Source organism: Oncorhynchus gorbuscha, linkage group LG21, assembly GCF_021184085.1.
Source record: "Oncorhynchus gorbuscha isolate QuinsamMale2020 ecotype Even-year linkage group LG21, OgorEven_v1.0, whole genome shotgun sequence".
NCBI lineage: Eukaryota > Metazoa > Chordata > Actinopteri > Salmoniformes > Salmonidae > Oncorhynchus > Oncorhynchus gorbuscha.
In genome coordinates this window covers 26104171-26176259 of record NC_060193.1, presented here as the reverse complement: position 1 = coordinate 26176259, position 72089 = coordinate 26104171, and the positions used below count along the sequence as shown (strand labels likewise).

Here is a 72089-nt window from a genome sequence, read left to right as displayed (position 1 = left end):
CCCTCCCTCTCTCTAGTTCTATCTCCCTCTCTCTCTCTCTCTCTCACTCTCTCTCTCTCTCTCTCTCTCTCTCTCCTTGGAAAACGTGTTAATTTCAATTTAAACAGGGCCGTGTCTATCAGAGAATGTGTGCGTGTGTGCTCTTAAAGCCTCCTTCCGGCCTACTCTGCCCTCTGTGAGGTTACAGGTTTTTTTTGAGAGCCCCTTCTCAAGGCCTCCTAATAGACCAGTGGAGGTAAGAGGAAATATGTGCCCGAGCTGCATGGAGGCCTCTCTCTCTCTCTCTTTCTCTTGCTGCTCTCTCTCGCTGCTCAGACAAGACTAACAGAGGCTCGCCTCCTGATTGTACAGTATATAGGAGAAATGAGAGCTGCAGTGAAAGAATGACAGATTTCTTGTCATACATGATTGATTGATTCACGAACACCGTCAGGATACCAGAATTCAGATTCATTGCCGTATATATATATATATGCAGTGAATTGTGGTTCCAAAACGGTTTCCATATTGTCTGTAAGAGAGCTCATTAAATCATCAGTATTGCCTCCTGAAAGATAAAGACCGCAAGAGAGAATAGCTCAGGTTTATTGTCTTCTGTTGACATTTTCCAGAAATCGAAAGCATAACGAGCTGGGTGAGCTTCAGTGTCTGTCCGACAGAAATGGAATTCAAATGTTCCCGAAGATCTGTAGAACACTTTAGTAGACAATAGGGCACCTGGCACTATATTGACCCCGACATGAAAGTTTATGCCACCTGCAACATTTACTTACACCTCAGACCGAGAGACGTCTTGGTCATCTGAATCCCGGGGGGGTAGATGAGTTATTCTGTATTCTTCTCAGCGAAGTATTGACAGTCGAAATAATCTGGTGCACCCCCCCCCCCCCCCCCCCCCCCCCCCCCCTTCGTGGACAATTGAGACTTTGCATTGATTTTCTGTTGTCTGTCTAAACCTAATGCATTCACTGCTCCTTCCCACTAGCAATCTCAGAGAAAGTGGACGTATGCCATCATTTCCCTAGCGAAGGTTTGTTCATTGGGTTGAGAATCTGAATGCACTGTTTTTTTGAAGTGCCATTGTATTCAGATTACATGTGGTTTGTATTGTCTTGCTCCCACTTCTGCGTCTTATATAGTCCCTCACGCTAGGACCCAAAATAAAACACTCCCACACTTGCATGATGCCGTTCGGGCAGGAAATGGGTCAGCAATCCATTAAGATGCCATTAGATAATCTAATTCCGATGGCTTAATCCTTAAATGAAGCCAACTGGACACTGGAGCTCCGCTTGTGTGGAGGAGAATTAGTGTGATTTGGGGCTGTGGAGCTCTAAGATAGGGCTAAAGGAGTCCATGGGTAAAGGTAGGGTTGTGACCATGAGGAAAGTTGTTTTTCTCATGAGTGATTGTGTGAAGCCACGTGCAGACCTGCGTTGGGGAAGGGAACTTGGGCTTAATGAATGACATCCCCCAACTCAAACATAGACGCCATCTTTTTAGTATACAAAGAGTCATTTGGAGAAATATAATAGTAATATGGGTTGACTAAAGAGATCCTGTGATTCTATATGTAATTGTATGGGATTGACAGTGTGATGGACTGTATAGTACCTTTTCATGTGTCTACTATGTCTTCACCTGAGAAGGCCTTTAGAGTTGGACACGGAGGGGGAGAGAAAGAGAGGGGGTGTGTGTGTGCTAGGGAGAGAGGAGGGAAGAAGAGAATGCTGCAGGGAACTAGCCTGCTCTGAGCTTTCTTTGTTCAGCAAGGTAGGAAAAAACGTAATCTCTCATTTCCTGTCAGATGATGTTTTTGGCAGGAGAGAAAGAGAGTGAGGGGGAGAAAGAGTGAGTTAGAGGCAGAGAGAAATAGTGAGTTAGAGAGAGAGAGAGTGAGTTAGAGGCAGAGAGAGAGAGTGAGTTAGAGAGAGAGTGAGTCAGAGGCAGAGAGGGAGAGTGAGTCAGAGGCAGAGAGAGAGAGTGAGTCAGAGGCAGAGAGAGAGAGAGAGAGTGAGGCAGAGAGAGAGAGGGAGTCAGAGGCAGAGAGAGAGAGAGAGAGTGAGGCAGAGAGAGAGAGTGAGTCAGAGGCAGAGAGAGAGTGAGTCAGAGGCAGAGAGAGCGAGAGTTGGAGGCAAAGAGAGCGAGAGAGAGTGGGAGGCAAAGAGAGCGAGAGAGAGTTGGAGGCAAAGAGAGCGAGAGAGAGTTGGAGGCAAAGAGAGGGAGAGGCAGAGAGAGAGTTGGAGGCAAAGAGAGGGAGAGGCAAAGAGATGGAGAGAAAGAGAGGGAGGGAGAGAGAGAGTGAGAGTTGGAGGCAAAGAGTGCGAGCGAGAGAGTAAGAGTTGGAGGCAAAGAGAGCGAGCGAGAGAGAGAGAGTTGGAGGCAAAGAGAGCGAGAGTTGGAGGCAAAGAGAGCGAGCGAGAGAGCGAGAGTTGGAGGCAAAGAGAGCGAGCGAGAGAGTGAGAGTTGGAGGCAAAGAGAGCGAGAGAGTAAGAGTTGGAGGCAAAGAGAGCGAGCGAGAGAGAGAGAGTTGGAGGCAAAGAGAGTGAGCGAGAGAGCGAGAGTTGGAGACAGAGAGAGAGAGAGAGTTGGAGACAAAGAGAGAGAGAGAGCGAGAGTTAGAAGCAAAGAGAGCGAGCGAGAGAGTAAGAGTTGGAGGCAAAGAGAGCGAGCGAGAGAGCGAGAGTTGGAGACAGAGAGAGAGAGAGAGCGAGAGTTAGAAGCAAAGAGAGCGAGCGAGAGAAATTAAGAGTGAGAATGATGAAGGGAAGGGGTCCAAAGAGAAGGGAGTAAGGAGGAGGAGAAAGAAGCCCAGCCCAAATAACCCCTGTCTGGTGTTTTAACCCTTTATACAACCCCCTTTCTTTCTTTCATTCTTAGTCTCTTTCTCTCTCCTTCCCTTCTCTCCTTCACTCTTTCCTTTCTTGTTTTATTTTCTGAGTCTGATCTCCTTAGAAACATGTGTTGAATATGTGTTTCCCATTGGTTTTAGTCGAGGCTGAGCCACTCGGAGAAGTGTCTTATATGAAATGCAGACCAGACCATTGGACACCATTCATGGACGGAGACAGACAGTCGTGTCAGATGGGACAGCCCCGGGGGGGGGGGGGGGGTCTCCTCTTCCCCCGTTAGCTCGTCTTCCTATCCCACTGACAACAATAATCTACTTTTTTTCTTTATCGAGGAAGTCTTACATCGGCATGGAAACAGTGGAGGGACTTGGTTAACCTACATTACCTTTCAAACATATCCCTCATTCTTTGCACCCCAAAAACGCTATATCCTCCTCCTGTCTATCTGTGTACTAGGCTCTGTATATAGTGTTGGCCTATAATGTAGCAATTGTGCAAGACAGGTATTGCAGATGTAGTGCGAGCGGTGGGGGTAATTGATTAATTATTCAACATGTACGTATCATTGAGCCCCTTGAGAACAACACACTGTTTGTTTCGCAGGCAGACCGCGTTTTCGGTTTGCGCCTCCTGCGAACAATCGCTGTGTTGTGTTGCATTAGTGTGCGTTGAATAGGGATTGGGCAGATTTGTAAAGAACCCCACCCCCCCTTCTGTAGCACCATTGATCAACATGGAGAGGGTCTGTTGATATGGAATTAGGTGTGATCCTCGCCTGACATCCTTCTCAGAGGAATCGGTGGAAAACACCGGAAGCGCTTTGTCTGACTGTGTCCCCCTCGAACCATAGACTGATTAGACTAGACATAAGGCCTCTACATCATTCCTCCTGGGTAAAGCAAACGCACTGGGCACACACTGGTTGAATCAACGTCGTTTCCACGTCATTTCAAGGGAATTACTTTGAACCAACGTGGAATCGACGTTGAATCGATGTCTGTGCCCGGTGGGAAGTGATTGGGTGAGAGGGATGAGTCTATAGTGGACTTGGGACATGCCGTTGTCAAATGGTCTGCATGAACATTTTGTTGAAATAGTTTTAGGGGATATTCATTAAACATTGCCATAGAATCTGATTCGTAGAAATGTGATTGGCGGTACATATTAATGACGATAATAATGACGGATGTTAACAGCACATTATGCTAATTACTCAGAATTGTGTTCTGCCTACCTAACAAAATAATTGGGTAGTTGAATATGGTTTTTAACACTATGAATAAACCCTTTTGTCCCCCCCCCCCAGCTGACTATCCCTCTAAAGTGTAACGGTTCATTTAATAGTGATGTGTTACAGTATGCAGCAAATGTAATGACTTGCTGCAGAGCACTTCATCATTGTGCGTGTAGAGCATCTGATCGGTGCTGTTGTCTTATCTCTACTGATGCTTTCAAAAGCTTCCGACGCTCAATGCAGGCGACTCAAAACCCGCTTCTGTTCTCTCCTTCTCTCTCTGTTGTGTTTCCACAGTCCTGGTACCTGGGCGAGCTTAGTTCCATTCCAAGTCACGAACGGGACTCCGATTCTGCCAACAAATGTCCACCAGAACTACAGCATAAACATCATTGGTGAGCCCCCCCTCCTCCACACAGAGGCAGAGAACTGAAGACCCGTCGAGGGGGTGGGGGGGGGAGAAGTGTCGGCAACGGGGGAAATAATCAGCAAGCAGCACTTAAAACAATTGCGTTTGTCCTTTGTCCCCCCCCCCCCTGCCCTCCACCCTTTCCTCCCCAAACCCCTCCTCCCATCGGGACATTGGCCAAGAAGACTTGAGTTGGTTTGGAGTGAATCTGATCCGGTCCGCTCTAGCTTAACCCTATGCCATGCCAGTCAGTCATTGTGTGAGAAGAGCCTTTCCATTCAAAATGCTGTGACGTATTCTGTACAAAAACATTTAGATGCCTTAATATTTAGCATGACAACTCTTAGTCTGACGGTGGTGGTCTTCTTCTTCATTCTGTTGTTGGGAATTTTTAACCTTGGTTTACAAACAGGGGAAGTGATCTGAAACACACAAAGGCTGGCTGGTAGTAGATTACCCGATTGTAAGTTATTCAACTCTGACCTTTACCCCTTCTGCAGAAGAGGCTCCCATGTCAAACTATTGACTATGTAACCATAGGAACAAATTGTGAATTCAGTGTTTTTTCTTCTTCTTTGATTTCAATTTACTGTGATACAATTTTTATTTTGTCTGAAACTCGTTATCCTGTTGATTCTGTACTGCTATCCACTTAAAAGTTAGTTATACTCCTTAGAGTTGTGAACTCTTACTATGGTAAAAAAGAAGAGAAAGACACTATATTTTTAGGTTAGAGATTTGACCCGTTTTTTAAGAATTCGTATCTCCTTTAGAAAAGGATTTTAAAAAAAGACAAAAAATTATCTAAAAATCTCGAAAGAGGCAAGTGCAATTGAATTTTTGAAGGGAAGCTATGTCTGTCAGCCCTAAGACTCTAAAGGAAGGGAGGGTAAATATGAAACTTTGTTGTTTTAAATACATAAACGTAAAAAGGTTTAAAAAAAACAAAAATTTGATTTGATTTCAGTCGCATTTCTGTGTATCTAAATATGGAAAGTAAAGAATACTAAGCCTGAAATGCAGGGATGTGTTTGAAGGTGCGCATTAAGCTACCTGTGCAGAACTGAATATGAACAAGACAGCACTTCTATTAAGCCCTACTCAGTCTCATGGGGAGCTTTTTATTTATTGTGAGAGAAAAAAAAGACATTTAAAAATTGTTTTTTATTGAAACACACGTAGTGTATAAAATGGCATCTGAAATCAAGAACATATGCATTTGGCCATCAGCTTATGAAGCTTGTGTTTATAATATGACTTGACGAGGGGAAAAAAAGAAGAAGAATGCAGGCTGTTAAAGTCATTCATAAAAATGTATGTGTATGTCACAAAAAAAATCTACACTTTTGTGCAACCCTGAACCTTCAAGGTTGCAGAGGGTTGCACATTTTGCTTCTTGAACACTCACATCCCAGATACAGTGGTGTCAGTCCCTGAAATCTAGATTGTGCACGGCAGGTCTATTGCCTTGGCCTCTCTCCAAGTCCAGATATATTTCTATGACAAATCTCTCCAATACTCTTAATTTGCACGATGACATACTAGTCCACATTACGTGCCTTGCCTTTTGAACATAGAGACATCACTACACTTGTTTTATTGCTGCATTTATTACCATTATAGAAAAGAAATTAACATTTTTATGATAAGATAATTGTTTTGTACTCTGAATGACAATTGTGACATTGTTGATTTGTAACTTTTTCATTTACTACTTTATCTCACAGTTACGTTGCATATCAAGGCTGTGTATCGTCGCCGTTTTAAAGTTTATAATCAACCATCATTATTTTTCAGTATTTTCGGTGGTTTTTTAATAACCTTTCATTTTTGTTATTGTTTTTGTCATTTCGTTTTTTTGTTTTTCATCTTCCAGTTACTATCGGGGAGGGAGGAATTCAGATGTATGAAAATTATGCAATACCAACTTTTGCCTATGTAGGTAGCGCTTATAGATACGTCAACTATTAGAGGCTAGTTTGGAGACTATTGTAATGCATCTATTTTGTTGATATTGTTGTTTTTGTTGTTGTTGTTGCTGTTGTTGTTGTTTTCCTTTTTTAATTGACCAAAGTGGGGACTGCTTTCGATGCAGTGTATGATAAGGTCTTTTTTAGTGTACTGAGAGATGGAGAGACGTGTTTCAGTGTGTTTTGAATTCTTGGTGGGGGAGGGAGGGAGGGGGTATTTTCTCGAACCTTACAGTTTGTCTGTAAAGAATGCACCCGTTGGTCTCATATGGCTGCAAAGTCACTGATCTGTCTACTGTGACAAAATGTACTCTTTTTCTTTCAACTTCCCATCTGGGGTGCTAGCATGTGAGATTGACTAAGCTCGTTCTCACAGGAGAGACGGCTTGACTTGAGTGTGACAATCATTTCACCCCAAAAAATCATAATATTCACATTAACCTTAATCAGGCCCACAATTTCAAACTGAAATCATACCGCGTACTTGTGAAAAGCCAACACTTTGCTCATACCGCTTGTACGCAGGAAGCTATATTAGCATTAACCCTTAACAATCATCTGTGCCATTCTATCAGTCGCTGTGTGCAATTCCCAAGTAGATGCCTTAAACTATATATAAAGTTACCTGTTACACATGTGCTACAATCAACAAACTGACAAACGCTTGTGAGACCGGTCAAATCAGAATACAGGAAGTATTTGGAAGTAGTCAAATTTATGCACTAGATCTGTATAAATCCCAGGGATAACTCTACCCATTTGGGGGGGAGTTATTTTATCGCTATGGGGAGCCTCGTATTTTATCATGTAATAAGCTATGGACTACAGAGGAAGGATATCTACTATTTTCCTTGTACTCTGTAGGGCCAGAAGAAGAAGATGAAGATGGAGCCCTTGCATAGCACATAGGCATTGGTTAATCGTCTTCCCCAAGTGTGTTGCGTCAAATATATAACTTGTTCATAATAAATAATATAATAAATAATAATAAAAGATGAAAAGTCGTACATATAAGAAACAAAATCAAAATCTCAGACGATACGGGGCATTAAGAATTCCAATGATTACTCTCCCACTTTGTATTATGATAACGGACTTTTAGAGCTCAAATAGACACGATCCACACTGATGTTTTGTCACCTGTTTTGTTACCTGCCAGAAAGTATAGAAAACGTATTAAACTCAAGTCAAGCTTATTCTCTCCTCCTTCACCCAAGACACTTATTCTGATTTTGTGAAGAATGAAAAAAAAAAACATGACAAAAACAAAAGCCACCCCCCCGTTCTATGTGCACTGTTCTGCCTTTTTTTTGAGTGAAAACGTAAGTGCTTTGCAGCCTCTGGCCACTGGAGACCCCACTGAAGGACATTTTCCCCGAGTCAAGTGTGATAGAAACGTGTCAGATGCGGTGTTGAAAATGTGGGTAGAAGACTGTGTGTATACAAAGGTGAATACTGTGGCGGCGTCGATAGCAGTAGTCCTTTGGGGTCCGTTTGTGGGTAATGTGTGTTTTGAGAACGTGTGAGTATGTGTATGTGTGTGCTTGTAAGAGAGAATGTATGAGGGATAGAGAGGGTGAAACTACACAACGAGCGAAGACGAGGGTATTTCTATTGAGAAGCCTGCCTTCTAGGCAGGAGTTTGTACACTGTAGTCTTTTTCAAGATTCTTTCTTTGACGCCCTTGTTTGTAGATGTTTTCAAACATTTTGGGGAATATGAGTCAATTCCATTTTATGAAAAAAAGAAAAAACAATAAATTGGTTGCGGAGGCAGGACTTGAGTTACAACTCTCCAGCTTTCCCCAAATAATCGAAAATAAAAGTATTTTATCAATTTTCCATATTCCTGTATTTAGGGGAAGTATCCTATACAGAACCCTAAAATGTAAAAAAAAAAATATGTTTTTTAAAATTGTGTTTAGTGCTTATAAACTTTCCATTTTGGAAACATTTCAGTAATATTTTAAATTCTTGTTTTTGTTAGTGTGGCCATAGTACAGAGTGTGATGTGATTATGTGGTTTTGAATCCATGTCGGAGAGCGAGAGAAATAGAGGTTTGATTGGGGTTCTATGTTTAACGGTAGGGGATATCTATTCATGTCACTTTACAATAAAGTCACCTGATTTGAGCCTACCACCAGTGAATACCAGGGTAACGTCTTAAGTGACATCATAGGTTGTTCTACTGTGCTAAAGTGTGTTGTGTCAATCGTACGTAAGTCCTCCTTTAGAAATGTGCCGTATAGCGTTTCTCTCAGAAAAATCGTAATTACAGGATGATGCAACAATCCGTGAGAAGTTTGGCACTAGCATTTGACAATGTTTTGATATGTCTATTAGGGTTTTGGAACAGGCATGTGTATGGAACATCAAGCAAGTAATTCCGCTGCGAGGATTGGTTGATGTAAGTCCTTTGTGGCCCACAGGCATCACACATTTTTGCACTTTCCATAATTTAACCTACATTTGATTCAAGCCCTTCAAGTACTCGTATAGAAATTGCCCTTAGATTCTCCAGACCTTTTATATCAGTGTTTCACTCATGGTATATCTTTCATAGATGTACAGGTATTGGCAGTTTTTTTTGTTGCACACATTTTTTAAGGTAATATTTATTTTCAAAGGGCTACTTTAATTTGATCATCTCTGGACAGTATGTACAGAGGTGAAACCATTTTCACAGAATGACATGTAGGCCTACAGATAAGAAAGACTTGGTAGAGATGAGTAATATTCAGTTATGATTGTTGAAAGCTATCCATGGTCAACCGTTCAGTTAGTACCTTATGCAAGGAGGACCAGTGGCAATCATGCAATATCTGTGTAGTTCTAGTTACTGAATGTTTAGTGCTCTAGGGTCTAAGAGGACAGATGGATGGCCGAAAACGCTTTCAGGAGGTGTGTATTTACGCAAGCAATAGACGTGTTCCATGTATTGATTTTTAACATCAGGTTGTTGTTGTAAGCAGGAAACATAAAAACCAGCATTTTATGTATTATTAATTACCAAACAAAATATATTATTAATTCAGTGCCTGTTATAAAGCTCACCGAGTCAGTGGAGTGTCCATTGTTAATAAATCTGAAATCTGAAAAAGTTCAACAACTTAAAATGAAGTGGTATGTTTGGGGCGCCTTGGCGTGTTCTCCCAAATCTTTTGTTGTTTTGGTTTGAGATGTGGCTTCACAAGATCGTTTTTTTTGTGCTTCATTCATTTGAAGGTCTTGGTCAACTGGGTGCACACGTCTCATGCTTGCTCTTGGAGGGGGAAAACTATGTGTACATGTCATTTGGACAATGTATTTATTTGGATTGTCAATTGCTACATTATGTAAACTAATGTCATTTAGAAACAAATGCTTGCAAACTTCTCCGAAGGGTTGACTTCTTATGGGTCTTGTGGCACTTTTACTCCCTCTGCGCACACATTATTACGATGGCGAATCACTTCAAGGCGAATTAAAAAAGACAACAACAACAACAACACCAACGAAATAATGTAACAGTCTCCAGTAGTGAATTGTAGTAACACTGCAGGTGTGTGCAAAAGGTCTATGTATGTATTGAATGTATGTTTTAGAGAACTTTTGAAATCTTTTTGTTTATATCTTGTTATTTTACAGTTTAGGAACCACAGGTATCCGTTGTGAACTGTATAGCGAAGGCCTTGATATCCCTTCTTTTTTTATTGATTTTAGAACATTAAAGCAGTAGGCAAATGCCTTTGAGATGGTTACATTTGGTGCAGGGGCTAAAATTGCCACAAGATTAAAATCAATGTAAATAAGGCTCAACATTTTTTGTGATTGTTACTGTAATATCCAGCCTATACTGCTAGCAGCTGTTTTTACTGCAGTCAATTACTGGAAGCGGATATATTTCCTATGCAAAACTGTTTAAACAATAAAATGAGCTATGCTACAAAAATGTCTGTGGTATCATGTCTTCTCTGTGTCTAGTGTAATTAGTTACACTAACCGTTATATAACTTTGACGTTACACCCAAAATGCTGCGTGTCCTCACTCAGAACAATGTCAATGTTATGTAGGCCTATACACCAACACAAGTAACCTAATAATTACAGACACAAAATCTACTATACACCCAGCTACAAGCTTGTTCAGCTTTCCCTGGGTTACAGCCTTGGTTGTTTGGATGAGGCAGGCCTACAGCTATCTCCAGCAGCAGTGATCAAGGGGTCTATCGATACGAGTTTTGTCTTGGCGTGTTACTTTTGCAGGTGCTTCAAGAGATTGAAAGTTGTGTTTCTAGCGGTGGGGAGGTGTTTCTCACCATGGGCACAGTAGACGTTTAACAGTTATATTCCATTTGTCTTTCTTAACCAATCAAAGTAATTGGAGTACTTCCAAGCGGAGAAAACGTTTCAGACACAATTTTTCATCTCCCTTGGCGAGAGGACGTCGGACTTAGGACGAAAACAATTAGAATCTGGGGCGGGGGGGATTTTCAATATTGCACCAACAGGGAATAATAATCATCACAAATATGTATTTGGATCAATAACTGTAATAGGAAGGGAATGATAACAAAAGTAACAAAGTAACTACAGTACGACCTATATTTGATCAGTAACTGTAATATTATTACTCAAACTGAAACAGTACTCTGTTATATTATTTGTTACAGCAAAAAGTAATATATTTACTGTAACGCATTACCCCCAACACTGGCCATGACTATGAAACATTGAACTCCTAAGCCCTTCACACAGACCTAATGGGACATTGCATAAGGCACAAAGCAGGCAAATACTCCTATTAAAGCCAACCAAAACCCCATTGCTATGCTCTACAATATCATCTGCCATCAAAACCCCCATCGCTGTGCCCACAAGATAAGCCACTGCAAAAACAAAAATGGCTGCCGCCGCATTTGCTCTGGGACAGAACGCTGTGGAGACACACATGCCATGGTTCTGATCAAGGTGAAACTAGCACCTGGCCTTGAGCACCGAGCTGAGTTCATTTGGTCTATAAAAGAAGAACAACAATGTGCCGGACTGATAGAAAATTACCCCGATGTATAATAGTAATCATTATGCCATTTATCAAAATTGGCCAGTTAAAGTCAACATCTGGCTTCAATAGAGGAGCTACAGTCTGTAGGGTTTTGGCGGTTCTCGTATCGTACATATTTTCCATTCTTTTTTTATCAAAGCCTGCTGTCAGTGATTTGAAGAAACTAAATAGATGGCGATTCGCTCTTATTAGGTTTCTCGGGCCTCAAGTAAAGGGGATTTCATGATTGCCTTTGTTTTTGGCCTTTTTTCTTCCGGGGTGGACCTTTTGTGGAGGCTCGTGAAACATGAAGCTCTTCCCTGAGCGCTCTCAGTAAACTACTGCAGTGTAAAGAGAGAGAGAGGGAAGGAGGGGAGGACGGAGTTACTTCAGCAAGACAGGAACAACCAGTTCTCTAACACAAACATGTGAGTACCTACAGGAACTAAACCCTGGGTGCAGTCAAACAGAGAAATGTCAAATAATATGTTTACAGTTCATTTTGAAAGTTCATACTTTTATCGTGATCTTCTTGAAAATGAGACGCTACACATCAGGAGATTATTCTGCCTAAATATCTAAACAGAAAGGTACAGTTGATAGTGAAAGTGTACACACTGTTTCTACTGATCTACACAACCTCGAATATGTACTTTTTTTCATTACAACTGTGAATAATTTTTAATAAGATTCTACCAAACTTGCACAACTCTTAGGGGAACATATGTCCATTGCTTTTGACAAAATTGCTCAAGCTCAGTAAATCCGTTTAGGAATCATTGATGGACAGCAATATTCAAACCTTGTCTCTGATTCAGGACTAAGACTGGACCATTCAGGAACACCTCAACGTTTTCCAATGGATAGGTTTTCAGAAGACCACGGCAGGTTTTCCTTTAACTTTTTACCAGGGCTTTTCTCCTTTTATATTTATTTTGATCCTGACAAACACCCAGTCCCTGCTGTTGACAAGCATACCCATAACATGCTGCTGCCACCACAATACTTGAAAATACAGAGGATCAACAACATTGCATTCACTCCACATTACTGGCCTGTGTGACAAAGTGAAAAGAAGGAAGCCAGTGTCAAAAAATCCACTCCAAATCATCCATTCTGTTTACAACAAGGCCGTTAAGTAATACTGCACGTCAACACAGCAAATTAATAAAACATTTGGCCTAAATTAAAAACTACAGGTTTTGGTCAAATCCAATACAACACAGAGTGAAACCCTCTCTATTGTCAAGTATTGAGGTGGCATCATCATGTTATGGGTATGCTTGTCAACAGCAGGGATGGGGAGTTTGTCAGGATCAAAAGAAATTTGAAGAGAGCAAAGCCCAAGTAAAAAATTGGGATAGAGTTGTATTTTTGAGCAGAGCGATTACACAAATTGTAAAGACAAAGACACACCAGAATGGCTTTTCAAGAGATATTGAGTGTTCCTGTCCATTCTCAGTCCTGACTTAAATCTGCTTAAAAATCAGAGGCACGGTTTGAAAATTGCTGTCCATCAATGATTCCCAACCGAAGTTTGCGCTTGAGCAATTTTGACTAAAATAATGGGGCAAAAAAGTATTTAGTCAGCCACCAATTGTGCAAGTTCTCCCACTTAAAAAGATGAGAGAGGCCTGTAATTTTCTTCATTTGTACACTTCAACTATGACAGACAAAATGAGAAAAAACATCCAGAAAATCACATTGTAGGATTTTTTATGCATTTATTTGCAAATTATGGTGGAAAATAAGTATTTGGTCAATAACAAAAGTTTATCTCAATACTTTGTTATATCCCCTTTGTTGGCAATGACAGAGGTCAAACGCTTTCTGTAAGTCTTCACAAGGTTTTCACACACTGTTGCTGGTATTTTGGCCCATTCCTCCATGCGGATCTCCTCTAGAGCATTGATGTTTTGGGGCTGTTGCTGGGCAACACAGACTTTCAACTCCCTCCAAAGATGTACTATGGGGTTGAGATCTAGAGACTGGCTAGGCCACTCCAGGACCTTGAAATGCTTCTTATGAAGCCACTCCTTCGTTACCCAGGCGGTGTGTTTGGGATCATTGTCATGCTGAAAGACCCAGCCACGATTCATCTTCAATGCCCTTGCTGATGTAAGGAGGTTTTCACTCAAAATCTCACGATACATGGCCCCATTAATTATTTCCTTTACACGGATTAGTCGTCCTGATCCCTTTGCAGAAAAACAGCCCTAAAGCATGATGTTTCCACCCCCATGATTCACAGTAGGTATGGTGTTCTTTGGATGCAACTCAGCATTCTTTGTCCTCCAAACACGACGAGTTGAGTTTTTACCAAAAAGTTATATTTTGGTTTCATCTGACCATATGACATTCTTCCAATCTTCTTCTGGATCATCCAAATGCTCTCTAGCAAACTTCAGACGGGCCTGGACATGTACTGGCTTAAGCTGGAGGACACGTCTGGCACTGCAGGATTTGAGTCCCTGGCGGCGTAATGTGTTACTGATGGTAGGCTTTGTTACTTTGGTCCCAGCTCTCTGCAGGTCATTCACTAGGTCCCCCTGTGTGATTCTGGGATTTTTGCTCACCGTTATTGTGATCATTTTGACCCCACGGGGTGAGATCTCGCGTGGAGCCCCAGATCGAGGGAGATTATCAGTGGTCTTGTATGTCTTCCATTTCCTAATAATTGCTCCCACAGTTGATTTATTCAAACCATGCTGCTTACCTATTGCAGATTCAGTCTTCCCAGCCTGGTGCAAGTCTACAATTTTGTTTCTGGTGTCCTTTGACAGCTCTTTGGTCTTGGCCATAGTGGAGTTTGGAGTGTGACTGTTTGAGGTTGTGGACAGGTGTCTTTTATACTGATAAGTTCAAACAGGTGCCATTAATACAGGTAACGAGTGGAGGACAGAGGAGCCTCTTAAAGAAGAAGTTACAGGTCTGTGAGAGCCAGAAATCTTGCTTGTTTGTAGGTGACCAAATACTTATTTTCCACCGTAATTTGCAAATAAATTCATAAAAAATCCTACAATGTGATTTTCTGGATTTTTTTTCTCTCTCATTTTGTCTATCATAGTTGAAGTGTCCTATGGTGAAAATTACAGGCCTCTCATATTTTTAAGTGGGAGAACTTGCACAATTGGTGGCTGACTAAATCATTTTGTGCCCCACTGTATATGCCTCACACGGGAAGCGGCGCAGGTCCTAATCCAGGCACTTGTCATCTCCCGTCTGGATTACTGCAACTCGCTGTTGGCTGGGCTCCCTGCCTGTGCCATTAAACCCCTACAACTCATCCAGAACGCCGCAGCCCGTCTGGTGTTCAACCTTCCCAAGTTCTCTCACGTCACCCCGCTCCTCCGCTCTCTCCACTGGCTTCCAGTTGAAGCTCGCATCCGCTTACAAGACCATGGTGCTTGCCTACGGAGCTGTGAGGGGAACAGCACCTCAGTACCTCCAGGCTCTGATCAGGCCCTACACCCAAACAAGGGCACTGCGTTCATCCACCTCTGGCCTGCTCGCCTCCCTACCACTGAGGAAGTACAGTTCCCGCTCAGCCCAGTCAAAACTGTTCGCTGCTCTGGCCCCCCAATGGTGGAACAAACTCCCTCACGACGCCAGGACAGCGGAGTCAATCACCACCTTCTGGAGACACCTGAAACCCCACCTCTTTAAGGAATACCTAGGATAGGATAAAGTAATCCTTCTCACCCCCCTTTAAGATTTAGATGCACTATTGTAAAGTGACTGTTCCACTGGATGTCATAAGGTGAATGCACCAATTTGTAAGTCGCTCTGGATAAGAGCGTCTGCTAAATGACTTAAATGTAAATGTATATGCTTCCCTAAGTTATCAAATGTAGGTAGAATCTTATTAAAAAGTATTCAAAGCTGTAATGGCTGCCAAAGGTGCTCTCACCAAGTATTAACTCTGGGGTGTGAAGACAAACACAATCAACACATCTTGTTTTTTACATCTTATTCATTTGGAAAATGCTTAATAATTGTATTTACTATGAAATTGTTGAGGGGTTGTGTAGATCTGTAGGAAACAAATAATATAGCTAACATTTTACAGCAGCAAAATGTATAGACAGAGCGAGGGGTGTGTATAGTTAATTAACTAGGCACTGTAAGTATTTTTTTATATCAATAAAACCAATCATAGCTTAATTATTTGAAAAAAAACCACTGACAATTCCCATACAAATTGTCCTCCTTTTCCTAATCAAATGTTTTTCCTTGTGGTATGACATCCACAATCAACACACTGAGGCCAATTAGTGTGGGACATATAGGTTTGGATGTTCTTCAGACCGTGGGATTTACACACATATTGAGGTGTGGAATAGAAACAGGTGTTCGGTTGTGCATGTGTTTTTTTGTGTGCTTGTGTGTGTTAGGAGGGGGTTAAATGGGGGGGGTTGTATTGAAAAGTCCTCCTCTCCTAGACTCTTCAACGTGGTGGATTAGCTGCACCAGTTTCCCATGGATCCTCTTGCGCAGCCCCCTGCCTATTTGCATAAGGCACAGACAAGAGAGATATGACAAACAAACCTGGCACAGAGTACCGGCTGGCTTTTTCATTAACTCCCTCCTCTCTGAAGAACCGTGCCCAACACCACACAAACACACGGTCTCTCTCAAACTGTCACACCATCGTGCATTCAGACAACAGGGGGCGCTTTAACTCAGGAGACGACAGAAGATACTGCCTGTCTGCTCTAATGGGATCGGAGCATAGCTGTACAGCATGTGCCAAATGACAAAGTCCAACCACAGAGACATGTAGGCCTATTCTTCATTCGATCATAGTGATTTGCTCGTGAAGGAATGTCAACAGCAGGATCCCCAGGAGAAGGTGAGACAGGTTGGTTTTCGTTGTTCTGCCATTTCCCCCAATTCCTTCTTTGTAGGAGACCTTGTCCTTATACTCCTGTACATTACATCCTCCTTCACGGTGGTAATGTTCACCTTAAAACATTTTTTTACCATACAGTGTACATCACATAGCTGTGCTGCACTGCTGTCGGGCAGCCAAGTTCCTATCAAGGCCCAAATTTATAGCATGAGATGCATTCCTTGGCTGCGGTGGGTACCGTTTCGTTGAAATATGAGAGGAGATGCAGGGAACACAGTCGGAACACAAATGACAAGCTTCACTTCGACTTACCCCTTGTCCTGTTACTGTAAGCTATGTACAGTATATTTTGCTGGGGCAGGTGAAAACTAAAATGTTATAGTGAGTGGAGTCAAACATCTAATATATTATAATACAGTAGTTGAATGTGTTTGGGTGAAAAACTATAGCATTTTTCTATGTTATCGAACAAATCATCTTCAGAGGAGGAACTATTCCAGCTATGTGCCGTCTGTCCACCTCATCAGCACGGCTTGTCAGATGATAACCAAAAAAAAGAAAGAGTAACTGTAACCCAGCTGTCATGAAAACCTTTCAAGCGACCACAAAACCCTCTTTTGTTACTGCTGACATGCAGCTTTCACCCTCCTAAATTACATTGGGATTAAATATGTTAACCAAGACTCCTTCCCTCTCCCTCTCCACTCATGTCCAGTCAAATTGGATGCAGGTGTAGGCTGCAGGAGGAGAAAAGGAAAACCAAACTTGTTTGTATTATTCTGGGGCACAAATATGGCTGGCAGATATTTGATTTATTCCACCTTTATTTAACCAGGTAGGCAAGTTGAGAACAAGTTCTCATTTACAACAGTGCCCTGGCCAGGATAAAGCAAAGCAGTGCCACACAAACAATAACAGAGTTACACATGGAATAAACAAGCGTACAGTCAATAACACAATAGAAAAAAAAGAAAGTCTATATACAGTGTGTGCAAATGGCGTGAGGAGGTAAGGCAATAAATAGGCCATAGGAGCGAGGTAATTACAATTTAGAAAATTAATACTGGAGTGATAGCTGTGCAGATGATGATGTGCAGATTATGATGTGCAAGTAGAAATACTGGTGTGCAAAAGAGCAGAAAAGTACATAAAAACAATATGGGGATGAGGTAGGTAGACTGGATGGGCTATTTACAGAAGGGCTATGTAAATCAAATCAAATTAATTTATATAGCCCTTCTTACATCAGCTGATTTATCAAAGTGCTGTACAGAAACCCAGCCTAAAACCCCAAACAACAAGCAATACAGGTGTAGGCTAGGAAAGACTCCCAAGAAAGGCCAAAACCTAGAAAGAAACCAGGCTACGAGGGGTGGCCAGTCCTCTTCTGGCTGTGCCGGGTGAAGATTATAACAGAACATGGCCAAGATGTTCAAATGTCCATAAATGACCCGCATGGTCAAATAATAGTAAGCACAGTGAATAGGTCAGGGTTCCATAGCCGTAGGCAGAACAGTTTAAATTGCAGCAGCAGCACGGCCAGGTGGACTGGGGACAAAAAGGAGTGTGTACAGCTGCAGCGATCAGTTAGCTGCTCAGATATCTGATGTTTAAAGTTAGTGAGGGAAATAGAAGTCTCCAGCTTCAGCAATTTTTGCAATTCGTTCCAGTCTTTGGCAGCAGAGAACTGGAAGGAAAGGCGGTCAAAGGAGGTGTTGGCTTTGGGGATGACCAGTGAGCTGAGATAAGGCGGAGCTTTACCTAGCATAGATTTATAGATGACCTGGTGACAAGTATGTAGCGAGGACCAGCCGACTAGAGCATACAGGAGGCAGTAGTGGATGGTAGATGGGGTTTTGGTGACAAAACGGATGGCACTGTGATAGACTGCATCCAGACTGCATCCAGTTTGCCGAGTAGAGTGTTGGAGGCTATTTTGTAAATTACATCGTTCGAAGTCGATGCTCGGTAGGATAGTCAGTTTTACGAGGGTATGTTTGGCGGCGTGAGTAAAGGAAGCTTTGTTGCGAAATAAGAAGCCGATTTGAGATGTTTAATATGAGTCTGGAATGAGAGTTTACAGTCCAGCCAGACACCTAGGTATTTGTAGTTGTTCATATATTCTAAGTCAGAACCATCCAGAGTAGTGATACTAGTCGGGCGGGCGCGGGCAGCGAACGGTTCAAAAGCATGCATTTAGTTTTACTAGCGTTTAGGAGCAGTTGGAGGCCACGGAAGGAGTGTTGTATGGCATTGAAGCTCGTTTGGAGGTTTGTTAACAGTGTCCAAAGACGGGCCAGATACAGAATGGTGTCGTCTGCATAGAGGTGGGTCAGGGAATCACCTGCAGCAAGAGCGACATCGTTGAAATATACAGTGGTACCCCCATAGAGACTGCCATAGGTCCGGACAACAGGCCATCCGATTTGACACACTGAACTCTGAGAAGTAGTTGGTGAACCAAGCGAAGCAGTCATTTGAGAAACCAAGGCTGTTGAGTCTGCCGATAAGAATACGGTGATTGACTGAGTCGAAAGCCTTGGCCAGGTCGATGAAGATCGCTGCACAGTACTGTCTTTTATCGATGGCGGTTATGATATTGTTTTGTACCTTGAGGGTGGCTGAAGTGCACCCGTGACCAGCTCGGAAACTGGATTGCACAGCGGAGAAGGTACGGTGGGATTCGAAATGGTCAGTGGTCTGTTGGTCAGATATCAAGCGCATAGATTGAAAGTGGTGGTGTAGTTGGTTGTCCCTTTTTGTGATAAAGTATGTCAAACTGCATGACCCATTCACTTTACACACTATCAAACAATTTCTCTAACAGGCTATATTTTGAATCAAAAAGGTAGAGTATGAAGAATGAAAGCACAACTGTAAATACACACTTTTTCCTCTAATCGTTTTGAAGCAGGCATAATCAACCAGACATGCCTTGAAAAGACAATTAAAGACAAAAGGAGTACTCCAAGATTAAACTATTTAAAAGGTATGCAGGTCCATTAATACTTTCTATCCACTTTTAAATGGTCAAGTTCTCTGAAGATGTTCTCATCCTCCAAAAATATAACCCAAAGATTTAACAATCAACTAAAGCGCCTGTGGGCTGCCTTTCATAATAGCCTCCATATGAGTATGACTACTGTCTCTTATTGTATAGTGGACTCTCCGAAACACAAATAAATAGGGTCATGACCTAACAGCCACAACCCCAAGCTCTTTAAGATCATCTCAATTCTGACGCAGCCATAGAACTTGAGGCCAACCGTTAACAGAACAACCATAAGGATCCATATCAGAGAGGTAGAGAATGCAAACAGGTATAGAGTTTTGTTGCAGTACTCTGGGTTGGTGATGGACTGGTTGTTGCTCCCACTGCAGAAGGTATGGTTGTAGCTCTCGTTGGCAATGGTCTGGTTGGAGCTTCCGTCGCTGAGGGTCGGGTTGTAGCTTGTTGTTTGAAATACAGAGAAAACAACCCCACTACCTATAGTAGATAAAGTGGTAGGGAAATACATGTATAAATATAATATATTTATAACATTATAATTGACAGAGTCCAAGCCGGTGCCATACTACCACCATCAGTTGAAATTGGACTCACAGCTCTTGGATCATGGTGGATCCCTGAAACAAATTTCTTCCTTGTAAGGAGAGGAACCTATGTATCAAATTTGGAGACTAGGATCTAGTGGGGTGTTTACATGCTGTTGAAGTTATTGGAAGTTTGGATTTCCGAAAGGGAAATTTGACATGAATGACCCTCCAAGTTGTAATTACAAATGGGAAACGGAGAAAACTGACCTTTCACCTTTTCAACCATATTGATAATGTAGCTAGCTGTACCCGATTTTCAATGTTAAGCAAAATAGCCAACTTTATAGTTAGCAATGTAAGCTAGCTTATCAAACTAGCTAAAATATACTGAACAAAAATAAAGGCAACATGTCCGATGTAGAGGTCCTGGACTGGTGTAGTTACATGTGGCCTGCGGTTGTGAGGCCGGTTGGACGTACAGCCAAATTCTTTAAAACAACGTTGGAGGCGGCTTATGATAGAGAAATGAACATTAAATTCTCTGGCAAACAGCTCTGGTGGAAATGACTTAAGGTCCTGTTGCGTGACAAAATATGCCACACCTGTCAGGTGGATGGATTATCTTGACAAAGTAGAAAATGCTCACTAAAAGGGATGTTAACAAATTTGTGCACAACATTGAGAAATAAGCTTTTTGTGCGTATTGAACATTTCTGGGATCTTTGATTTCAGCTCATGAAAGATGGGACCAACAATTTGTGTGTGCCATGATTGTTCCTTGAAGGAAGGGAGAAAGGATGCATTTTCAAAATAAGTTCAAACAGTGCCACATATGTCTGGATTGGGAATCTCGCTCACCAGCAAAGAGGCAGAATATCAGAATGAGCAGACTGATCCATATGACCCATGAGCAGAACCCTTGACAGTCTTTGATGGCCATAAACATAGACAGTAACACCAGGACCACATAAAAACATCCCAACCCTATCAGGTAGATAGGGATGAAGAACATAACAGGGCAGTCATTGAAGCACTCAGCACCTAAAGATAGAGAGGTAAAGGAATTTTAGAAGGGTAGCTTTTGCATAATGGTTATGCAATAATGTTTTCGCAAAATGGTATTTCTTCACTACTACTTACCTATGACAAAGTGGACCAAGGGGATAACTGAAACAAGGATTGTAACAACACAGCGGATGATGAGAGAGATCAACGCTGGGGGAATAAAGAACAAGGTGTATCATAATTTTTTCCCATGGAGATGCATTCACTATTTGTTTTTCCATTGTCATTATTTGTACAAAGTGTACTTCATTTCAAAGTAACTTCTACTTACCTATAAAAATATGGGTGTAGGGGATAATTGAACCGATACTGGTAATGATAATGACACTGATCAATTCTGGGGGAATACATGACAAGACTAATTAGCATTTTCATTAGCATTATATATAACAATACAAGATAGGTTCAAAAGAAATCCCAAGTTCAAGAAACATTGGGAAATGTGATAATGCCTTCGAACCCGGTGTCGATGTTATATTGGTGAACTCCAAAAAGTAAAAAAATATATATTTAAAAAAAGGATGACACCTCATTTCACCAATATATCCTGCAAACACTGTCTTCGAAGGCATTATGACTTTTATACAGCGGGTTACCAACAAACAAATACAAATGCATCATTATTTGAATAAGTGACATTTTCTAGTGACATTTATTTGGACACATCCATAACAATGAGCTATTGATGCGCGATTTTACCTGGGACACTGTTGTTCAGAGGAGCTAGCCAACAACACAGCTAACACAATCACTTCCAACTGAAGCTGGACAGACTTCAAACTAGCTGCACTTTGTTTTGTTTTATGTTTTCTATTGATAGTTCTTTGTGTATATCCATAAAATGATGCTGATTCATGATTTCGACTGGCTAAGAAAAGCTGCCTACCTGTATGTCTCATCCCAACACTTTCATTACTAAGGGACAAGCTGGAGATCGAATTTGAATATTGAAACAATGTTGCACATGCCAGAGAGCAAGGTTTATACGAATATCCGTGGTTGAAAACTAAATGTTACAGTCGTTTAAAAGTAATTAGACAATGTCTAGATGCTTTTTATAGTGGAGATCAAGTTTCTGAATTGCCTGGCTGAGCTGATGAGACAGTGGATTGCGCAGTCAGATGGAACAGAGTAAATAGGCATTTTAACGCCATAGATTTAGCCTGTGGTAACTTGTGGAATCGACAACGTCTGGAATGTGGTTTTAACCAATCAGCATTATATTGGAATGTGGTTTTAACCAATCAGCATTCAGTATTAGACGAACCCGTTGTTTAATTAGGCTGGTCGCGAAGGGCTGGGGAAACAACCCATAGGATGCTATTCACAGTAATTACCATGTTTAAGGGCTTAATAAAAAAAGGATTAACATGATTTGATTCAAAACTTTATTTTAAATCAGTACATATATTTTTATTCGTATGATAACACCATATGATATAGTCATGGAAAAAGTCCGTCGTTAGTTCTGAGATTCTGAAGTTGCTAGCCAAACATTTTTCTAAGCCCCATCTAATGTCGGCTCCTTCCCTCTCCCGTCACTCAGTAAATGTACACACCATAAGTCCCAAACAGTCCCACACTGTTACCAGATTCAATACAGTGGCAATTAGAGCCTGGGGACAGTGTTACTAGCTAGCCAACTAAAGCTAACACACAATCACATCAAGCTGCTGAAATGACAGCAAACTGTGCCTTTTCATTTGCCATTTCCTGGATCCTGATAAATGAATTCGCCTGGCTCAGAGAAGCAGTCAGTCTCGTCCAAACATATTCATTCTATGGCATGATGTAGATCGCAGAAAAATAAACTGCAACATTGCCGCGCAGGTCAGTTGCTAACCAAATGCTAGCCTAGTAGCATGGGGAAATATATTTGACATTTTCCAGGGAAGATTCAGTTTATGAATTGACTGGCTGGGTTGTGGGACAGTGAAGGCACATGATAGTTTAAATTGAACTTTTAACAGCCATTACCTGGAGATTGTGGTGAATAACTCCCTGCTATCAACCAATAAGCATTCAGGATCCAAACAACTCATTTTATAATATTGCATACAATTTCTTAGCAGTGGCGAACCGTAATTATAGGACCTTCAGAGGGACAAAACGAAATATTTCAGTATGAAATATATATATATATAAATAAATAAAAATCTAGATCACTTAATGCGCCCAACATTATATCTTCTGTAGTCTGGACCATTCTAGTTCTAGTGAAGGATGAGCAATTATTTATGATGACATTATGAATGAATCAGACAGGCTTGGCGGCGCTTCGGGCTGGCACACGCAGAGAGACAGAAACAGCATGGACACATGACCCACAGCATAAAATAATGCACTATTTACACAACATATGGTAGCAAACACCACAGTCAATAGCATCAACAACAGTGTCACATCAATGGTGACAGGCTCATGGTGTTGAAAGGACAGTGACCATAATACCTGTGTACTCAATGGCGCTGAAGGAGAGCCCATTTTGGTCAAACACAGACACGGCTGATAGACGACAGGAGACAGCAGTCACACACAACATCAAATAATGTTAAAGTGTAAGCAGCCCATTCACTCCAGTAGGCCCCATCTAGTCAGAACAATACAAGAGCACCACCATTCCATGTCCAAAATTAAATTGACAAACCAGCTAGTACATTTGCAAATATATTTGAAATGCTGAACTGTTTTAGTCATTATTTTCAAAGAGATAGCTAACGGCAAGCTAACTGCAACAAAACAAACAGTGCAACTCACCAGATTATGATCATTTGTAAACAACATTTGAAAGAAGTGATGCTAGAAAATGTGCAACAAAATCCACAGCTGCTGCAGCTGCTGTCTCCATCGTCACACTACTAATACACAAGCTAGTGAACGTTGTTAGCGTGGGAAAACTACTGCTTGAAACACAAATTATTTTCTATTGCTCTCGCTTCTTCTTCAAGGTTTTATGGCAGACTACAAACAATGCAGTGCAGTGGTTCTCAATCCTGGTCTTGGTGACCCAAAGGGGTGTACAGTTTTGTTTTTGCCCTAGCACTACACACCTAATTCAAATCATCAATGCCTTTGTATTACTGTATTGCCACCACCTACTCTATTGGCTGTTATTAGCCTGCTATTCTGTATTATGAATTCATTACCTCTTGCGCTCTGAGTAGTGAGTTATCTAGGCCTTCGTAGACACGTCTCTTTAAAAAAATATTTAAAAACTTTTCACATCCATTGCAATTCAAAATGTGATTGTTCATTCCACTGTCACTCAAATTCTGCTCTAACACAGAAGCTGGACAGAGGCCTTCTGTCCAGCTTCTGAAGACCTAGCCAAAATTATAGCTAGCTATAGTTTTCTACCCAGAAAATGCCGACTGGAGAATTTCCTTTTCGGTATTAACCCTTCTCTTTCCAACACAAACTGAAGAGATGAAATCTGAAAAATATTACAATTACTGTGAAGATTAAATGGAAATTAAAACTAAATGTATGTAAGATATATACATTTTAAGAAATCATTTGGCCTTTTCTGAAGGCCCTGACGGTTCGCCACTTACCGTATAGACCCCTCAAACTCCACTGTGTTTTTTAATTGTTACCCTCGAAATCAATCAGGGACTGATTTAGACCTGGGACACCAGGTGGGTGGAATTATGTATCAGGTAGAACAGAAAACCAGCAGGCTCTGGACCTACGAGGGTAAGAGGTGAATACCCTTGGTATAGGCCCTTGCTATCTATATCTTAGCCATGCCCCCCGGTGGGAGACCTCTTGACATTAAAAATATAGTACTGTACCTAGCTACAGTGCCTTCAGAAAGTATTCACACAAAGACCTTTGTCAAGACCTTGACCTTTATCAACAATGTTGTTTTGTTCCAGCCTGAATTTAAAATGGATTAAATCAAGATTTTTATTCACTGGCCTAAGAGGATTTAAGTTTTTAAAAATGTGTACAAATTAATCAAAAAAGAAAAGCTGAAATGCCTTGAGTGAATACATATGCAACCCCTTTGTTTAGGCAAGCCTAAATAAGTCCAGGAGTAAACAGTAACAATCATATAATAATACGTTGCATGGATTGTGCAATAAGTGTTTAACATGGTTTTTCAATGACTACCTAAACTCTATACCCCACACATACAGTTATCTGTAAGGTCCCTCAGTTGAGCAGTACATTTCAAACACCGATTCAACCACAAAGATCAAAGATCAAATATTCCAAAACATGCATCTTGTTTGCAACAAGACACTAAAGTAATACTACAAATTGGCAAAGCAATTCACTTTTTGTCCTGAAAACAAAGTGTTACAGTAAGTTTGGGGCAAATCCAATATGACACACTACTGACTAACACTCTCCATATTTTCAAGCATAGTGGTGCATCATGTTATGGGTATGCTTGTAATCGTTAAGGACTGGGGAGTTTTTCAGGATAAAAAATAAACAGAATGGAGTTAAGCACAGGAAAAATCCTAGAGGAAAACACAGTTCTGTCTGCTTCCCACCAGCCACTGGAAGATTAATTCACCTTTCAGCAGGACAATAACCTAAAACACAAGGCCCAAATATACACTGGAGTTGCTTACCAAGAAGACAGTGAATGTTCCTGAGTTGCCGAGTTACAGTTTTGACTTAAATCTACTTGAAAATCTATGGAAAGATCTGAAAATGGTTGTCTAGCAATGATCAACAACACGTTTGACAGAGCTTGAAGGATTTTGAAGAGAATAATGGGCAAATGTTTGCTGTGATGACAGCTTTGCACACTCTTGGCATTCTCTAAATCAGCTTCATGAGGTAGTCTAGTCACCTGTAATGCATTTCAATTAACAGGTGTGCCTTGTTAAAATGTAATTTGTGGAATTTCTTTCCTTCTTAATGTGTTTGAGCCAATCAGTTGTGTTGTGACATGGTAGGAGTGGTATACAGAAGATAGCCCTATTTGGTAAAAGGCCAAGTCCATATGATGGCAACAACAGCTCAAATAAGCAAAGAGAACCGACAGTCCATCATTACTTGAAAACTTGAAGGTCAGTCAATCCCGATTTCAAGAACTTTGAAAGTTTTTTCAAGTGCAGTTTCAAAAACCGTCAAGCCACATGGCAAGGGTCTAGAACACAGATACGCACCTTTAAAGTCCATTGTGAGAGAAGCACACAGACCTGAAAGAAGACACAGGCAATGTAAAATACCCATCATAGCGTACTACATACTTAAACTGCATACTGTTTACTCATCGTCTATTCATTTTAACACGTACTGTTAAGTGAAAAGTTAGTCGTACGCCAAAGAGGCAACGCAGAAGTACCTCTTGATTGGCTTAGGTGAGGCGAGGCCGAGTGCAGGTGGATTTTTCTTCACATTGACCCGCATTAACCACCTTGATTATAACTAATTTAACATTTGATTAATTTCTCTAAACTTTGAATAGAATAGGAATTTAGTTATAGGCCTACTCAGGCTGGTTATAGGCGGACTATCACATTTGACCTATACCGTAGTAGACCATATAGCCCATCTATCCTATTTTAAAATGAAAGCAGACAGAAACAGATACGGTACTTTGGTTCCAGTTCAAAAATATATATTTTTATTATTTTACCCCAATTTCATGGTATCCATCGCTGCAACTCCCGTACGGCCTCGGGAGAGGTGAAGGTCAAGAGCCATGCGTCCTCCGAAACACAACCCAACCAAGAGCCGTCCTCCAAAACACAACCCAACCAAGCCACACTGCTTCTTGACACAATACCCATCCAAACCAATGTGTCAGAGGAAACACCGTACACCTGGCAACAGTGTCAGCGTGCACTGCGCTAAGCCCGCCACAGGAATCGCTAGTGCGTGATGAGACAAGGATATCCCTGCCAGCCAAACCCTCACGACACTGGGCCAATTGTGCGCCGACGCATGGGCCTCCCGGTCGTGGCCGGCTGCAACAAACCCTGGGCTCGAACCCAGAATCTCTAGTGGCACAGCTCGCACTGCGATGCAGTGCCTTAGACCACTGTGCCACTCGGGAGGCCGCAGTTGAACATATTTATTAGTGAAACCAGTGCTGTAACATACAGTACCATTCAAAAGTTTGGACCCACCTCCTCATTCAAGGGTTTTTCTTTATTTTTAATATTTGCTAAACTGTAGAATAGTGAGGACATCAAAACTATGAAATAACACACATGGAATCATGTAGTAACCAAAAAATTGTTAAACCAATTAAAATATATTTTAGATTTTAGATTCTTCAAAGTAGCCACCCTTTGTCTTGACAGCTTTGCGCACTCTTGGCATTCTCTCAACCAGCTTCACCTGGAATGCTTTTCCAATAGTCTTGAAGGAGTTCCCACATATGCTGAGAACTTGTGGGCTGCTTTTCCTACACTCTGCAGTCCAACTCATCCCAAACCATCGCCATTGGGTTGAGGCCAGGTCATCTGATGCAGCACTCCATCACTATCCTTCTTGGTCAAATAGCCCTTACACAGCCTGGAGGTGTTTTGGGCCATTGTCCTGTTGAAAAACTAATTATAGTCCCACTAAACACAAACCAGATGGGATGGCGTATTGCTGCAGAATGCTGTGGTAGCCATGCTGGTTAAGTGTGCCTTGAATTCTAAATAAATAATTGACAGTGTCATCAGCAAAGCAGCCCCACATCTCCTCCATGGTTCACTGTGGGAACCACACATGCAGAGATCATCCGTTCATCTACTCTGAGTCTCACAAAGACACGGCGGTTGGAACCAAAAATCTAAAATTTGGACCAAAGAACAGATTTCCACTGGTCTAATGTCCATTGCTTGTGTTTCTTGGCCCACTCAAGTCTCTTCTTCTTATTGGGGCGGCAGGGTAGCCTAGTGGTTAGAGCGTTGGACTAGTAACCGGAAGGTTGTGAGTTCAAAACCCCCCAGCTGACAGGGTACAAATCTGTTGTTCTGCCCCTGAACAGGCAGTTAACCCACTGTTCCCAGGCCGTCATTGAAAATAAGAATTTGTTCTTAACTGACTTGCCTGGTTAAATAAAGGTAAAATTAAATACAAAAAAAAAATGAGTGCCCTTTAGTATTGGTTTCTTTGCAGCAATTCGACCATGAAGGCCTGATTCACGCAGTCTCCTCTGAAATGTTGATGTTGGGATGTGTCTGTTACTTGAACTCTGTGAAGCATTTATTTGGGCTGCAATTTCTGAGGCTGGTAACTCTAATGAACTTGTCCTCTGCAGCAGAGAACCATCATAGCGCTGGATGTTTCTTGGTAGCACTGTCTATAGATGTGTCTATTTGAGAATGGTTACATTTTTCCAGCCCTATCCCTCAGCTGTTAACCAAAACAGTGGCGGGGGTTCCTGGTTTGTAATTGTTTGAACTACAGATTGCCCCTTTATTGCTCCCAGTCATAAAAGTAACACTCACAGTAATAATGAATGATAGTTACAAAGTCCTCCCAGTGTTGGTGCCACCGTTTCCATGTAATAAATCTGTGCGGCTCTCCTTTGAATTTCAAAATCCTGATGTGGCCCTCGAGACAAAAAGCCTTGGGCTACCCTTGGGCTAGATGCTTCACAAATAATTTATTATGTTAGTGCATTTTAAATTCTTCAGGGTTTAATGCATTTTTATTCACTCTTTTAATTGACTGAATAGACAAATAAGCTGTCTCAGAAAAAGTTCTATCAATATGCCTTCAAGAGGCTTTTCTGCACATATCAGATATGTCTATGTCCTGGGATCTTTTTGGTTTCTCACAACCTCATGCTAATCACATTAGCCTACGTTACCAATCTTGAAGTAGTTTTAATTAAAGAGGCTATACATAACTTTCCCAAGATAGGCTTGCTTTTTAACCTTCCATATTTATCTTTAAATGAAATGTTATTCTTCATCGAATCATAGTATATGCCTAATGTGGGATAGGCAGTGATTTGAGACTGTATTTCATTCAAGTGTTACGGTAATTCAAACATTCTAGAGCGCAGAAATTACTTGGTAGGTTCGGCGCTACTGTAGCTTGGGACATACAATTTAAATTCTGCATAACGACACCGCATTTCATACTTCACTGTGGGAAAGGGGAATAAATACCTGTCGTGTTGACATGCTTTTTAGTTTGTTTCCATGACTGGTTTCACATTTCTTTCCAGCGATCATAAGGTAAAATAGATATAAAACAATTGTCATTCATATTTACAAACCCCTTATCAAAACGGATTATTCATTTACCTACAGTGCATTCGGAACATATTCAGACTCTGACTTTTTCCATATTTTGATACGTTTGTCTTATTCTAAAATGTATTAAATTATATGTTTTCCTCATCAATCTATACTCAATATATATCTTATAATGACAAAATGAAAACAGGTTTTAAGAAATTTGTGCAATTTTATTTTTTTATAAATTAAATTGAGGTCAGGTGCATCCTGTTTCCATTGATCATCCTTGAGATATTTCTACAACTTGATTGAAGTCCACCTGTGGTAAATTTCATTGATTGGACATGATTTGGAAAGGCTATATAAGGTTATATACTGTATAAGTTCCCACAGTTGACAGTAAATACCAGAGCAAAAACCAAGCCATGAGGTTGAAGGAATTGTCCATAGAGCTCTGAGACAGGATTGTGTTGAGGTACAAGTCTGGGGAAGGGTACCAAAACATTTCTACAGCTATGAAGGTCCCCGAGAACACAGTGGATGGCCCCCATTATTCTTAAATGGAAGATGTTTGGAACCACCAAGGCTCTTCCTGATGCTGGCCGCCTGGCCAAATTTATCAAATGGGGGAGAAGGGCCTTGGTCAGGGAGGTGAACGAGAACCCAATGTTCACTCTAACAGAGCTCCAGATTTCCTCTGTGGAGATGGGAGAACCTTCCAGAAGGACAACCATCTCTGCAACACTCCACCAATCAGGCTTTTATGGGAGTGGCCAGATGGAAGACCCTCCTCAGTAAAAGGCACATGACAGCCCGCCAAAAGGCACCTAAAGACTCTCAGACCATGAGAAACAAGATTGTCTGGTCTGATGAAACCAAGATTGAACTCTTCGGCTTGAATTCCAAGCGTCACATGTGGAGGAAACCTGGGCCCATCCCTACGGTGAAGCATGGTGGTGGCAGCATCATGCTGTGGTGATGTTTTTCAGCTGCAGGGACCGGGAGACTAGTCAGGATCGAGGAAAAGATTAACAGAGCAAAGTACAGAGAGATCCTTGATGAAAAGCTGCTCCAGAACCCTCAGGATCTCAGCCCGGGGCAAACGTACACCTTCCAACAGTACAATGACCCTAAGCACATAGCCAAGACAATGCAGGAGTGGCTTTGGGACATGTCTCTGAATGTCCTTGAGTGGCCCAGCCAGAGGCCGGACTTGACCCTGATCGAACATCTCTGGAGAGACCTGAAAATAGCTGTGCAGCGACGCTCCCCATCCAACCTGATAGCGCCTGAGAGGATCTGCAGAGAAGAATGGGAGAAACTCCCCAAATAAAGGTGTGCCAAGCTTGTAATGTCATACCCAAGAAGAATCGAGGCTATATTCGCTGCCAAATGTGCTTCAACAAATTATTGAGTAAATGTGATATTTCTTCTTTAAATAAACGTGTAAAAATACGTGTTTCTTAGATTGATGAGAGAAAAAAATGTAAATATGGATATTTACATGTTCTTATCAATAGCAATTGTCTTTTTTAAACATTTCTGTGCAAAAATGTATGGAGAAAAAAAACTTGGAACTGACAGGTTGCTTGACCTTACTCATGGCTTCCTCACCTGTAAAGTCAAATTCAGATTACGGTATATCTGTAGACACACATCCGCCACACCTTCATTGATTCGATCTCCACTGCCAACAAATAGCTAGTGAATAGCATGCTATTCTCATGCTTAAGTTCAAGGTCCAGAGAGAGAGAAGTGCATAAAAAGGGAATTCCATTCCATTTACTAGTTCTTAACTCAGGTCGGAATTCCCCCCATGACACATTAATCAGTTATATTCTTTAAGAATTAATGTTTATATATAATTAATTTGTAAGTCAAAAAATGGATAAAGAGGCTACACAACTTTCCTAAGATGCTTTCTTATTTTAACTTTCCATTGATATTTCTTGAAATCAACTTTGATTGTTGATACATGCATAAACACCATCTGTAGTCTTCTCTTACCTGATAAAGCAACAGAATCCTTTAGGTGAAGACAGACCAAAATAACTGCTACGGAGTGCCTCTGACTGGATTGTCTGTCACGCCCTAGCACTCCGATTGGCTTATTTGTCTCAAAGACTTGAACTATGACTAGCCCAATCTGATTTGATGATATTTTGCCAGAGTCTGACCAGGCAATAAAGGAACGTTAGAAAAACAACGGCACTAGAAAATGTTGATGAGCAGGCAGGGCAAAAACAAAAACATATATATAAATAAATTGGTAGCACTTGTCGCACACACGAAGCCATAGACCGTCTGCCATCTGCCCAGTACAGCTGAAACCGGGTTTCATCCATGAAGAGCACAGCTTCGGCTGAGACGGTTCCTGGCAGTTTGTGGAGAAATTCTTTGGTTGTGCCAACTCACAGTTTCATCAGCTGTCCGGGTGGTTGGTCTCAAATGATCCCGCAGGTGAAGAAGCTGGATGTGGAGGTCCTGGGCTGGCGTGATTACACATGGTCTGTGTTGTGAGGCCAGTTGCACGTACTGCCAAATTCTCTAAAATGACGTTGGAGGCGGCTTATGGTAGAGAAATGAACAATAGATTCTCTGGCAACAGCTCAGGTGGACATTCCTGCAGTCAGCATGCCAATTGCGCGCTCCATCAAAACTTGATACATCTGTGGCATAATGATCATGCTGTTTAATTAGTTTCTTGATATGCCACACCTGTTAGGTGGATGGCTTTTCTTGGGAAATGATAAATTCTCACTAATAGGTATGTAAACAAATGTGTACACAATATTTGAGAGAAATAAGCTTTTTGTGCGTATGGGACATTCCTGAGATCTCATGTTTCATGAGCTGAAATATAAGACCAACACTTTACATGTTGGGTATATATTTTTGTTCAGCATACATTGAAAATTGTACATTGTCTCCTTAAAAATGTCAGGTTTGTAATGATGACATACAAGAGACCTGTCATGCATTCATTGCTATGATCATTGATCTCCTGAAGAAGCCATCCCGTTTCCTTTCTTTCTGTGCCCTGAAATGTTTGGATATATTTGTAAAGTTACAAGGTTGTTAGCTAGCTAGCCAATGATGTAACATGACTGAACAAAGTGTAAATGGTCAACGACACTTGAATAGTTTTGGTTTATGAATGTAAAATGCGGTCCTGGAGATTCGCTAGAGGAAGAAAAATGATCTGACCCATATTACCAGAGAAACATTGTTGACCTGGTTGGGTGAGAAGCAGGCCGTTTCTGCTGTAGTAGTGGTGCAACCATGACGCCAACAAATCTGCACACCCTTGTTTCTGTAGGGCACTTGGACACAACCTTATCATTGAAACGAAACCTTATCATTAAAACGTTTGAGCCCCGTGGGCAGGTGTCCCTTGGGTTGGTGTCTTTCCGTCAAACACTTTTCCAAAACCAAATTGGCACAAAAAGACTGACATCACCAGTTTCACACACCTTTGAAAAAATTCCATAAATGGCTTTTTTTTTTGAAAAGTGAATTCCTGTCTTTTTAAAGCAGAGGTAAAGTACAAAGAATAAAACCACAACTGTAAGAAAAAAAACTATTTAATTGTACAATAAATTGCAATCTTTGGAATTTGGAGAGAGCAGCCTGGACAAAAGCTACATGTTGATTTGAGGCGATCTTTCTGTCACTAGATATGCTAGTAGGATGCCATTGTCATTTAGACTCTTAATGGTGTTGAGACATACTTTTTGATCGTAGATGTTAAAATTTAGCAGGCTCAAGTGATGAATCATGTAACCTAGTCGGACAACGCTCCATCCCATGCTAGTTATTTTGTAAATTGTGCCAGACATAATGTAATTTCTCTGCTAGTTCTTCACTGGGCAGATGTGAGAGAGGATAGTGTTTATCATGTTCTTAATGATCGGCGGGTGCGGGTGGATATTGTGTGGGAGGTGGTGGGCAAGGGTCATCTCCCAGGCATCCACTAACTTGATATTCAGGCCCCTAAACATGGCCTTGATCACCCCGTCCAACTGAACCGAAAACCAGTCACTGACGATGAGGGTCTCTTCTAGGCTTTGGGCCCGGAGGTTTGCCGAGCGCACCACTACCACAGTCCCCGGAGCCCGGTTCAGAAGCCGCACAACTGCTCTTCGAATGTGGCGGAGTCGACGAATGTAAACCTGCACAGGGAAGGTACAGAAATGGGCCCAAACACTGATGACTACAACAGTGTCTGAGCCCCCGGCCAGGCCATCCAGCTCATTAGCTACATAGCGCAGCTGACTGATGCTGAGAGGGGTCCAGGTGATGGGGGGGCCATGGCTGCGGTACTTCAGCAGAATATTGTGGGGGATGTCCACCGCCATGAAGGGTCCTGCCTTCACCGGACTTCGAAGGTTGAAATCCTTCAACTCTGTGACAGAGAGAGAGTGAGATGAATGTTGCGAGATATATATATATATATATATATGTGACAGAAGCCACGATTACACCTTGCATAAACATGGTTGTCGCCATCGCGATAAGATTTGATCACTATCTGATCGAGATTTGTTGTCTACACTTAATTAAATATGTCTCTTCTCTGCCCACTTTGTCCGTATTTGGACCAGATTTCCTGGTCCCTACCTGTATGCAATTTAATCGAAACTGCCTTGGACCTCCCGTTATGACCCAAGCTGTGTAAATCAACAGAAAACAGCACACTTGTATAGACAATAGTTTTATACTCTCATCATTACAGCCTATTTTTGTTATCCAACAAATTAAGACTGGGCGCAATAGGCTACTGTCCCGATAACCTCAACCTGTCCACAGCCATTCAAATAAATATTCAGTGAATCTCTCCCATCCCTAAAATGTTCACCACATCTGGATATGTGTATAAAATACAATTATTGCACAGTATAAATAAAAAGGACACTTGGGACACTTTTTTACCTCAGTAAAAATACAAACAGGTTAAGTTAAAGAGTAGGATACAAATTGCATCTCTGAACGGCACAACATATTATCCAAACATGTCTGTACATACGTTGTCTTTATATTATATATTTATATTTATAAAGACCTCTGCCTTTATGTAGCCTACGATGTTTTCGATTTCGATTGTTCAACTTTGCACTGGCACCAGCTCTGTCAGGAGGAAAGGGACAATATTCACCCAACTTATTGTGGGAAGCTTGTGGAAGGCTACCTAAAACGTTTGACCCAAGTTAAACAATTTAGAGGCAATGCTACCAAATACTAATTGAGTGTATGTAAACATCTGACCCACTGGGAATGTGATGAAAGAAATAAAAGCTGAAATAAATAATTATCTTCTATTATTCTGACATTTCGCATTTTTAAAATAAAGTGGTGATCCTAACTGACTTAAAGACAGGGAACTATTACTCTGATTAAATGTCAGGAATTGTGAAAAACTGAGTTTAAATGTATTTGGCTAAGCTGTATGTAAACGTCCAACTTCCAACTTTGTTTAAATTGGGTCAAACGTTCCACAATCTTCCCACAATAAGTTGGGTGAATTATGGCCCATTCCTCCTGACAGAGCTGGTGTAACTGAGTCAGGTTTGTAGGCCTCCTTGCTCGTACATGCTTTTTCAGTTCTGCACACAAATATTCTATAGGTTTGAGATCAGGGCTTTGTAATGGCCACGCCAATACCTTGACTTTGCTGTCCTTAAGCCATTTTGCCACAATATTGGAAGTTTGCTTGGGGTCATTGGAAGACCCATTTGCGACCAAGCTTTAAAGTCCTGACTGATGTCTTGAGATGTTGCTTCAATATATCCACATCATTTTCTTTTGTCATAATGCCATCTATTTTGTGAAGTACATCAGTCCCTCCTGCAGTAAAAGCACCCCCACAACATGATGCTGCCACCCCTGTGCTTCACTGTGGGGATGTTATTCTTCGGCTTGCAAGCCTCCCCATTTTACCTCCAAACATAACGAGGGGCATTATGGCCAAACAGTTCTATTTTTGTTTCATCAGACCAGAGGACATTGCTCCTAAAAGTACAAGCTTGGTCCCCATGTGCAGTTGAAAACCGTAGTCTGGCTTTTTTTAATGGCGGTTTTGGAGCAGTGGCTTCTTCCTTGCTGAGCGACCTTTCATGTTATGTCGATATAGGATATAGATACTGTGTATATAGATACTTTTGTACCTGTTTCCTCTAGCATCTTCAAAAGGTCCTTTGCTGTTGATCTGGGATTGATTTGCACTTTTCGCACCAAAGTGCATTCATCTCTAGGAGACAGAACGAGTCTCCTTCCTGAGCGGTATGACGGCTGCGTGGTCCCATGGTGTTTATACCTGCGTACTGTTGTCTGTACAGATGAACGTGGTACCTTCAGGATGAACCCTACTTGTGGAGGTCTACAATTTTTTTTCTGAGGTCTTGGCTGATTTCTTTTTATTTTCCTATGATGTCAAAAAGAGGCACTGAGTTTGAAGGTAGGCCTTGAAATACATCCACAAGTTCATCTCCAATTGACTCAAATTTTGTCAATTAGCCTATCAGAAGCTTCTAAAGCTATTTTCTTTTTCTGAGCTGTTTAAAGGCACAGTCAACTTAGTGTATGTAAACTTCTGAACCACTGGAATTGTGATACAGTGAATTATAAGTGAAATAATCTGTCTGTAAACAATTGTTGGAAAAATTACTTGTGTCATGCACAAAGTAGATGTCCTAACAGACTTGCCAAACCTATAGTTTGTTAACAAGAAATTTGTGGAGTGGTTGAAAAACGAGTTTTAATGACTCCAACCTAAGTGTATGTAAACTTCCGACTCTAACTGTATATACATGAAGGCAGGGTAAAGTGACTAGTCATCAGGATAGATAATAATATGAGTAAAATAAAGAACAGAGCAGCAGCGGCAAAGGACGTTTATGGAAAGTGTGTGTGTGTGAGAGAGTGTGTGTGTGTGTAGTGTGTTATGTCGGTCTGCGTTATGTGTGTATGTGCGCATGTCGTGCATGTGAATGTGTTGGTTTTGTTTAGGAGTGCCAATGTAGTGTGTGTGTATATATAGTCTAGTGAGTGTGTATATGGTTTGCACATATAGTCTAGTGCGTGTGCGTAGGGTTAGTGCAAAATAGAGTCAGTGCAGATAGCTAGGGCACCATTAATTGAATATTTAGCAGTCTGGAAATTTAGCAGTTTGATGACTTGGGGTTAGAAGCTGTCTCAGAGTCTGTTGGTCCGAGAGCCGATGCTCCGGTACCGTTTGCCAAATGGTAGCAGAGTGAACAGAGTGAACTCTATGGCTTGAGTGGTTGGAGTCTGATATAGAGGTCTTGGATGGCAGGGACCTTGACCACAGTGATGTACTGGGCTGTCCACATTTGCCATACCATGTGGTGTTGCAGCCAGTCGAGATGCTCTCGATGGTGCAGTTGTATAACTTTTTGAGGATCCGAGGGCCCATGCCAAATCTTTTCAACCTCCCGAGGGGGAAGAGGTGCTGCCGTGCCCTCTTCATGACTGTGCGGGTGTGTGTGGACCATGTTAGGTAATTAGTGATGTGGTCACCAAGGAACTTGAAGCTCTCAACCTACTCCAAAACGGATCTATTGAGAGAGAATTTAAATGGACCTGAAACAGCTGAGTGTGAGATGTAATAGGTTTGGCAAACAGCACTCACCTGGCAAGAAGTTGGTGAGGAACTCATAGTACTGTCTAACGGTGGAGTCTCCGTACATGTACACCACCTTGCCCTTCAAACACTGAGTAATGGCAGTTGGATCATTAAACTGGCGCATCACGACATCACCCAGGGACTGCCATGAACCTTGGAAGTAATACCCAGAGGGAGTGGTCCTGACAGGCGCTGGCTTTGCATGGTTGCTTTCCACCTCTGGTTTGTCTGAAATAAGAGAGGAAACATGATGCACCAGCTACCATCACTTTATATACACTCTCCGATTTGTCTTCACACTGCAACAATTTTTCCTACCTTTCTTCTTAGGCAGAACAGTGACACTTGCAGACCCCTTAGCCCGAATACGTGTTTTGAGATTTACGCCACTGAAAAAAGTAAAATAATAATTTGAAATGTTCAAAACGCAAGCAATAACAATCACCTGAACAACATTGTGTGATTGTATATTGGAGAAAAGGCTGCGTAGATCTAAGGTAAAACATACGCTCATTGCCACACACACTATTTTTTTACCCCATTCTAACCTCTGGAAGAGCAGTGCTTCTTTGTCGGTTATCAGATCTTTCTGGTAGCCTGCCTTGAAGTGGTTGATCCGTGTGTCACAGCTCAGCAGCTGCTTAGGCTTGTAGCAGTACCAGGGTTCACCCGTGTGGGGGTCTGTGTAATTGCACAGCGGCTCCTGGTTGGTCGGCAGACAAAGGTTACACATTTTGGTCTCAGACAGTAATCCACATTTGAACAGGCTCTTGTAAAGCACCCGGTTGGGCCGTTCTTCACGCAAGTTTCGTAGAACAGCAACTGCCTCACTAGGATGAACTAGTGTCACCTTCACTTGTACAGACCCCTCCCACAGTAACAGAAAAATGGCAGAGTAGGTCCCATTCTGGTGGTCCAACACCCGTCCTGCAACGCCCGCCCCCAGCTCTGGGGAGTGCAGCCTAGCCAGCAAGAAGTCCCCACCATGGCTCTTGGGATGTCCCCGGAAATCTTTCATAAGGACCAGAGACTCCAGCTGGTCCCCCACGTGCCACTCTCTCCCACCCACTGCTGGCAGCACTGCAAAATGGCTGTTCGCAGGGTCACTGGTCTGTTCCAGGGGTATGGGCTGGGGCTGGGGCGGAGGCTCTGGCCAGGCAATGGACTCCAGGAGGTATTGCTCCTCCAGAGCTTCCTCAGGTGTGCGCTCCTGGCCCTGGCTCAGGTGGTTACAGCTTTGATTGTGGTCCAGGAGAGTAGGGCCCTCTGAGTGGTTGCTGCATAGTTCCCAACATAGGTCTAACTTCCACTGTGGATGAGAGTAGAGGTCACTGAGGGGAAGAAGGTCGTAGAGTAACACAGGTAGATTGTGATGGAAGTAAGCTTGGACTTGTACTGGGGGAAGATCACTTTCCTCCTCACCTCTAGAATGCTGATGTTGCGGAACAGGAAGAAGACACCTGACAGGGTCAGCAGGAGGAAGATGCAGACATATTTGGACAGGCACCTCCACATGGCCCCAGTCTCCAGTACCCTTTATATGGACACATAGAAGCTGGTAACTGTTAACATGCTTCTCCAATGACCTTATCTGTATTTGATATCCCAAAACACGGTGGGCGTTTATCAGACCTAGACTAGACCACATACAAATTCATGTTGATCTGGGCGAGGCACACCAGATTAAGAATTATCTTAATTTCATATTTTCCCACGTGACCATTTCTTTACCCATTTCGAAAGAAAGCGAGCAGGAAAAAAAGTTGATCTTCTTGTAAAAAATACTATAACAACCTAGCCTTACCACAAAAATAACATTTATTGACTAATGAACCATGAAATTAAACCATGACTGTCCATGATTACAATATTTATTTAAAGCTCCCATTAGGCTAATGTCTCCTCTACTCAACTTGATTGCAGATTCTGCAGCAATGACAGCTATGGATCAGGTGACAAAAGCATTTGTTTTGATTGACTGTTGCTTACAACTAGTTTCACAAAGTAGACGTTTTTGCAACTGGATGCCACCAAGTTGCAGAGTAATTACTTATCAGTTGCTTGGGGTGTTACATGAAGCAATCCGAATACAACATAGTTGCAAGCAACTCAATTTGCAGGAAAGCTGTAACAAATCAGATCATACACCGGTTAAACTAGCTGATTAAACCTTTTTTTTTTCCTCCTACAATACTATCTTGTGATTTCACAAGACTCTGGCTGCTGGTGGGGGAGGCGGAAGGTGTCCCAGGAAAATAATACTTGTGACGCCACATGGCAAGAGTCGAGAACACAGGTAAGCACCATTTTACAGTCCATTGAGAAAGAAGCACATAGACCTGGAAGATGACACAGATGACATCGACATAGCCATGGCACACGTCTGTAGCCATGAAGTGCTTTGAAAGGAAAGGCTGGTCATGGCTAACATCAACACTATCATCCCAGCAACCCTAGACCCACTCCAATTCACATACCGCCCCAACATATCCACAGATGACGCAATCTCTATTGCACTCCACACTGCCCTTTCCCACCTGGACAAAAGGAACACCTACGTGAGAATGCTGTTCATTGACTACAGCTCAGCGTTCAACACCATAGTGCCCTCAAAGCACATCACTAAGCTAAAGACCCTGGGACTAAACACCTCCCTCTGCAACTGGATCCTGGATTTCCTGACGGGCCGTCCCACATGGTAAGGGTAGGCAACAACACATCTGACCCGCTGATCCTCAAAACAGAGGCCCCTCAGGGTTGCATGCTTAGTCCCCTCGTGTACTCCCTGTTCACCCACGACTATGGAGGCCAAGCATGACTCCAACACCTTCATTAAGATAGCAGACGACACAACGGTGGTAGGCCTGAACAACAACGATGGCAGTGTGGTGCCAGAACAACAACCTCTCCCTCAACGTGATCAAGACAAAGGAGATGATCGTGGACTACAGGAAAAGGAGGGCCAAGCACACCCCCATTCACATGCATTAGTGCAGCAGGACAGGAGCTTCAAGTTCCTTGGTGTCCACATCACCAACAAACTATCACCAACCAAGACAGTTGTGAAGGGGGCACGACAATGCCTATTGCCCCTCAGGACACCTGAAAAGATTTGGCATGGGTCCTCAGATCCTCAAAAACCTCTACAGCTGCACCATTGAGAGCGTCCTGACTGGATGCATCAACACCTGGTATGGCAGCAGCTCAACCTCCGACCGCAAGGCGTTACAGAGGGAAGTGCATATGGCCAAGTACATCACTGGGGCCAAGCTTCCTGCCACCCAGGACCTCTATAAAAGGCAGTGTCAGAGGAAGGCCCTACAAATTGTCAAAGACTCCAGCCACCCTTGTCATAGACTGATACTGCTTTCCGTGCGGTAGCAGAGAGAACAGAGTGCCAAGTCTAGGTCCAAAAGGCTCCTTAACATCTTCTACCCCCTGCTGAACAGTTAATACAATTTGGTACAAATTGTGCCTTAAGTTCTAGACCTCAGCTGAATCTGGTAATGAATGGTGTGGATGTTGAGGAGAAACTTGTCGTTACCTTAGATTGAAACTGTCATGGTAAAAACATAGATTCAATGGTTGTGACACCACACTCCAAAAAGCAAGTTCTGCAGGCTCTAGTTTTGTCTAATCTTGATTATTGTCCAGTCGTATGGTCCAGTGCTGCAACGAATGACCTAGTTAATCTGCAGCTGGCCTAGAACAGAGCGACACATTTAGCTCTTCCTTGTAATCAGAGGGCTGATATAAATGCTATACATGCCAGTCTCTCTTGGCTAAGAGTTGAGGAGAGACTAACTGCATCACTTCTTATTTTTATAAGAAACAATGTGTTGAAAATCCCAAATGGTTTTCGTAGTCAATTTACACACAGCTCTGACACACACACTTATCCCACCAGACATGCCACCATAATCTTTTCACAGTTCCAAAGTCCAGAACAAATTCAAGAAAGCGTACAGTATTATATAGAGCCCTTATTGCATGGAACTTCCTTCCATCTCATGTTGCTCAAATAAACAGCAAACCTGGTTTCAAATGTCACCTCACGGCACAATGCTTCTCCCCTATTTGTCCTAGATAGTTTGTGTGTATGCATTAATATGTAGGCGACGTGTGCCTTTTGAAAAAATGTATGTAGTTCTGTCCTTGAGCTGTTCTTGTCTATTGATGTTCTGCATTATGTCATGTTTCATGTTTTGTGTGGACCCCAGGAAGAGTAGCTGCTGCTTTTGCAACAGCTAATGGGGATCCTAATAAAATACCCAGCTTATTTGCATTGACCCCCCATTTTTTTTACACTGCTGTGACTCACTGTTCACTACCTATGCATAGTCACTTTACCCCTACCTACATGTACATATAACCTCAATTTCTTTGACTAACCTGTACCCCTTCACATTGACTCGGTACCGGTACCCCCTGTACATAGCCTTGCTATTGCTATTTTATTGGGTTACTTTCTTACTTTAGTTTATTTACAAAATATTTTCTTAACTCGTATTTTTCTTAATTGTGTTCTTGGTAAAAATCAAATCAAATTTTAATTTGTCACGTGCGCCGAATACAACAGGTGTAGACATTACAGTGAAATGCTTACTTACAGGCTCTAACCAAATGGGCAAAAAAGGTTTTAGATGAACAATAGGTAAGTAAAGAAATAAAACAACAGTAAAAAGACAGGCTATATACAGTAGCGAGGCTATAAAAATAGTGAGGCTACATACAGACACCGGTTAGCCAGGCTGATTGAGGTAGTATGTACATGTCGATATGATTAAAGTGACTATGCATATATGATGAACAGAGAGTAGCAGTAGCGTAAAAGAGGGGTTGGCGGGTGGTGGGATGCGGGACACAATGCAGATAGCCTGGTTCGTCAATGTGCGGGAGCACTGGTTGGTCAGCCCAATTGAGGTAATATGTACATGAATGTATAGTTAAAGTGACTATGCATATATGATAAACAGAGAGTAGCAGCAGCAGACTTGTAAGTAAGCATTTCATGGTATTCATTGTATTCGGTGCATGTGACAAATAATATTTGATTTGATTTATTCTCTCTTGAAATAGGAGTTACCTCATTCCTTGAGTTTTTAGTCTAGGCCAGTGGTTCCCAAACTTTATAGCCCCGTACCCCTTCAAACATTCAACCTACAACTGCGTACCCCTCTAGCACCAGGGTCAGAGCACTCAAATGTTTTTTTGCCATCATTGTAAGCCTGCCACACACACACACATTATACGATACATTTATTTAACATAAGAATGAGTGTGAGTTTGTCACAACCCGGCTCATGGGAAGTGACAAAGAGCTGTTATAGGACCAGGGCACAAATAATAATATAAAAATAATCAATAATTTTGCTCTTTATTTTAGCCATCTTACATATAAAACCTTATTTGTTCATCAAAAATGGTGAATAACTCACCACAGGTTAATGAGGTGGGTATGCTTGAAAGGATGCACATAACTCTGAAATGTTGGGTTGTCTTGGAGAGAGTCTTAAATCATTTCCCACACAGTCTGCGCATGTATTTAGTTTTCATGCTAGTGATGGCCGAGAATCCACTCTCACATAGGTACATGGTTGCAAAGGGGATCAGTGTCTTAACAGTGCGATTTGCCAAGGCAGGATACTCTGAGCGCAGCCATATCCAGAAATCTGTCAGTGGCTTCTGATTAAATCAAATTTTCACAAAACCACTTGTTGCAATTTCGATGAGGCTCTCTTGTTCAAATATCGGTAAGTGGACTGGAGGCAGGGCATGAAAGAGATAACGAATCCAGTTGTTTGTGTCGTCCATTTTGGGAAAGTACCTGCGTAATTGCGCACCCAGCTCACTCAGGTGCTTCGCTATATCACATTTGTCCGTAAGCCTGAGTTCAATACTTTTCCCCTTGATAACCAGCACACTTCTGAATGTTGTAAAAGTCCGTTTGATGTCACAAAGCTGTCTAGTACTTTAAAAATAGCCTCTCCTGTTGTCCTGGTTTCCAGTGGTTTGCAGAAGAGAATGTCTTCCTTAATTGACCTCCCATAAATGTAACGGACATATACCAGGAGCTGTGCCAGGCCCGCCACGTCTGTTGACTCATCCTGCTGTAATGCATAGAATTCGCTGGCTTGTATGCGAGCAGTAATTGTTTCAAAACATCTCTTGCCATGTCACTGATGCGTCGTGAAGCAGTGCTGTTTGATGAAGGCATTGTCTGTGTAGTTTTATTTGCCTTTTCCCCCTGTATTGTCCCAGCCATATCTGGGGAAGTAGAAAGAATTAAGTCCTCCGCAATAGTATGGGGCTTGCCTGTCCTAGCCACTCGGTAGCTCACCATAAGATGCTTCTAGCCCCTTCTTATTAATGGTATCGGTTGCATTTATACATACATGTCTTACTACTCGAAAGTCGTCTTAATTCTCGCCAAAAAAACTCCTGTTCTTTTTTTTCAAATTGGCATGTTTCGTTTCACAATGTCAGCGCAAGAGTGAAAGTTTCCCGTGAGAAAGTAACAGATAATGTGATTGGTCCCTTCCCTAACCAAGGCCCTTCTCCTCCGTTTGCTCAGTTTGGCTGGGCAGCCAGCTCTCGGAAGAGTGTTGGTGGTTCCAAACTTCTTCCATTTAAGAATGATGGAGGCCGCTGTGTTCTTGGGAACCTTCAATGCTGCAGAAATGTTTTGGTACCCTTCTCCAGATCTTTACCGCAGACAGAATCCTGTCTCGGAGCTCTATAGACAATTCCTTCGACCTGATGGCTTGGTTTTTGCTCTGACATGCACTGTCAACTCTGCAACCTTATATTGACAGCTGTGTGCCTTTCCAAATCATGTCCAATAAATTTAATTTACCACAGGTGGACTCTAATCAAGTTGTAGAAACATCAATGATGGTCAATGGAAACAGGATGCACCTGAGCTCAATTTCAAATCTCATAGCAAAGGGTCTGAATACTTACGTAAATTAGGCATTTCTGCTTTTTATTTATTTTTATTTTTTCTAAAACCTGTTTTTGCTTTATCATTATGGGGTATTGTGTGTAGATTGATTCGTATTTTTTTGCATTCAATGCATTTTAGAATAAGGCTGTAATGTAAGTGGAAAAAAAGTCAAGGGGTCTGAATACTTTCCAAATGCACTATACATTATCATTGGGTAGGATAGGCAGCTAGGGTCAATTTGAGCCCAACCCTTCATGTTTCATGTTGAAATCATCTCACAATTAACATTATTGAGCAACACAATCCATTTTTAGAAATGTTGGTATAATTTGGACACGAAACATGCTAATTTGTGGGATACTGATTTACATTGAATTTTGGGCACACACAGATAATAAGAAGTTAACATTTGGAGATAGTGGTTTGTTTGTAATTTGGGTGACATTTTCCCTTTAAAGAGGCTATACATACCAGTTACACTATACATCATTTTTGGTTATTGAACAGATATTTCACAGCCGTTTAAATTGCACAATGATTCTCTACACTATACTTGTTTTGTGACAAACTGAATCCATGCAAACCGTTAACAATCCATACAACCAGGAAATGGCTGAGCAACCATCCATTTATATTTCTTGAAATCAACTTGTAATGTACCATGTGTAGTCCTCTGTTACCTCATTTAGCCAAAGAATCCTTATCGCGAAGACGGACCAAAAGAACGCTACCGACTGACTGGGTCGTCTGCTGCAATCTTTTACTTGTTGAATTTAAATACTAATGCGGAAATGTAATAGTAGAACAACCGAATGGTGTTGATTGGAAGGTGGAAAGGCGCAATCATATCCAATGAGGGTACTAGTTAAAAGTGTGAGAGCAGGTCTCTAGACTTGAATGTAAAGCACACACTACTGTTTTATTTGACCTGCGATCAAATCAAATTTCATTGGTCACATGCACATATTTAGCAGATGTTATTGTGGGTGTAGTGAAATGCTGGCCTTCCGAGCACTTCCAGGTAATGACATCACGGTCTTGTTTTTACATCCTACACGCCTCTAAGGCCACAGTGTTTACAGAACATTCGGTGCTGTGTGATTAGAACATATCTGATCTAGAGAAGACGAATTAGACATTTCTATCTGTTTCTGTGTGCTGAATGATATTCTCCCTGTTTGCACTTGTAAAGAAGATCGAATTGCCTTTATGAACGACTGCTCTCCTTTTTGCTTCACCTGGAAATTCCTGTTACACTCATGGATTTCAGTTAGTACTGACTGCCATATGAGTGTAATTAAAACTAACTTGTTGGCTTTTTTGAGGTAGTGACTGTATGGGCATTTTCTGAAACAATCTGGAAGATTTTCTGCTATTAAATGTTCATTTCATCTAGTGATATACAGCTAACCCCTTTAGTCTTGAAGAATAACTTCTAATGCACCGTGAGCATAACCCAAAATACGGTTCTGTCATGAGAACATCTATTCGGTTGACATCACATTTCATTGAACATAACATGTGATTGATAGTTTAGTATTGTCGTTTAGGCTCTGCTCCTGGAGGTGGTCCCAACATTAGGAAGGTGCTCAGCTAATCCAACTCAGTTTGCCAAATTATAACAGGGTTTTTTTTTCTGGATAAAAAAAGTGTTTTTAGGTGGCAGGATTTTTGAGAACATAGAGTCCCCCATGTCGTCGGTTGTAGATACATTTTAGAATTTTAAAGCTAATTTCTTGCAATTCTACACATTTTGACATGGAGCTGAGAGAAAATGTTGAAGTTTTAAAGCAAATTTCTTGCAGTTATGTACATTTTGCCATGGTTAACGCTGTGTTCATTTGCTCTAACATATATACATTTCAAAACCAATACTGCTCAATTCATTGTTTTGGGGAATTTTCAATTCGCCCTGTCTGTCTTTTATTTTGGTGATTGTTAGTCCTCAGATTAATTATTTAAACATATTGGTCCATTATAGTTTGTACTATCTTATATCTAGTTTAGGTCGTTTGAGTTTACAGTGAAAGTGTATTTCCATCCCGGCCTGAAAAAAATGCTTAGGTGGCCCACCCAAGGATTACAAGTGCAGAACTATCCCTGTACAGGTAGGGAGCAGAGCTTCCTGCTATCCCCGGATAGGCAGAGGAGTAGACACAAAAGCAGATGGAGACTACTGTGGTGGGCAGCAATGCGAAGGATAATATTTGCTGAACATCATTCCTGGTCCAACTGAATGAAGAACCATTATGTGTGTTGTTCTATGTTGTACAGTGCCTAGTTTCTTCTTGAGGGCAACCAGTGTTAGTGCAATCCCCACAATCCACAGCACACAGGCAGTGAAAGCAAACAGGTATAGGGTTTTGTTTAAGTCGTTTGGGTTGGTGATTGTCTGGTTGTAGCTCCCGTTGGTGATGGTTTGGTTGTAGCTTGTTTTGGGAAATTAATTGAGCTTTGTCGTGAATTTCCATGAAAAACAAAAGCTGAACAGTCCTTTTAGCCAATTATCACAGGAATGTAGTAGTCAGTGTTTGGAATAAAAATAAATGTATAATCAGATACATGTTGTGAATGTTATGACACAAGTAGGAGAAAGACATGGCCCTTTTCCGTCACATTAGAAATGCTTCCTTCCTTCCTGGTTGATATTTCCAATCACATACAAATCTGTGATTATCTTAACAAAAACATACATTTAAAAAGTAGTTCAAAAAAGGTCCACGTGTGTCTGAATTAGGGATCTCACACACCAGTTATGATCCAGCAGGTCAGAACGATCACACACACCCCCCATGAAGCAGCAGTTTTGGTCCTCTGCAGGAAGGCAATCAGAACCAGTAATATCAGGACCAGAGGCAAACATCCGATCACTAATCGGTAGCTACTGTAGGGATAAAGGGCTGGACGGGGCTGCCATCGAAATACAAACCACCAAGAGATAGAGAGGTGAAGGAAGTTTAGGAGAGTCGCTGTTACATTATGGCGATGCATATTGTTTTTTGTGTATTTCATTTGGAAGTAACTTATCTATGATAATGTGGATCAAGGGGATAAGTACACTGATACTAATAATGATAACATGTCTAATCATTATAATGATCATTTCTGGGGGAAAACATGACAAGGCTTATGTTACAGGCTTTTCTATTTCTAGTTTTTCTATTTCTATTTCGAGGTTGGACTTCAGCACGTTGGACGCACAGACTGGTGTCACCTCGTTAGTCAGTGTGTGTTACACCTGTGCTGGCTTGTCATCTTGTTAGTCAGAAAGTGTATCACCTGTGCTGGCATAGGTAATTTTTAAGAGCAGCTGACCCAGTGGACTTGGGAGATGTGGAGGGTTAACACCTTTAGTTGGTGCAACCAATTTTTTTTAAAGTCTTCCTGCCTTTTAAGTTTTATTTGGGTTTTATTTAGTTTGCCTCTTCTTGGGCAAATTTAGTGGCCGCTTATGGTGGGTGTCTTAGGGCCCAGTTATTGCTAGGCATCTTTCAGTAATTGTTTTCTTTCCCCATGAGTGTTTTACAGAACCCCACCAGTTTTGTTTTGATTTAACTGTTTGTTAGTTCCCCCTTGGTGTTCACGTGCCACTTCTGGGCAAGATGATAGGCCCAGTATCTCAAATTGTCTTCCAGTTACACTTCGACAAGAGATACTGAGGTTGACTCACGATGGTAATATGGTAGGTCAACAAGACATATGTTCGTATTTTGCGTAACTAATTTTGTCCTAGTCTGAAACAGAATGTTGAAAGGAAGCTTTTGAGACGACAAAGACCCTTTTAGTCTCCGCAGGAGATGTTGAGCAACCTGTGGGGTACTTTTCAAAGGAACTGTACTTGACTATCGAAGGAAACGATCGCTTTGTACTGGCTCTTCAGCACTGAGGTTCATGCATCGGCCTCTACCCCTCTGGCGATCATAACCCTCTCGTTTTCCTGCAAAAGACGAGCTCCAATAATTGCTGACTCCTTCGTTGGAGTCTCATATCGCAGGAGTTTCCCTTTGAAATCAGACATGTCCTTGGTAGGGACAACTTGGTTGATGATTGTCTTTTCAAGGGTGGGCTTTGTTTAGTCAGAGTGTCGCCCTGGCACACATTGTTTGACTGCATGTTTTTCCCTATGTGAGATTAGTTGGCACTCCCTATTTTGATTTGTAAGAACATTCTGATCTTTTCTTTTTTTTGTTTTGGTTTGCTTCCTGTCTTAAGTTTCGTGTGGGTTTTGTTTGCCTCTTGGGCAACTTTAGAGTGTGCTCATTCTGGGTGTCTTTTAGGGCCCAGTTGTTGCTAGTCAAATTTCAGTGGACATCCCCATGAGTGTCTTTCAAAACCACTCTTAGAACACCACCTGTTTTGTTTTAGTGACTATTTTTTTAGTTCCCCCTTCTGTTTGAGGACAATTTTGGGTTTTTTGCTGGGGAACATAACAGCTTATTAGCATTTTGGTAACACTTTTTACAGCATCCAAGTATGTTGTTTTTATACTGGTTAGTGTGCATATTTTGACAAACTCCTTCCCAAAAATAATCCTCAAATCATGTTCACAAGATTCATTGAGTTGAAATAGTGTGAAACTGAAACAAAGGCAATAATGTCTGCATAAGACAATGTAATCTGTCCTAAAATACAAACTAGATATGAACGTAACCTGATATTTTACTCACTGACAACAAGCAAAAGCTAGGCTAACATACTGTAGCAATTAAGCTAGTGCTGTCCATCTAGTCCACGAAGTAAACATACACATCCAAATTCCAGAAAAATGCTCTGAAACGAAAGACTCATGCAAAAGGAATGAAAATACTCACTTACAAAGCTTCCTATGGCATACAACGTAAAGGATGGATGAATATTGTTGGCAGACAACTGAAACAGAGCACTCTACATGAGGCAACAATAACAAACTTCCTAACAGGTCACACGATGGGTAATTTTCTAGCTTTACATACATATTCAGACCCTTTGCTATGAGACTTGAAATTGAGCTCGAGTGCATCCCCAGGTGCATCCTGTTTCCATTGATCATCCTCATGTTTCTTCAACTTGATTGGAGTCCACCTGTCTTAAATACAATTGATTGGACATGATTTGGAAAGGCACACACCGGTTATAAGGTCCCACAGTTGGGGGTCTCCCGAGTAGTGCAGTGGTCTAAGCAGGGATATCCTTTTCCCATTGCGCACTAGCGACTCCTGTGGCGGGCCGGGCGCAGTGCACGCTGATACGGTTGCAAAGTGTACAGTGTTTCCTCGTACACATTGGCCTCCATCATTCTTAAACGGAAGAAGTTTGGAACCACCAAGACTCTTCCCTAGAGCTAGCCAAACTGAGCAATCGGGGGAGAAGGACCTTAGGGAGGTGACCAAGAACCCGATGGTCACTTTAACAGAGCTCCAGAGTTTCTCTGTGGAAATGGGAGAAACTACTAAAATGACAGTGCCTTCACAAAGTATTCACATCTCAACATTTTGTTGTGTTACAGCCTGAATTTAAAACAAATTAAAATGTAGATGTTTTGTCACTGGCATACACAGTACCCCATAATGTCAAGGGGGAATTCTTACAAATTACATATGAAAAGCTGAAATGTCTTGAGTCAATAAGTGTTCAACATATTTGTTACGGCAAGCCTAAATAAGTAAAAAATGAAATGTGCTTAAGTCACATAATACCTTGCATGGACTCTGTGTGCATGACTACCTCATCTCTGTACCCCACACATACAAATATCTGTAAGGTCCTTCAGTCGAGCAGTGAATTTCAAACACAGATTCAACCACAACGACAAGGGAGGTTTTCCAATGCCTCACAAAGGAGCACACCTATTTGTAGATGGCCAAACATTTAAAAAGCAGACATTGAATATCCCTTTGAGCATGGTGAAGATATTAATTAAACTTTGGATGGTGTATCAATACACCCAGTCACGACAAAGATACAGTCGCCCTTCCTAACGCAGTTGCCGGAGAGGAAGGAAACCCCTCAGGGATCTCCCCATTAGGTCAATGGTGATATTAAAACAGAGTTTAATGGCTGTGATAATAGAACACTGAAGATGGATCAACAACATTGTGGTTACTCCACAATACTATGTTGACAGAGTGCAATAAGGCCCTAAAATAATACTCCCTCCAAAGAGTTTCTATGGGGTTGAGATCTGGAGACTGTCTAGGCCACTCCAGGACCTTGAAATGCTTCTTACGAAGCCACTCCTTTGTTGCCCGGGCGGTGTGTTTGGGATCATTGTCATGCTGAAAGACCCGGCCACATTTCATCTTCAATGCCCTTGCTGATGGAAGGAGGTTTTCACTCAAAATCTCACGATACATGGCCCCATTCATTCTTTCCTTTACACGGATCAGTCGTCCTGGTCCCTTTGCAGAAAAACAGCCCTAAAGCATGATGTTTCCACCCCCATGCTTCACAGTAAGTATGGTGTTCTTTGGATGCAACTCAGCATTCTTAGTCCTCCAAACACGACAAGTTGAGTTTTTACCAAAAAGTTATATTTTGGTTTCATCTGACCATATGACATTCTCCCAATCTTCTTCTGGATCACCCAAATGCTCTCTAGCAAACTTCAAACGGGCCTGGACATGTACTGGCTTAAGCAGGGGGACACGTCTGGCTCTGCAGGATTTGAGTCCCTGGCGGCGTAGTGTGTTACTGATGGTAAGCTTTGTTACTTTGGTCCCAGCTCTCTGCAGGTCATTCACTAGGTCCCCCCGTGTGATTCTGGGATTTTTGCTCACCGTTCATGTGATCATTTTGACCCCACGGGGTGAGATCTTGCGTGGAGCCCCAGATCGAGGGAGATTATCAGTGGTCTTGTATGTCTTCCATTTCCTAATAATTGCTCCCACAGTTGATTTATTCAAACCAAGCTGCTTACCTTATTGCAGATTCAGTCTTCCCAGCCTGGTGCAAGTCTACCATTTTGTTTCTGGTGTCCTTTGACAGCTCTTTGGTCTTGGCCATAGTGGAGTTTGGAGTGTGACTGTTTGAGGTTGTGGACAGGTGTCTTTTATACTGATAACATGTTCAAACAGGTGCCATTAATACAGGTAACGAGTGGAAGACAGAGGAGCCTCTTAAAGAAGAAGTTACAGGTCTGTGAGAGCCAGAAATCTTGCTTGTTTGTAGGTGACCAAATACTTATTTTCCACCATAATTTGCAAATAAATTCATAAAAAATCCTACAATGTGATTTTCTGGATTTTTTTTCTCATTTTGTCTGTCATAGTTGAAGTGTATCTATGTTGAGAATTACAGACCTCTCATCTTTTTAAGTGGGAGAACTTGCACAATTGGTGGCTGACTAAATACTTTTTTGCCCCCTGTAAATGTAAAGGTAATTTCCGATTTAGCGCCTCATGACACTCACCTGGACTCCATCACCTCCTTGATTACCTGCCCTATATACATGTGTCACTCCCTTTGGTTCCTTCCCTAGGCATCATTGTTTCTGTTCCAGTGTCATGTCTGTGTGTTGTTTGTGTTTCTTGTTTTGTATTTAGTTAGTTTATTTAAAACACTCAGTCCCTGAACTTGCTTCCCGACCCTCAGCACACACGTTGCACATATGTAAATTCTGTTGATTAGAAGACATGTACTGAAAAACCCAATGTAAACCTGATACACAACATTTTGAAATATCTTTAAATGATGTCTGAGCTCCAGGAAAACAAACACTCACTTAATAGGGCTGACTGACCTCTGACCTCTGTTTTGACTTCCTAGTGAGGCCAGATCACCCTTACTAGGAAGACAAAATACATAGCCCATAAAAAACGATCTAAAGACAACTAATTAAAAAGTTGATCATTTATCAATAATGTGTGATTCAGACCACGAAAAGGACAGAAAGGGAGACCTGACTCTAGTCTATTTTACCATTACCTTATTGGGTACAAGTATTTCCTTATGGCGTTATCAAGATAATTTTTAATTCGATTGATTCTAATTTGTTTGTTTTTGCCCTGCTTCAATAATACATCTCATTAAATTGGGTCTGCTCGATGGTTGGGATTTCTCCCTAAGGATTAGCCCGCTGACTCCCTGACCTGTAATGCCGCAGTGAGATCGTCAAGATGTTAGGGGAGTATAAGCCAATTTGAGTGGGGGTTTCAACTGTGTGTTGTTATTCTCTAAGACATTTGCCTTAGAAGTCCGGATTTCCTGAATTACAAGTGTCCTAACTAAACTGTCTGGTCTGTCCTCTCTCGAGGTTATTGCGAGGTGACCACAGATGGTATCTAGATGCATGGAAGATAATTCGGCAGATGAACAGTGTGAACCTCAACACCCCCTCTATCCGGCTGAAAATGGTGTTCAGTATCCTTCCCCACTTCTACCGTGAGACCTGAGTCTGAGCCAGCACCTGTACACAGCAGTCGAAGCATTCAACTGCCTTTTCTCTCATGCTTTTTCTCTCAGGAGTACACATGGATGCATGTGGAGTGAGCATGGAGAGAGATCCAGTCCAAATGTCTCTCATGCTGCTGGAGTACTGGTAGGAAAATGGACAAAGACATAATGACCGTAAAGGAAATGTGAGAGACATTATCAAGGGCCATCCACTTTGGACAAGGACAAACTGAAACACTATCTGAAGAAAAACATGAAGAAACACCAGGAAGGATGAGTGCCGGGGACCGAGGGGGGTGGTCACCCGTGCCATAATTGATTTAGGCTGGTCCAAAATGGTTTATTTGGGGTATCTGGTTGATTGTGGAGTTCTGCACACTGCATAATGTATAGTAATTTAGACTAAGAATCCATTGAAATACCAATCTGTCATTACCACAAGGGATGAGAAAAGTGAGGGTCTTAAATTCAAGTGATAGAACCAACGTGAAGCACGAAGGACTGTCATTCTAAATTTGGGTTGGAGAATATTTCAATAATTATGATTTGAAAAGGCAAGGCTTCTAGAGTCAGAGCTGTGCCCTAAAAATGTAAGGAGAGACACGTTGTACCGATTGTACCTTGGGCTAACCTTGCCCCAATCTCATTCTTAGCAAGTTTGGTGTGAAACTGTTATAACATGTATTCTCTTTCTCTTCCCTGTGAAATGTTATTAACAAGCTGTAAGGGGATCTGTGCCTCTCTGGCTGATAAGATTTCAGCAGCTATCTTGTTTTCTCCTCCTCCAGAGGATGGTGAAACAGTTAGATGCCAACTCTGGATGAGCTCCCATTTCCCCTTGAAGATATGGACGATGAGTAATGATTGACTGCTGTTGTTTATTTTATTTTTTTACAATTTGAGATTAAGGTCATCTAAACACTTAACCTGTTTACATTATGTGGAACACTGAGCTGATGAGCAAGTTAAACAACTGGGTTTTGTATTTTGACTAGGTTGATGTCCCAAAGACAGTTTGTCACGCTGGTATTAAATGATTCGGGAGACAGGAGCAGGAATGCGTAATCGTTTTTTCTTTATTACGTCCCAAATTACGGCGTGCCGTGTTGAGGCATGGGGACGAAGACCAAACTAACACTTAACAAAATATTGTATTTGCTGCTTTTATCCATGCATTTTCAGAATTTGACCACTCGTCTTGCTCATCAGAATTATTGAGGTTCCATTAGCGAATGATCAATGATTTGTCCTATACTAAAGGTTATTTAGAATACATGATTACAATAATATAAAGACAACATATGTAAACATCCATGTGTAAAGAACAACCCTGTCCAGACATGTTTGGATAATATGTTGCGCCGTTCAGAGATGCAATTTGTATCCTACTCTTTAACTTAACCTGTTTATGTTTTTACTGAGGTAAAAAAGTGTCCCAAGTGTCCTTTTTATTTATACTGTGCAATAATTGTATTTTATACACATATCCAGATGTGGTGAACATTTTAGGGGTGGGAGAGATTCACTGAATATTTATTTGAATGGCTGTGGACAGATTGAGGTTATCGGGACAGTAGCCTATTGCGCCCAGTCTTAATTTGTTGGATAACAAAAGTAGGCTGTAATGATGAGAGTATAAAACTATTGTCTATAAAAGTGTGCTGTTTTCTGTCGATTTACACAGCTTGGGTCATAACGGGAGGTCCAAGGCAGTTTCGATTAATTTGCATACAGGCAGGGACCAGGAAATCTGGTCCAAATACGGACGAAGTGGGCAGAGAAGAGACATATATTTAATTAAGTGTAGACAACAAATCTCGATCAGATAGTGATCAAATCTTGATCGAGATGGCGACTACCATGTTTATGCAAGGTGTAATTGTGGCTTCTGTAACATACGTACAGTGGGGCAAAAAAGTATTTAGTCAGCCACCAATTGTGCAAGTTCTCCCACTTAAAAAGACGAGAGGCCTGTAATTTTCATCATAGGTACACTTCAACTATGACAGACAAAATGAGAAGAAAAATCTAGAAAATCACATTGTAGGATTTTTAATTTATGTATTTGCAAATGATGGTATTTGGTATTTGGTCACCTACAAACATTTGGTCACCTACAAGCAAGATTTCTGGCTCTCACAGACCTGTAACTTCTTCTTTAAGAGGCTCATCTGTCTTCCAATTGTTACCTGTATTAATGGCACATGTTTGAATTTATCAGTATAAAAGACACCTGTCCACAACCTCAAACAGTCACACTCCAAACTCCACTATGGCCAAGACCAAAGAGCTGTCAAAGGACACCAGAAACAAAATTGTAGACCTTCCCCAGGCTGGGAAGACTGAATCTGCAACAGGTAAGCAGCTTGGTTTGAAGACATCAACTGTGGGAGCAATTATTAGGAAATGGAAGACATAAAAGACCACTGATAATCTCCCTCGATCTGGGGCTCCACGCAAGATCTCACCCTGTGGGGTCAAAATGATCACAAGAACGGTAATCAAAAATCCTAGATCCACACGGGGGGACCTAGTGAATGACCTGCAGAGAGCTGGGACCAAAGTAACAAAGCCCACCATCAGCAAGGGCATTGAAGATGAAACGTGGCTGGGTCTTTCAGCATGACAATGATCCCAAACACACAGCCCAGGCATCGAAGGAGTGGCTTCGTAAGAAGCATTTCAAGGTCCTGGAGTGGCCTAGCCAGTCTCTAGATCTCAACCTCATAGAAAATCTTTGGAGGGGGTTGAAAGTCCGTGTTGCCCAGCAACCAGCAACCCCAAAACATTACTGATCTAGAGGTGATCTGCATGGAGGAATGGGCCAAAATACCAAAATACCAGCAACAGTGTGTGAAAACCTTGTGAAGACTTACAGAAAACGTTTGACCTCTGTCATTGCCAACAAATGGTATATAACAAAGTATTGAGATAAACTTTTGTTATTGACCAAATACTTATTTTCCACCATAATTTGCAAATAAATTCATTAAAAGTCCTACAATGTGATTTTCTGGATTTTCCTCATTTTGTCTCATTTTGTCTGTCATAGTTGAAGTGTACCTATGATGAAAATTACAGGCATCTCATCTTTTTAAGTGGGAGAACTTGCACAATTGGTGGCTGACTAAATACTTTTTTGCACCACTGTATATATCTCGCAACATTTCCTCACCTGTAAAGTCAAATTCAGATTAATGTATATCTGTAGACACACATCCGCCACACCTTCACTGGTCATGATTGCAACACCCACCCGTAGCACGCGCTACAGCAGGTGTATCTCACTGATCATCCCTAAAGCCAACACCTCAGCTTTTTGGTTCTTTTTTTGGGTCTTATATATCCGCTCATGAAACATGAGACCAACACTTTAAATGTTGGGTATATATTTTTGTTCAGCATACATTGAAAATTGTACATTGTCTCCTTAAAAATGTCAGGTTTGTAATGATGACATACAAGAGACCTGTCATGCATTCATTGCTATGATCATTGATCTCCTGAAGAAGCCATCCCGTTTCCTTTCTTTCTGTGCCCTGAAATGTTTGGATATATTTGTAAAGTTACAAGGTTGTTAGCTAGCTAGCCAATGACGTAACATGACTGAACAAAGTGTAAATGGTCAACGACACTTGAATAGTTTAGGGTTTATGAATGTAAAATGCGGTCCTGGAGATTCGCTAGAGGAAGGAAAATGATCTGACCCATATTACCAGAGAAACATTGTTGACCTGGTTGGGTGAGAAGCAGGCCGTTTCTGCTGTAGTAGTGGTGCAACCATGACGCCAACAAATCTGCACACCCTTGTTTCTATGGGGCACTTGGACACAACCTTATCATTGAAATGAAACCTTCTCATTAAAACTTGAATAATTTTGCACGCCCAATTTTTCAGTTTTTGATTTGTTAAAAAAGTCTGAAATATCCAATAAATGTTGTTCCACTTCATGATTTTGTCCCACTTGTTGTTGATTCTTCACAAAAAAATACAGTTTTATATCTTTATGTTTGAAGCCTGGAATGTGGCAAAAGGTCGCAAAGTTCAAGGGGGCAGAATACTTTCGCAAGGCACTGTATAAGCTCAAATTTAAATGCTTACATTAAAATGTAATGAGTATCACACGAGTGAAAAGAGGATGGAATGTAAGGGATATGTTAATGTTTGTACTGTTCTATAAACCAATTTCTGTGTTCATGCAAGTGGTTGACTGAACAAATCCTTCTCAGTAGCTGCAATTTTGCAGAATGCCCAGACCTTGATTTGAGAACAAACAAAAGACATCTCATTTTCAAGATCTCAGCTTAGAGGAGAAGCTTTGTGAGGTGTTGGTCTGTCACATGTTATGAAACTGTTTTGGTCGGTCACATGAATGAAACAAAACGGCATTGATTAATTAATTATTATAAATCATGCAAATATATCTTGTCTGTGTATAGCCATATATAAGACAACTGCTGGTTTTGCCCATGCAGAGCTCCTGATTGACATGTATACTATGATGCATTGAGTTGGTTGGAACCTCTCCAGCGCGCTGACAAATAAACAATGAGAGTGTCCCTGTGTAAGAATTTTCACGACAACACGCTTAAATGTCTTACTCACGTTGGCCACAGAGAACGAGAGCCCACAGTCTTCGGGAGTGGGTCGCGTTGTTGGCACTGTGTTAAACTCAAAGCATGCGAAGAAGGTGTTTAGCTTGTCTGGGAGCAAGACATCAGTGTCCGCTACGTAGCTGGTTTTCCCTTTGCAATCCGTGATTGTCTGGAGTCCCTGCCACATTCGTTTCATGTCTGAGCCGCTGAATTGCGACTCCACTTTGTCTCACAGACAGTGTGGTGAAGAAGGTGCAACAGCGCCTCTTCAACCTCTGGAGGCTGAAGAAATTTGGCTTGGCCCCTGAGACCCTCATAAACTTTTACAGATGCACCATTGATAGCATCTTGTATGGCTGTATCACCGCCTGGTATGGCAACTGCACTGCCCACAACCTCAGGGCTCTCCAGAGGGTGGTGCAGTCTGCCCAACACATCACTGCCTGCCCTCCAGGACACCTACAGCACCCAATGTCACAGGAAGGCTAAAACAATCATCAAGGACATCAACCACACGAGCCAAGGCCTGTTCACCCTGCTATCTTCCAGAAGGTGAGGTCAGTACAGGTGCATCAAAGCTGGGACCTAGAGACGGAAAAACAGGCTAAGTTAAGTTGTGGAATTTCTTTCCTTCTTAATATGTTTGAGCCAATCTGTTTTGTTGTGACAAGATAAGGGTAGTATACATAATATAGCCCTATTTGGTAAAAGGCCAAGTTCATTTTATGGCAAGAACAGCTCAAATAAGCGAAGAGAAACGACAGTCCATCATTACTTTAAGACATAAACGTCAGTCAATCCGGAAAATGTCAAGAACTTTGAATGTTTCTTCAAGTGCCGTTGCAAAACCATCAAGCACTATTATGAAACTGTCTCTCATGAGGACCATCACAGGGAAGGAAGACCCAGAGTTACCTAGGGTTAACTGCACCTCAGATTGCAGTCCAAGTAAATGCTTCACAGAGTTCAAGTAACAGAGACTTCTCAACGTCAACTGTTCAGATGAGACTGCGTGAATTAGGCCTTCATGGTCGAATTTCTGCAAATAAACTACTACTAAAGGACACCAATAATAAGAAGAGACTTGCCTGGGCCAAGAAACACAAGCAATTGACATTAGACCGGTGGCAATCTGTCCTTTGGTCTGATGTCTCCAAATTCAATACTTTTGGTTCCAACTGCTGTGTCTTTGTGAGACGCAGAGTAGGGGAACGGTTGATCTCTGCATGTGTGTTTACCACCGTGAACCATGGAGGAGGAGGTGTGATGGTGTGGGGGTGCTTTGCTGATGACACTGTAAATGATTTATTAGAATTCAAGGCACACTTAACAAGAATGGCTACCACAGCATTCTGTGCTTGGTGGGACTATCATTTGTTTTTCAATAGGACAATGAACCAAAACACACCTCCAGACTATGTAAGGGTTATTTGACTGAGAAGGAGAGTGATGGAGTGCTGCATCAGATGGAGGGTTAACAACTTTAGCTGTCGCTCCCTATTTGATTTCTAGAAAAACATTCCTTTGTCTGATCTTCATTACAGACAGACCTCTCCCCATCTTTCTAATTAATTCATACAGCCAGCAGGAAAAATCCCAGATTGTGCAGCAGTCTACAATACATGAGAAAAATCATAGCAAATGTGGAACTTGGGCTGTGGTTTATCAAGTATGTGAGAGTTATCTGCGCCAATAATTGCAAACAACAACAAGAATTTAACTGGGATTTTCTTGAAAAAATATAACGTGAGATTACACAAACCTGAAAATAATATCGATTGCGACTAAAATAATAAACCTTGGAGATCAGAGTTGGGATCAATTCAATCAATTCAGGCGATAAACTGATATTCAATTGCTTTTAAATGATCCAAATTTGCCAAAAATATCCCAGAGTGGGCCGTTAAATATAGCCTTAATGATCATTTTAAGGATTACACACAGTACCTTTAGAATGTATTCACAACCTTTACTTTCCCCACATGTTGTTGTGTTACAACGTGGGATTCAGATTGATTTCATTGTCATTTTTTGTCAATGATCTACACAAAATACTTTGTAATATCAAAAGTGGAAGACAATTCTTTCTTTTTTTATTTTGAAAAATTAAACTCTCATGTTTTTCTTAGATACATGTTAGAATCACCTTTGGCAGCGATTACAGCTGTGAGTATTTCTGGACACCTGGATTGTACAGTATTTGAATGTTTGTATTATTCCAAATCTGTCAAGTTGGTTGGTTATCATCAGCCATTTTCAAGGCTTGCCATAGATTATTATTATTTTGTATTTTACCCCCTTTTTCTCTCTCCAACTTTCAATCTTGTCTCATTGCTGCAACTCCCCAACGGGCTCAGGAGGCGAAGGTCGAGTCATGTGTCCTCCAAAACCAACCAAACTGCGCTTCTTAACACCTGCCCACTTAACCTGGAAGCCAGCCTCACTAATGTGTTGGAGGAAACATTGTTCACCTGGTGACCGAGGTCAGCCTGCAGGCGCCTGGCCTGCCACAAGGAGTTGTTAGAGTGTGATGAGCCAAGTAACGTCCCCCAGGCCAAACCCTCCCCTAACCCGGATGACGCTGGACCAATTGTGCTCCGCCCTATGGGACTCCCGATCACGGCCGGTTGTGATACAGCCTGGGATCAAACCCGGGTCTTTAGTGACGCCTCTAGCACTGCGATGCAGTACCTTAGACCACTGCACCACTCGGGAGATCCCCGGTTTTTCAAGTAGATTTAAGTCTAAACTGTCACTTGGCCAACATTCAGTGTTGTCTTGGTAAGCAACTGCAGTGTCCCAGTGTCCCAGTGTCTGGTGGAAAGCAGACTGAACTAGGTTTTCCTCTAGGATTTTGCATGTGCTTAGCTCTATTCCTTTTATCATAAAAAAACTTCCTTGTCCGTGCTAGGGAATTTGGCAGTACGTCCAAACAGCCTCACAACCGCAGACCACATCAGCCCAGGACCACCTCCACCTGTGGGATCGTCTGAGACCAGCCACCCGCACAGCTGATGAAACTGTGGGTTTGAACAACCAAATAAATGCTGCACAAAATGGGAAGATCATCTGTGTGCTCGTCGTCCTAAACAGGACCTAAACTGTAGTTCAGTGGGGAAATGCTCACCTTCGATGACCACTGGCATGCTGGAGAAGTGTGCTCTTCATAGATGAATCACAGTTTCAAATGTACTGGGCAGATGGCAGACGCCATGTATGGCATTGTGTAGGCGAGTGGTTTGCTGTTGTTGACTTTGTGAACAGAGTGCTCCATGGTGGCGGCGGGGTTATGGTATGGGCAGGCATAAGCTACGGACAACAAACACAATTCCATTTTATCGATGGACATTTGAATGCACAGAGATACCGTGACAAGACCCTGTGGCCCATTGTCGTGCCATTCATTTGCCGCCATCACCTCATATGATTCAGCATGGAAATGCACGGCCCCATGTCGCAAGGATCGGTACACAATTCCCGGAAGCTGAAAATATCCTGATTCTTCCATGGCCTGCATAGTCACCAGATATGTCCCCCATTGAGCAGGTTTGGGATGCTCTAGCTCGACGTGTGCGACAGGAGATGTGTCGCGCTTCATGAGGCAAACGGTTGTCACACCAGATACTGACTGGTTTCCTGATCCTTTTTTTAAAGGTATCTGTGACCAACTGATGCATATATGTATCTCCAGTCATGTGAAATCCATAGATTATGGCCTAATTTATTTATTTAACAAGACTGCAAACATTTCATCATATTTGATGATAACAAAATGAGATCAGTCCTTACCTGTTTTCTAGGAGATGCTGGTGGTTGAAACAATGTGGGCAACAGTTCAAATACATGTTTGAAAAGAGGAAGTAGCCTCAACATTTGACAGGAAGACATGGGAGTTGGCTTGTCAGGGATATGGGAGGCCTTTTGTAAATAAGGTTTGCTCCACTCCTGCATCCTCTCGCCTCCTTTTGAAAAAGGTCAAAGTTAATCGAGGAAAGTCTGCTAGGAGAGGGACCGTGGATGGAAATTGCGCTTGCTTGAATTGAGACGGTCCTTCTCCACTCGTGGGCCATTAGGCAAATTACGTTTATAGGGGTGGATCCCAAAATAAATGTGTAAAGAGCTGGAGACAAATTAAGTTAGTTGTGCAATAGTTTTTATAGATAATACAATAAATAGTATAATGTTTTTAAACGTGTGCATGTGCTTCTCCTCTGACAAAACAAAAGCTGATTCAGAGTGGTTGTAGCAGATTTAAAAACTCTTCTTTTGCCCAAATAAGAAAATCCCTACAGCAGAGGTCTCCAAACTTTTCTTGCACGAGAGCTACTAAAAAAACAATAGACATGGTGCAAGGTTGTCATTTCCTTCCAGGTAAAAAAAATGGCCACTTTCTTTTCTTCTCCTCTAGCCTGCAACTCTTCCTTGGGTCCTTAGTTTACAAGAGAAAGTAGTGCACTGTTTTCTGTCAATATACCAGGTAAAAGAAAGGTTCATAAACAACTCTAAGGGGGGCCCTATAAAATCGGACATTTTCTCCCCCTCAATGCGTGGCGAGCCCTTAATTTGCGGCTCGTGGTATTTTCCTATTTTCCATTCATAATACATAAAAATGATACCATTTCAATTCAATGTGTTTAATGCAGGCCTGAATTACTTAATTGAATATCTATGGTTCTCTGGAAGGCATATAAATGGCAGTAGAGGGCAGCTGTTGAACAGAAAGGCCGAAATAGAACGTTTGCCGAAACACAACACAACTGCTCAGCTACAGCGACCGCCACATATCAGTTTGCATCTATCTAATTTTGCAGTCTGGTAGACATGGATCGATTAATTGTAAAAAAAAAAAAAAAAATCTAAATCTATTCTTCAATGAAAATGAGGGGGAAGAACTGGAGAACAACGTGACTGCTATGAAGGAACAACCACTGGAGAACCAGGAAAATCAGGGAGATGGAGGCGGGGAAATGCAGTTAGTTAATGTAGCTAACGTGGCTCGGGTGACTAAGAGAAGGAAACGATCGATTCAAGAAGAACACAGAAGGTTTCAAGAGAAATGGACAGACAAGCATTTTTTTTGTTGTACTGCGTAATGGGGCTAGCTCACATTGTTTGATTTGCCAGAAGGCAGTCAATTGTATTAAACAAACAAATTTAGAGCAACATTTCCAGTCACACCATGCCAACATTGACAAAACATATCCGCCACCAAGCAACCTCAGAAACAGCAAAATAACTCAAAGGACAGCTCAAAGAACCACAACAACAAATGATGAACAGCTCTAGCATTTCTTGCAGAGAATACGACAGTGGCAACATATGGGATTTCTTGGATACTCACGAGAAACAAGAAGGCCTTAGCAGATGCCGAGATTGTCAAAGACTGTTTTTGGCCTCAGTCGAAATATCGTATGCTGATTTCACAATCAAGGAAGCTCATTTAAAGCAAATGAAGGGACTGCAACTCTCAGACTCGAACATAACAAGACACAACATGGATTACGTGCCAATGAAACACAGGAGTGATGTTTGCTGATAATGGACCTCTGTACGCCTATGTAGATATTTCATAAAAGATTTGCCGTTTCCAGCTACAATAGTCATTTACAACATGAACAATGTCTACACTGTATTTCTGAACATGTAATTGAGAAGGTTTTGGGGAAAGTATTTCTGTCAACCCACAAGACAGTTATCACATCAACTGAGTGATTGACATACACGCACACCACACAGACAGGCAGGGGCAATGTTGCTGGAAATTCATTGGCAGATATTGTGTTAGGTTTGGCTAACTAGTTACGTACCAAGGATGGGATAATGTCAACGTTGCGTTGATTAGGTTGTACCTGAGTGTTTGCGGTGTCTGATACTTGTAAGCTTGTTTATGACAGTTTGCGGGTGCAACACGTGAAAAATGCATGTACTTTCAGAATTGCTTGGAGAGCTACTCATAGGTGGGCTGCGAGCTGGTAGCTCACGATCGACCTGTTGGAGATGCCTGTCCTAAAGTGTATGTCTGCGCATTCCTAACAGTGGCAATATTAAACATTAGTGGTTGGTTTCCCAGACAGAGATTAAAGCTGCAATATGTAACTTTTTGGGCAACCCACGAAATTCACGTAGAACTGTATGTTATAGATCTGTCATTGTCGTTTGTTACGGATACCAGTATCCTGTGTGTGTATCCTGTGTGTATCCTGTGTGTGTATCCTGTGTTCTTTTCTCTCCTTCTCCCCTCACAGGTGAAAATCATCACTCCCCAATCAGTCACCAATCCAATCATCAATCAGAAGACACACCTCCTCCTGTTTCCTACCCAATCACAGTTCCTTTCCCTTGGTTTAAAAACCCTGTCAGTTGTTTGATCTAGAGCTCAATCTCTCTGTAAATGCCATGTCTGTAGGTCTCTGTGTTTTACTCTCTCGTTGTGTATTAACCTCTTTTTTGTTTGAGCACCTCCATAGCACTTTGTCATCACCTGTGAGTATTGTTTTTGGTCATGGTGTTTGTTTGTTTGCTGGTGGGAAAAGGGGAAACCAAGACAAGTCTCCCATGGGCATACACTACCCATAGGTAGACTTTGTTAAATACACTAGTTAGAACTGGGTGGACCACCCACTGTATTTTTGGTTAGTTAGCTGTTAAAGTAGGCTAGTATAGCTTAGGTTTAAAAAAAATACTTATTGTTTCTTTCCTTGGGTCCAGCTCAGCCCCTTTTCCTGCCCCCCATTTCCATTTCCATGTGTTTTCAAATAAACCTAGAGTTTGACGGTAGATTTCAGTTGTCCTGGTTATTTCATTCACACTTTTACTTTGTCACTATTATAATTTGCCTGAGTTGTGTTATGGGTCTCATTACCATCCCCCCTAGACTGTCGTGCCAAAAGGGATTCGTAACATCGTTGAAAGCTGGTCTGTTCAATGTGCGCTATTTCTATGCTTCCCATTCTGAAGTTTCATTTTTCCATCTTTCTCTTGTTTTTTTTCTACACCAGCTTCAAATGGCTGAACTTTATCTGGTTATGGAAAATATAATTCACAGCAGTGTAGATGGTACAATGATTCTCTACACCAGTGGTTCCCAACCTTTTTCAATTACTGTACCACCAATTGAATTTTGCTCTGTCCTGAGTACCCCCTCATGTGCATTTTACCAGTAGGTCTATGGGCTCATGAGTCTTCTCAAGTATCCACTGTTGATAGGCCAAGTACCCCCAGTGGTCCTTGTACCCCTGGTTGGGAACCACTGCGCTACACTATACTTACCCTATTTTGTCACACTGTTATTAGGTGAACTACTAGAATTTTAGCAACCAGGAAATGGCGGAAGAATTTCTGTATAGTGCATCTTTAAGCCTAGTTCTGGACTAAAATAGGATGCTCAATGGATATTCTCCTTTGATATACATTTTTAGTCAAACCAGTCGGTTTGCTTCTTTCACCATTTGTTTTAAACTTCATGTATCGTGCAGTAGAAAACAAGATGTAAATTGACTTAGTTTAATACAATGGGCTCAACAATCACGTCCAACAAATTGGCCGTCACCATATGAGTAGAGTGCACACTCTACCGATTACTTAAGTTTGGACACTGGTTGCTGAAGAGCAGAAACACTGATATAAAAAGCACCATGTAGGAATATTATCATTGAATCTAGTGGCACAGTTTCCCAATGAGGTGAAGGATAACAAGAATGAGTGTATGTTGATGTGCTTGACGCAGCAGACTCATAATTCCGTGGAGCTGTATCATGAATACTTAAGTATGTGTGCATTTTGTATGTTTATAGACAGATTTGGTTCTGTGGCATGCTGGCACCTGCACTATATTACACACAGAAGCTTGGCTAATAAGCTGCAGGTGCGAAGCTTGGCAAATGGAGAAAGGGGACGGTCATCTGCTGTTTTTTTTTGTTGGCGGTGGCAGTAGCAGCTATGTGATGCCATCCTGGCTGGCCCAAGCGAGCTGGCAATAGACTCCATACCTACTTTGCTCCAAAACAAAAATTGCCTCATTTTGTCACAGGAAGTGGGCTTAAAGGACTCTATCGATAAACGCTTTTCCCTGAAACACAATTGTTTCCTTTCTCTCTCTGGCACTGTCTCTGGTTATTAGTGTCCATCATCGTAGAATCTTTGTTGCGGTTTTGGCAGGTATGCAAAGAAATGATGGGGCGAGAGAAAATAACTAAAAGAGGGGGAATGGCGTCTAAACCAGGCTTTCATTTGCTGACAGCCCTGAGTTAGTGACAGTTGTTGAGGAAGTTGACTTCGTCAAAATGTGATAAACGGCCCAACGTATGGCTTCTGCTGCACTCATATTGCTTTGCCACTCTGTAGAAGTGTGGGGTGTCATATTGCTTTGCCACTCTGTAGAAGTGTGGGGTGTCATATTGCTTTGCCACTCTGTAGAAGTGTGGGGTGTCATATTGCTTTGCCACTTGGGAGAAGTGTGGGGTGTCATATTGCTTTGCCACTTGGGAGAAGTGTGGGGAGTCGTATCTTTGGCACATTAAAGGGTTACTCCCAACCCCAATTTCAGCCTTTTCCCAACCACTTCACATAGAAAAATAAAAAATGCATTCACGTGAGAAGTTGTAGTTGGGGGGCAATTGCTCATAAATATTCCTTTTTGGGGTGGGTAAACCTAGTTGTACCTTGTCCCAACACTTTCTCCCTAAAGCATACTTACCAGAAGCCCACTGGCACACTCTGATAACAAAGGTATGTGCATCGCAAGCAAATCTGTCTCTGGATAGTTAACTCACAGTGGTAAGACGCTATGTTCCTGACATCTATTGTCACTTGTGGTGTATATTAGAATACCCCATCACATTTATTGCATTAATGTGTTGACAGGAAGAGTGCAATCATCGCCTTGAAAATGAAGATTAGGGGCTCAATTCAATCCAACCCGCATTGCAGTAGCTCTTTTTCCAATGGTCAAATTAACTCAGATTGGTTTTAGGTACTGTATAAAAACCTACAACTACTACCAGGGTGACCCCTCTTACAGGTTTACTTTCACTTTTCAGAATAAGAAGTGTGTGGGCACGGGATGAATATTGTAAAGAAAGGATTCTAAAAAAGGTATGTGCCCCATGTGGGATTAGATGTCACAATCGTTGAACTATTAGCCAACTGTCTTAGTGAACTGCACCACTAATCAGTCATAGTGGTTGGTGAAAAATACAACAACTTCACATGACCACCTTTTCCATCTATTTCTTGTTAGGATGGATGTAGCTACGAATATATGCGTATAATCCTCATACTGTAGAGTAACTCTTGAGGTGGTACCACACAGCACATCTACAAGGGAGTGTATTTTATACCAAAACCCTCCCTTGAGATGGCGTAGAGGATTTCAATGGTAGAGTTGAACCGCTAGGGGCAAAAAGAGCTAACTAATAGACCAATATACAGTGCCTTGCAAAAGAATTCATCACCCTTGGCATTTTTCCTATTTTGTTGCATTACAACCTGTAATTTGAATTGATTTTATTTGGATTCTATGTAATGGACAAAAACACTAGAGTCCAAATTGGTGAAGTGAAAAAAAAAAACTTGTTTCAAAAAATTCTTTAAACAGAAACAAAGTGGTGTGTGCATACGTATTTACCCCCTTCGCTATGAAGCACCTAAATAAGATCTGGTGCAACCAATTACCTTCAGGAGTCACATAATTAGTTAAAGTCCACCTGTGTGCAATCTAAGTGTCACATGATCTCAGTCTATACACCTGTTCTGAAAGGCCCCAGAGTCTGCAACACCACTAAGCAAGCGGCACCCCCAAGCAAGCGGCACCATGAAGACCAAGGAGCTCTCCAAACAGGTCAAGGACAAAGTTGTGGAGAAGTACAGATCAGGGTTGGGTAATTAAAAAAATTGTCTGAAAATTTGAACATCCCACAGAGCACCATTAAATCTGTTATTAAAAAAATAGTAAAGAATATGACACCACAGCAAACCTGCCAAGAGGGTCGCCCACCAAACCCACGGACCAGGCAAGGAGGGTATTAATCAGAGAGGCCAAAGATAACCCTGAAGGACCTGCAAAGCTCCACAGCGAAGATTGGAGTATCTGTTGATAGGACCACTTTAAGCCGTGCACTCCACAGAGCTGGGCTTTACGGAAGAGTGTCCAGAAAAAAGCCATTGCTTACAAAATAAGCAAACACGTTTGGTGTTCGCCAAAAGGCATGTGGGAGACTCCCCAAACATATGGAAGAATGTACTCTGGCCAGATGAGACTAAAATTGAGATGTTTGGCCATCAAGGAAAACGCCATGTCTGGCGCAAACCCAGCACCTCTCATCACCCCGAGAACACCATACCCACAATGAAGCATGGTGATGGCAGCAACATGCTGTGGGGATCTTTTTCATCGGCAGGGACTGGGAAACTGGTCAGAATTGAAGGAATGATGGATGGCGCTAAATACAGGGAAATTCTTGAGGGAAACCTGTTTTAGTCTTCCAGAGATTTGAGACTGGGACAGAGGTTCATTTTCCAGCAGGACAATGACACTAAGCATACTGCTAAAGCAACACTCGAGTGGTTTAAGGGGAAAAATGTAAATGTCTTGGAATGGCCTAGTCAAAGCCCAGACCTCAATCCAATTGAGAATCTGTGGTATGACTTAAAGATTGCTGTACACCAGCGGAACCCATCCAACTTGAAGAAGCTGAAGCAGTTTTTCCTTGAATAATGGGCAGAAATCCCAGTGACTAGATGTGCCAAGCTTATAGAGACATAACCCAAGAGACTTCCAGCTGTAATTGCTGCAGAAGGTGGCTCGAAAAAGTATGGGGGGAGGGGTGAGTAGTTATGCATGCTCAATTTTTCAGTTTTTTTGTCTTATTTCTTGTTTGTTTCACAAAAAATATTTTGCATCTTCAAAGTGGTAGGCATGTTGTGTAAATCAAATGATATAAACCCCTCAAAAATAAATGTTAATTCCAGGTTGTAAGGCAACAAAATAGGAAAAATTCCAAAGGGGGTGAATACTTTTGCAAGACACTGTCAAAATGAAGACCAGAATTGATGTTTCACAATAACAAAGCCAAAAACATCTGGTTTTCGATTACTTTTTTTTCTTCCATTAAATAAAGTTACTCCTTAACAAGCTTAACTGGGGGGAGGGGGTCTGTTTTGAAAACATTTAGATTCACCCTATGCATTATTTATGTTTGCTCACATCTGTTAAATTCCATTGAACTTTATACCACTTCCCATCCTAAGGTGCTGGAACTACCCCTGGGTTGTGTTCAGGAGAAAGCAACTTGATGCCAAAAGAAACAGGAAGGTACTACCACATAGTTTCTAAACCCTCAGGCACAACATCGTGAGACCTCCGGGAACACTTACGAAACAGACCAAACAGACCAGGCTTGGGGTTTGTGTTTTGGGAAGTCAATGAGAGAAGTGAAAAATGATTCCTTAAGTTGTATATTTTTCTCAATCTTAAGGCACAACCTAGATTCTAACCAATGTCTTAAGTAGTTAAACATGTTATTACTCCAACCTCGTGAAAATGACCAACTGACACGTTTTTCATTTATGTCAAAAACAACTTTATATCGAAGGAGTGCCTTTGATTTGACGGTGTAACGATCATCGTTGGTGGAATTAGACCGTGGGGTAGGTTAATCATATTCTTGAATGATAACCAGAAAAACAAGACCGCGAGCACCAACGAAACGTGCAGCCTTGTAGGGCTCAACAGCAACAATACAAGGACAAGATCCACACAACATACAGTGGGGCAAAAAAGTATTTAGTCAGCCAGCAATTGTGCAAGTTCTCCCACTTTAACCAATGAGAGAGGCCTGTAATTTTCATCATAGGTACACTTCAACTATGACAGACAAAATTAGGAAAAGAAATCCAGAAAATCACATTGTAGGATTGTTTATGAATTTATTTTAAAATTATGGTGGAAAATAAGTATTTGGTTGCCTACAAACAAGCAAGATTTCTGGCTCTCACAGACCTGTAACTTCTTCTTTAAGAGGCTTCTCTGTCCTTCACTCGTTACCTGTATTAATGGCACCTGTTTGAACTTATCAGTATAAAAGACACCTGTCCACAACCTGTCTCCAAACTCCACTATGGCCAAGAGGGAATTAATGGTACCTGATTCCCAATTGACAGCTGCCTCTGATTGGGAACCACACTCGGCCAAACACAAAGAAATACACCACATAGAATGCCCACCCAAATCACACCCTGACCAAACCAAAGAGAGACATAAAAAGGCCAGGGTGTGACAGACGGCCTGCGCAAAATAATAATTCATTTCATTTGTAAATCGCTTTTCTCAGACCCAAGCCGCAAAAAAAAAGAAATACTTCAGCTACTAATAATAACATCCAGAACATAGAACACAGAAAATAATCAAAGCTGTGTACATTTATTTTTGCTATCTCTAGAGCTATCCCTAAACTTTTACAATATCCCTAACCACGATAGATAATGTTTTCGAGCAGCTATTTGTGTAGAAGTCTTTTTTTTCTCATATCCTCAGCAGCATTATAATAATACCCACACCATGCCTCCCGGCCTTAGAGTTCCTCACCTGCTGAACATTTACTGTACCTTCTGCTGAAGGCCGAACTCTAATGGCTTCCAGAGCTCTAGCTTGGTTCTGACTAGAGCGAGTACAGCTACGAACAGAAGTGACTTTTAGTAGTTGGTTAGGAGAATTTACTCAGCAGGTTCGGATCATTAACGTGGCAGATTAGGAGACTTGGGTTGGGAAAAGGGTTAGGATTGGCTAAAATGCTCTCCGAACCTGCTATGAAAGGTCACTTCCTGTCGTAGCTGTACTTCTCTAGTCACAACCCTCTAGCCTGGCTGGAGCACATCATTATGAGTGAGTGAGAATTAGCCCCTTGTTACTTTTCAACTTTATCTCTAACCCATGTCTATGAAATTGGGTTTAGGGGATGGTTACTGTGGCTGTATATATATATATATATATATGTATATATGTATATATGTATATATGTATATATGTATATATGTATATATGTATGTATATATGTATGTATATATGTATATATGTATATATATATGTATGTATGTGTAAAATGGCATCCTGGTTGTGTGCAAAATTGGTTGTTTTGTGACATCCTGGTTAGGTCGTATGCTGGGGTAGTGCAGTAATATTTATCATATGTATCTTATACATTGCCAGAAAGTATTCATACCCCTTGACTTACTCCACATGTTATTTTACAGCCTGAATTCAAAATGGATTAAATACATCTAAAAAAAATTGCCCATCTACACACGATACACACGAAGGACAAAGTGAAAACATGTTTTTAGACATTTTTGCAAATGTATTGAAAAGGAAATATCTCATTTACTGAGTCAATACTTTGTAGAAGCACCTTTGGCAGCGATTACAGCTGTGTATTCTGGGTAAATCTGTAAGAGCTTTTCACACCTGAATTGTACAACATTTGCCTATTATTCTATTCAGAATTCTTCAAGCTCTGTCAAATGAGTTGTTGATCATTGATAGGCAACTATTTTCAGATCTTGCCATGGATTTTCAAGTGGATTTAAGTCAAAACTGTAACTCGGCCACTCAGGAACATTCACCGTCTTTTTGGTAAGCAACTCCAGTGTAGATTTGGCCTTATGTTTTAGGTTATTGTCCTGTTGAAAGGTGAATTCATCTCCCAGTGTCTGGTGGAAAGCAGACGGAAAAAGGGTTTCCTCTAGGATGTGTTTAGCTCCATTCCATTACTTTTTCCCCCTGAAAACCTCCCCTGTCATTCACGATTACAAGCATACCCATAACATGGTGCAACCACCACTATACTTGAAATATGGAGAGTAGTCAACTAAACCAAGATCGACCACAGCCTCTAGTTTCAAATGGGAACAAATTAGTCATACTGGGCAAAACACGCAAGGAGGGGTGGGTAGAGCCAAGCACAAGCTAGCAAGATCCTATTGGTGTGTTCTAAGCATGCATTTGCATATTTCCGTTATGGATTGCCTACTCTGTGAAGTGCGCATGTGCAGTAACTCAATTAGCCTTTGCACTCCTTCCACATTTCTTTTTAACTTTGGCTAAGGTTAAAGCCTACAAAGTATAGTCCTCTCTGTTCATAAGAGATTTTAGTTTTGAGAACAAAAAACTGGATTGAGATCAAATATTTCATTCATGAGAAAATTAGCAGAATGTGGGTCAAAATCATCACGTTCCATCTTCTCCATATTTGGTAGTGAGTGGAAACGCCTAGCAGATGCTTCACATTTATACATCCAGTGAAACATCTGTCTCATTATTCTATCTGTTTTATTACTTTAGTGTCTTGTTGCAAACAGGATGCATGTTTTGTGATATATTTTTATTCTGTACAGGCTTCCTTCTTTTCACTCGGTCAATCAGGTTGTATTGTGGAGTAACTACAATGTTTTGATCCATCCTCAGTTTTCTCCTATCACAGCCATTAAACTGTAACTGTTTTAAAGTCACCATTGGCCTCATGGTGAAATTCCAGAGCGGTTTCCTTCCTCTCCAGCAACTGAGTTATGAAAGACACCTGTATCTTTGTAGTGACTGGATGTATTGATACACCATCCAAAGTGTAATTAATAACTTCACCATGCTCAAAGGGATATTCAATGCCTTTTTAAATTTATTATTTATTTATTTTATTTGTATTGGCCGGGCTAGAGTGGGGATCGAGCCAGGTAAGGTTGGGCAGGCTCGGTGCTCAAGAGCTCCAGTGCGCCTGCACGGTCCGGTCTATCCAGAGCCACCTCCACACACCAGTCCTCCTGTAGCAGCTCCCCGCACCAGGCTTCCTGTGCGTGTCCTCGATCCAGTATCACCAGTGTCAGCACCACGCATCAGGCCTACAGTGCGCCTCGCCTCTCCTGTGCTGCTGGAGTCTCCCGCCTGTTCAGCGCTATCAGAGCCTTCCTACTCTACAGCGCTGCTGGAGTCTCCTGTCTGTTCAGCGCTATCAGAGCCTTCCTTCCCTCCTGCGCTGTCGGAGTCTCCCGCCTGTTCAGCGCTTCTAGAGCCTTCCTCCTCTACAGCACTGCCGGAGCCTCCTGCCTGTTCGGAGCAGCCTGAGCTGTCAGTCTGCATGAAGCAGCCAGAGCTGTCAGTCTGCATGAAGCAGCCAGAGCTGTCAGTCTGCAAAGAGCTGTCAGTCTGCAGGGTGCTGTCAGCCTGCATGGAGCAGTCAGAGCTGTCAGTCTGCATGAAGCAGCCAGAGCTCTCAGTCTGCAAGGAGCTGTCAATCTGCAAGGAGCTCTCAGTCTGCAAGGAGCTGCCAGTCTGCAGGGTGCTGTCAGCCTGCATGGAGCAGTCAGCAGTCAGAGCTGTCAGTCTGTATGAAGCATCCAGAGCTGTCAGTCTGCATAAAGCAGCCAGAGCTGTCAGTCTGTATGGAGCATCAAGA

At 41.7% G+C, this 72089-nt stretch overlaps 3 protein-coding genes across 11 annotated transcripts in view; 1 reads left to right on the top strand and 2 right to left on the bottom strand.

Annotated features, from left to right (window-relative positions):
• The window catches only part of LOC124008629 (nuclear factor 1 B-type-like), a 78046-nt gene extending 72415 nt beyond the window's left edge, over positions 1 to 5631 (top strand). For all 7 annotated transcript variants that reach the window (XM_046320088.1, XM_046320091.1, XM_046320086.1 and 4 more), the window contains one exon: positions 4384 to 5631. In XM_046320088.1, the coding sequence (XP_046176044.1) occupies positions 4384 to 4519 (136 nt within the window). In that variant the 3' untranslated portion in view covers positions 4520 to 5631. The remainder of the gene's footprint in view (positions 1 to 4383) is intronic.
• Positions 5632 to 19150: 13519 nt separating this feature from the next.
• On the bottom strand, positions 19151 to 31166 carry LOC124007705. Its single transcript, XM_046318413.1, has 6 exons — positions 31103 to 31166; positions 26072 to 26104; positions 21214 to 21279; positions 21018 to 21092; positions 20736 to 20918; positions 19151 to 19827 (listed from the first exon to the last, which is right to left on the bottom strand). Exons 2-6 carry the CDS (start codon positions 26082 to 26084, stop codon positions 19490 to 19492), a joined length of 675 nt encoding a protein of 224 aa, XP_046174369.1. The 5' UTR covers positions 26085 to 26104; positions 31103 to 31166; the 3' UTR covers positions 19151 to 19489.
• Positions 31167 to 32587: 1421 nt separating this feature from the next.
• On the bottom strand, positions 32588 to 48639 carry LOC124008758 (NXPE family member 3-like). Of its 3 annotated transcripts, none has more exons than XM_046320288.1 (6): positions 48495 to 48639; positions 38160 to 38292; positions 37286 to 38046; positions 37056 to 37126; positions 36744 to 36965; positions 32588 to 33500 (listed from the first exon to the last, which is right to left on the bottom strand). In XM_046320288.1, exons 2-6 carry the CDS (start codon positions 38250 to 38252, stop codon positions 32950 to 32952), a joined length of 1698 nt encoding a protein of 565 aa, XP_046176244.1. In that variant the 5' UTR covers positions 38253 to 38292; positions 48495 to 48639; the 3' UTR covers positions 32588 to 32949. The 3 variants fall into 3 exon arrangements, with proteins under 3 accessions (XP_046176244.1, XP_046176243.1, XP_046176245.1); XM_046320287.1 differs by having other exon boundaries at positions 38160 to 38271; XM_046320289.1 differs by having other exon boundaries at positions 38160 to 38271; positions 48499 to 48639.
• Between the last annotated feature and the right edge of the window lie 23450 nt (positions 48640 to 72089).

Bases quoted from the DNA above. Each gene is read 5' to 3' on its own strand.
- LOC124007705 (XM_046318413.1), bottom strand. The intron at 21,093-21,213 runs GTAAGTAGAAGT...TTATTCCCCCAG, and splicing joins CTACACCCATATTTTTATAG to CGTTGATCTCTCTCATCATC. The intron at 19,828-20,735 runs GTGAGCGAGATT...TATCTACTATAG, and splicing joins GATATTCTGCCTCTTTGCTG to GTAGTGGGGTTGTTTTCTCT.
- LOC124008758 (XM_046320287.1), bottom strand. From the start codon at position 48,637: ATGTATGTAAAGCTAGAAAATTACCCATCGTGTGACCTGTTAGGAAGT. The intron at 36,966-37,055 runs GTAGGAAAAATT...CTCTTATTTCAG, and splicing joins TGTTCTGCCTAAGAAGAAAG to ACAAACCAGAGGTGGAAAGC. The intron at 33,501-36,743 runs GTGAGTGCTGTT...TCTCTGTCACAG, and splicing joins CCTCACCAACTTCTTGCCAG to AGTTGAAGGATTTCAACCTT.